The sequence below is a fragment of the Larus michahellis genome, chromosome 1 (assembly GCF_964199755.1).
Source record: "Larus michahellis chromosome 1, bLarMic1.1, whole genome shotgun sequence".
In the NCBI taxonomy this organism is placed as follows: domain Eukaryota; kingdom Metazoa; phylum Chordata; class Aves; order Charadriiformes; family Laridae; genus Larus; species Larus michahellis.
Window position 1 is genome coordinate 153220410 of NC_133896.1, and position 72089 is coordinate 153292498.

General features: G+C 38.1%; 1 long non-coding RNA gene across 2 annotated transcripts; it reads right to left on the reverse strand.

Annotated features, from left to right (window-relative positions):
- Nucleotides 1–15931: 15931 nt before the first annotated feature.
- On the reverse strand, nucleotides 15932–46142 carry LOC141737911 (uncharacterized). 2 transcript variants are annotated; one of them, XR_012585270.1, is made up of 8 exons: nucleotides 45706–46142; nucleotides 35066–35117; nucleotides 33658–33845; nucleotides 27953–28043; nucleotides 27246–27389; nucleotides 26741–26852; nucleotides 19216–19296; nucleotides 15932–17785 (listed from the first exon to the last, which is right to left on the reverse strand). It is a non-coding gene; the product is annotated as an uncharacterized LOC141737911 (long non-coding RNA). The 2 variants fall into 2 exon arrangements; XR_012585271.1 differs by having other exon boundaries at nucleotides 33658–33858; nucleotides 45706–45846.
- Nucleotides 46143–72089: the final 25947 nt, after the last annotated feature.

Consider the following 72089-nt stretch of genomic DNA (forward strand, 5'->3'; position numbering starts at 1 on the left):
CACCTGGCTCTGCAGTGCAATGCCTCCAGTGGTCTCCACCTTGTTATTATCACTTGCCTAGAAAAAACCTGGGTGCTGGGCAGGGGTGAGAAGCAAGTGCTTTCTGCCTGAACATCCCCCACAGTTGGTATAACTGTCTGCCCCCTGACAAGTTACGTGATATGAAAAGAGGAGAAACACGGCTCCTCTCTTTTGCAGATTTTCACTGGGGCTGTGTCTGCACTTGGTATTACAAAGAGCAGCTCATGACATTACATTAAAAAAATAAGTAATAAATGTGCCCATTAATCTTGGGTGGTAATGAAGAAAACAGCCAACTTTTGAAGCAATAGTATTGTAAACGTGACAGGATGCTTTAGTACTTACTTCATCCAGGATGGCATGGTTCTGCAGGGCTTGCTGGAGGGTGCTGATTGCTTTTTGTTCCCACTCTCCATGCAGGCCCTGCACCCATCCATGTTCTCCCAGAGGACGTAGATGTTCTCCCAGGCTACATTAGTAATTTGGACCAGGGCAAAAATTTATGTGTTTCCTAATGCCAGCAAGCAAGCAAATATGATAAGTGAAATGCAAACAAAAACTAATGCAAGGGTCCCTTCAAAATCACACCAACCAAAAAATGGAAAACACAGTCATAATCCAAAATAAAAGGTGGTTGGGTTTTTTTCTTTTTTTCTTTGCAGCGTTCAGGAAATCTCTCCTTTTGCTTTGCCTTTTAGAATATGTACCTGAAGTATCATGTAGTAAAACAGGGCATCTTACGCAAATCTCCACAAAGAAAACTCTGTAGGGAATGACACAGGGGCATTGCCTGAAGGACGCTTCCTTCTATGATGAAAATGGAATTTAATATGCCAGAAAGTGCATTTCACCAACTGAAAAACAGATTGAATAGCTGAAGCAGGGGTGTGTGGATGAAGACGGTAGTTAGGAATGTACAGAGAGCCTGTTGAAGGGGTGGAGGGCAGGTGGTACGGATTGGCAGATTGTTGGGTGTGGGCTGTTAGAAATCTGTATGGGGAGTAGTCATGAGGGAGACAAGAAGTGTTGCTCACACCACAGAAAACTTTTTGAGATAGAGGATGAATATCATGAAGATTCAGTGAAACTTTTTGCCATAAAACTTTGTGCTTTTATCTCAGTACTCAGGACGTTTTCACATTCATTCTTTCATTCATTCCCAGTTTTCTTATTTATTTAAAAAACAAAAACAGAAACACAAAAACTTTTACTTGTTGTCTGTTTTTAGGAAAAAAATGAGGAGAAAAAATAGCAGGGTACTGAACAGCACCTAACCTTGTGTCTTTCTTTTTATTCTGAAGTGGAGGAGTAGGGATCATCCCACACAACAGGAAACGTACACTGAAAACTAAAATGAGTCTACATGTCATATGAGTTCAACAAGTCCAAATCTTTAATGGCAAAGCATCAGCTGCCTTGCCGTGGAAAATTTCCTGTTGTTAGAGTTGCAGGTTGTTGGTGTTATTTAAAGAAAAAAAACATTTTGTTTTCAAACTTCTCGTATGTCACTAACAATGAGGGAAAGACAACAACCCAAATCTAATTAACACAATAACACAGCTTTATGCCACTCATGCATGCATAGCAAGAAACAGTAAAAGATATTTTTTTAACAAATAAAAATTCAGAACTCTGTGGTAATACCGTCTTACCTGTTCAAAATGATGTGATTGTACTGAATAAAAAAACCCGAACAAACTGTTTAAGAGCAAGAAGTCTACTTACTACTATACTGAATATGAAATGGAAAATTTCTAAGACAAGTTAACAACGCATGAAGACATTACATAAACTAGAAGGTCTGTTCCTGGATCTCCCTGAATGCAGCAACTTGTGTTATGGGCATCTCTTAACAGAGATTGTATTTGAGACTTGCATTTAATAGCACTTCATGGACATTTCCACCATGAAATTAAATTCTATTAGTTTCCCTGTGATGTCAATACCTGTTACACAAGTAGTATGACACCACATGTTCTTTCTTTTGGTCACCTTAAGCAACTTGCCCACTTATTCGTGTTATTTCCTGTCCAGCAATAAATCCAGCAAGGCAGAGATTTATAGAGTTTAGTGGGACCCGGATGGGATCCAGTGGCTTTCAGGGTCATTTTTTAAGGTTGGGGCTTTATATGGAAAACATCATGATGGGAACGCTTTGTATAGTTGTACGGTTCCTAGCACAATAATTGTAAGTAGCATGAACAACCTCTGGTTGTGATTACAGTGTGCTTTAGTTTGTAAGAACTGATATCCCTTGCCAACTTGCTCTACCTAGTTCCCCTGCAGATGCTTTTTTTATTAACATAATTGCTTTATCTTTCTTGAAACTTTCGAAGCAGCCCTCAATTATTATTCAATAATAACATAACGGTGGTCAGTTCAACAGGCTAATTATATGATGCAATACCATAAAAAGCATTTCATTTTATCACTTCTACATTTTTTTGCCTTTTCCTTTCACTAAATGCCCTCTGTGTCTTACTGTAGAACAGAGTAGTGAGGACTACCCACTGCTTTTCTCTGTACCACTCATTATTATATATGTCATCTCCTATTCTTTTTGCTTCACACTAAATAATCTTAATCTTTTCAGTTTCTTTTCATATGAACACTCCCTATCCAACTAATATGTATTTTCTGACCTTTTTCAGACCTTTCTTCTTCTACTGTATCTTTCTGAAATGTGACTGAAACCCGGTAGAGCATTCAACATGAGGATGTAACCTCCATTTATAGAATGACATTATAATAATTCCTGTATTAGTCTCCATCCCCTTCTTAATATAGCCTAACATCTGAGAACCTTATCAAAAAGTGAAAAGTGAAGCAATTAAATCTACAATATGTAAATCTGGACCTGACAGTTAGGCCTATAAGAAAGATATTCTTTATGTACAAAAAATAAAACTCACTCTGAATTAAGGGAACAAACAAAAGATGATGCATGGGAAGTGATAAAGAGGATTAATAACAAGAAATGGCTGTAAGACCTTCATCACAAAATCCATGAGCTAAATTCTGCTCTCCATTACAACCCCAATGGATACTACGAACATTAGTAACCTGCAATTACGTTGTATAAAGGCTGCTGAGTCGCATTGTAATTAACATCCTTTAGGGTGACCACAGTAATTTTAAATGTTATCGTTGAATATACAAATGAAAGTGGAAGGTGTTGAATATTCTACAGCAAAATTGAAGCTGAAGTCAGTTTTATATTTTCTTTTTTCACATCATATTGCAATAAGCAGGCCCCCGCAGAAGGATTTCTTCCTCATAGAAGCGCAGTCAGACGCTACTTGAATATTTTCCAAATTGTTTTTTCCCGTCTTCTCCAGATTTACTAAATATTATCAGCTATAGATTTTGAAATTAAAATGTCAATGATAAATATTGTTATAATTACAGAAGTAACCCCTACTTGCACTACTGAAGTGGGAGACTACTTTGCCTCTAGTAAAACTGAAGAAAGCCTCAAGGTTAATGTTAAACTGCATCTTCTTGCAGTGCCGTCTGCTGGCAGGAGTTACCAGAAGACCCATCACGGTGGATTTAGAGGAGAGAGGCTGTAGTCCACCTATATCACCTTTCTTTACTATGGAGATTCACTATTCTGGAATAAATATCTGTTGCTGGTTGGAAACAATGGGTTTTCATTGTACTTGTCAAATATTTAATGTACTCATCAAAACTCATGAGAGCACACTGTGAGCGTAAGAAATGCATCACTGCTGAGTCACATGGTTGTGATTCCAAGTTCAGGATAATGGTTTCTGTGGCTGAAAATGAGAAAGGCAAGTTCCAAAAGTTAAAGGTTGCAGGGAATGAGAAATTTGAATTCACCTGTGAGGTTTAGCTGATCCTTTGTACTTCACCCAGCAACATTTACAGTCATCAGAGAGGTCCCAGTTATCCGTGGATACCTAACTTTTGGTGCTGGCATGAGTGGTATTTAAATAACTAGCAAAGATTGTTTGAACTTGTATAAGGTTCTTCTGGTCACTTACGAGCTCTCTAGTGTTCTTACAAGCATACCAATGACAGTAATATAACAAAATCTTATAAAAGAAAAAGATACACATCTATTAGACTAATGCTGCCTAAAAGACAAGTGTTTTCACAGTTTTCCCAAAAGTAGTCTGAGAAGTTGTGGATTAATTTTGACTAGTCTCCTCTACATTGTTAGTTGGTCCTTTTATTTCTCTTCTACTTGTTTGTACTTTTCATGTTTCTCTCATGAGAGCTTGTGGCTGTGGATCTGCATTTGGTCTTTTTTGCGCTTGGGGTCCATTGCTCTGCTGTAGTGAATAACCTGCTCCTCAGCTCAGTGCTCTGCAGCAATGAGCAGTTCTGTGGCTCCACCAACAGCTCGAACCTCAGCCCTTAGATCACAGTGAAGCTTTTAAAGGCAATTTGAATTGTGCTATAGACATCCCTTGGCTTCTTGTTAGCCCCGTGTTTCATCCTTCTATATGTACATGGAAAAGAAAAAAATTCCTTCAATATAAAAACATAGCAGCTGGTTAACTGCTTCACAGAGCAAAGCAGTGCTGCACAACAAATGAAGGAGTGAATATTTTATCTAATTGAAACACAAGAGTGAATTCTTCTGGTAGACAAAATATAGTTTTCCAAGATGGATTTTGGCATTGGCACTGTCTAAAATTTCCAAACTTGTGAGAAGTTCCATAGGACCTAAAATGTCTTCAAGTTGTCATAAAGGCCTCTTTTCTGTTATTTTTCCAAATATGGAAGCTACTTGGCCAGACTAAAGATTAAATTTATTTCCCAGATGGAGATGAAATAAGGCTTTCATCGAAGCAAAGTCCTTAAACATGCTCTCAGCTTAAATATGTGAGTAGGTCATTTGAAGTCGGACATTTCACATGTAGCTGTAGTGAAAGACTGGAATTCTGGACTGCAGATAACTCCGCTTCTTCCTTTTTCAGGTAAATAGAAAGAAATCTTATGCATTCAATGTCATTTGGTACCATTAAAAAAAAAAAAAAGAAAGATAATTTCTAAGTACAAATACAGAAACATTTACATCTTATTTGCTTGAAAATGATTCCTTCAGCTTCAAATGCAGGAATATGCCTTATAGCCTTTGAATAAAACTGGTGACATTTTGGATTGATAACTCTTTAAATTAATGATACATTTAAATAAATAGCTAAATTGCAGTGGAACTTCGTGTTACATCTACATTAATAATACCAAATGAATTAGTCATGATTAATGTTATAAAGAATATCAAATGAATTAATAATGATTGGCCACTTACTGTAAAATGGGCAACACTTTATAATAAGTGGCAAATCATTCTTACTTCCTTTGGTATTTCTTGCAATAATTTTAATCATGATGAATTCTTTTGGTATTCAGGTGCATATAATACAAGATTCCATAGGAAGTCCATTGTAATTTAACATAATCTTACTGAAATGATTCATTTAAAGCCTGCCACTATATCTGGGGCCAGATCCAGGCTGAACTTAGGCGCTTTGGGTTTGTCTGTCGGGCACAATATAGCTGTCATGGCATGTCCCTCAGAGTCATGGATGCTGGTATAGAAGCGGGTAGGTGAGTACGTGAGTCAGATTCAGCGGGTGCACAGGTGACTGAGCAGGCCTGTTCACGATAAATACCTTTTACGAAATAAAGCTTCTGATTAAAACTCACCTAGCTATGCTACCTTTAAGGTTTTGGGATTTTTAATATATATATAAATTAATAATTATTACCAATAACTCATTCCAGTGTTAAGGCCGTATCTAGTATGCGGTGACACTCTCCTAATATCAATTCTCACATGAGGGAACTCTGTTTCCTAGGATCCCTCATCTTCTCATAGAAAATATTCCCACTGCTGAGAGTTGATTTTTGCAGATGTCTGGTATGTGGCATTGATCCTGTGGTGAGCAGGCAAAACAAAAGCTTAAGTAGACTTAAGGGGGAAGTAGACTTAATGTAGACTTAAAGGATGTTTTAGTTTTGGTGACCGAAAGGAAAAGAAGAAAGTGTGAGCAAAACTATAAGTAACTGTATGCTACACATGCACTAAACCTGCATGAATCCACAAGTGCCCTGACAAACCTTACCCCTTGTATAGAAAATTTTTCCCGTAGAGAAGTTTGTGGGTTTTTTTTTTAAATTGTAAGTAAAGAAATCAGTGACTTCAGTGTGTACCTGGAGCTGCCATGTAGGAAAAGTCAAGTTTGATTTTGATGCTTGTTTTCTTGGTGAACAGTTGTGTTTGTTTTGAGGCTGTGGGCAACAAACACAGGCAGTGTCTGGAGCTAGGAGTGTTTTGCTGGCCTGCAAGCAGTAGTATGGTAACAAGCTTTGGCCTAACAAACAGTAGAGCACAGGTTTCTCTTCACACACTGTGAAAACTATCAGTTAAGCTTTTTTTTTTTTCCCATGGATGTAAGCGTAAATACTAAAAAGAAAAGGGATAATATTAAACTTTTATTAGAGCTGTTCTGGTTAGATCAACATTGTGCTGTTGCTAAAAAAAGTACCTAACAGGTTGGCTTTAGACCCAATTTAAGAAGCAAAAATATTTTGGCAAAACAAGTAAAATATTCTGTGAACTACAATGCCACGTTAGACCTTAGTTTAATGGGTTTTCTTCTGAAGATTTTTAGTAAGGAGTTCATGATTAAATAGTAAAAAGGAAAAAAAAAATCCAAACAACCAAATATAAACTTAGTTTATATTTGCACTACATTTTTTTATTTTTGTTAAAAAAATGTCATTTAGGTATTTTGAAATACACATTATTTCTCAGTTTATAAGAAAAAGGGTTGTTGCCTATTATTCACCATCTGAGTAGATCTGAACATTGCCTGCGCGGTGATACTTCCCAAATGGTATATCAGAGAAAATACCTCTTACCAGGGGAAACATTGTCTTTAGTGCTGCAGCTCCTGAGTTTGCCTTATTCTCTTAATTAACCCTGTTCCCATCACATTTTCTATCCTCCTCACTGGCTTTTTAAAATGCTCTGCAAGAAGTTCTGCAACTTCTTGCTGCTGGACTGCTTTACTACCATTTTGGCTTTGCACAACCAGCGAAAATTGCATTCAGATCAGCATTCTTGGTGGACCGATGTCAAACATCCTTTATGCCTCAGAACACCACATTGTTTGCTTTGTTTTTCTTCCTTTACCTTGGTTAGTCGGACAAAACCACAAATAACTATGATTTGTATTTTTCTACTCAAGGGCTTCATCCAAACATCTATTTTTTTTCTGGATGTAGCAATGGAGTTCATTAAGGAAGAAAGCTGAACCTAAAGTGGATCCCTCAAATTTAACAGCTGATGAGATGGAGCCTTTCGAAACTTTTTTAACCAGCAAACCTATAATTTCTTTAGAGGAATTTTGATCTCTGCTTTTCCCAAGGGACAAATTGCCTACAAACTCTGTCATAACATCTTTTAGTTGAAGGTTTAATATGTTTTGCACGTAAGTCGATAGTTTGTTCTTAAAATCCTTAAGAAGCAAAAGGGAAGGGAAGGGAAGGGAAGGGAAGGGAAGGGAAGGGAAGGGACCCACAATACACACCATATTATTTTTTCCTCCCAAAAAAATTGTGGTCAACTGCAAAAGACATGCATGACATCATATAATGATACTACCAGAATGCAACTTATATAAGAAGTTAACCAAATTCTGGTTGTAGATATAAATTTCCTAATATCTATATAGAAAATAGATATAAATGCTTCCAAATTCTGTGTTACCTCCATGTAAGTAATAAAAGGCAAGTACTGCATTCTTGTTTAGGCTTTTTTTTTTTCCAATGAGGCTAAGAATCAGAGGAAAGAACAGATCAACAGCAAAGTATACGACTTTTTAACCATGTTTTATGCATACAATAATAATCACTTAACATGAATAGAACTGACATTAGTTCTTATACAAATGACATTTCCTAAAGGCAGACTATTTTTAAACAGATACTTAAATAAAAATGTGTGCACCTGCAAGCTTAAAAGGCCACTGCAAGCTATCAGCATGTAAAGCAGCAGCTACAAACAGACCCTGTTTAAAACAAGGCTCTGTGCTCAGATAAATTCCAAAGGATAAGTGTTTAACACCTGTAAAGTATTTAATTTTGCATTTTAGCTGGTTTACTTGTTTTCTGTCGGAAGCGTGTAGCATTTTTCTGCAATGAGTTATTTCCATACTATTTATATAGACCACCACTAAATGCTGGTTGTAAATATTTGCTTAGGTTGATCCAGTCCAGCAAGGAAAAATCAGTCAAACTAATGATGTGATGTCTAAAGTAAAGGATTTCTATTCAAAAAAGAAATCTAGGAAACTGTGAGATACAGACAGCCACACAAGTTTGGCCAGCATTTGTAAATGAGGTTAAACTCTTTCATTCTTATAATCAAGATATTTCTACTTTTTCTTGACATTGATAGAGTTTAGCCCTCTGTCATGATGATATCTGCTTATCAGATAATTGTTGAAACTTCCTTTGTAGCTAATGATAAGACAAAGGTATTTGTGCAAAATGCATTTGACCCATCTCAGATTTTTACCTTAAAGATTAAACAAATTACTCAGGCTACTACATAGTCATTTTAAGGAACTCTTTTTTTGTTGTTTGTTTTGTTTTCTTACTCAAAACACAATAGCAAGATAAAATATATAACACTAATTGTATGTTCATGTTCTGCCTTAACAGATATCATAGCTCTTTTCAGGAATTTTGAGTCTGTTGATGCTACTTAAATTAAGATCTAATTTTTTCTTTAAAATATAGGCTAAAAAAATTAAACTTTCTTAAGAGGAGCACAATCTTTAAAGAAGTTCTAAAATACAGGTGTTTTTTCTGCACTTCTGTTGTGTCTATTCTGTCGAACAAAGGTACTGCTGTATTTGTTCTGCTTTGATTGTTACATCCAACCTGAAAAGTTTGGTTTGGTTTTTTAACATCACAGAAAAATTCTTCCTCATACCCCTAATTTTTCAAAATCCAATTGAAGGCTGAAAACTGAGAATTTGTTCTTCTGCATAACTTAAGCAAAAAAGTGTTCTGCTTCAATGGAACATAGGTGACCTGGCAGGGCAGCAGAATAATTTAGCATGCAGATTTTAGAAAGGAAGTTCTTAAAGGGAATATACCCAGAAACTCTAAAAATGTTAATAAAAATTTCTTCGCTCTAAACCACTGGTGACATTTGAGGGAAAAACCTTTTGCGTTTTGATCCGTCAAGGTCAGGAAATACAGACTTCCTGCCACGTATTTCTCCCATTTCTGGAAGGAGAGTCTAAGAAATTATAATGCTCTTATAGGTATATCTTTTTTCATTCTTATTGCAGTCCTTATGAGAAAAAGAATCTTTACTAATAATTCACTTTGTCTGGCTCTGTGAAACCAACTAGTAATATCTCATTATTGTTCTATAGTCTGAAAAACCTTTCCATCTGTATGCTTTTATATTTATTGTCCAACTGTGATTTGGGCCATTCATTAAGAGAAGTATCTCTATTACTTTGACAAAAAGGTGATAACCTTGCCTTATTCTGGCCCAGCTATTTATTAATGACTCCCAGATACCATTTTCCAGTTCTGTGCACTGCAGTATTTTAATTTGATGATACAAATTGGATAATACAAATGTCCTCGAACCATGCTTACAAGTCCCAGTGATAGCAATGACCATGCCCACGATGCTTTGTTAGATTGTTCTTGATGACTGCCTCAGCCAGCGTGCTTCCTCTGGTGGCACTTTTGCAGGCCTTGCAGAGCCTCTGGACTGCTTCAGTCAAGCTGCTTTTCTTGCTGGAAAGGACGCATTGTCACATAATCTCCCAAAACCTTTCTGATATCTGCCCTGCACATGATATGTCTGCAGGAAATTTATCCCTGACTCCAACATATAGACTTATGTGAGTGACACAGGTTGGCACAGCCTGGTGCCATCCCAGAATATCTCTGCCAAAGTTAGGTGACAACACCTGCAGCAGCCTGAGATCAAAGAAGGTAAGAAGAGAAATTAGGAGCTCTAGGACTCTTCAGTTCAAGGAATAAGTAAAGCTGTCACTAAGTGGGCAATGTGATGGTCCCTTCCACAGGGCTGGTTACCTAGCATGTCTCAAGGGCTGTGTTTGCTCCCCATCTCCCTGGGTGCCAGCACCACCTGTGTTTTTTACACTGTCTTATGCACAAAAAAGCAAGGCCCAGGTTCTAGAAGATGTCTGTGATGTTTTGAGGTTTATGGGTGTCAACATGGGATCAACAGAGGACTGTGAATTCCTGGGCTGGAAAAAACTTGACCTTCTGCCAGGAAATAGCATTGTCTTAGAAGTTCCTCACACCACTTCACAAGGGGGTGAACATCACCTACCAGCAGAACCTGTGGCATAGCAGTTCAATGGTGGCAAGTCATCCTGGTCATTTTTGTCACAGATGTCATCCATTTGTGATTTGTAGTCACCAGAGCACCATCCTGAACATCTCTGCTACATCCTTGCACTGCTTCATCCTGAAAGAGCATTCCCAGCTGCATTGTGGCCATAGGCAGGTTATCTATTCCCATTAGTTGTTCCTTCAAGAAAGCAGGAACTTACTATAATGAGATACCATTCCATCATATACAAGGCTCTCTCTAGTCAACGCAAATGTTTCTGACACTAGTCTGTATGTGATGATGTTCATTTCTACAGGAACAGGATGCTTTTGTTCAAGCATTAGGATTGTTGCCACCAGTGTGTCACTTCATCCCTGGGACTCCACGGTCATCCATGAATGGTTTTTCAACCTCCACTAGAGCCAGTGCCCCATCACCGGGTTTCAGAGCCCTAAGTGATGTGGGTGCCTGTCTCATGAGGGTCACATAATGAAATAAAGTTCATGCTAAGAAGAACAGTAAAAGAGCACAGCCACCACATCAGAGCTGTATGTGCAGTCGTGATTTTCACTAACATTGAAAAACATAAAAGATGCCAGGCTTCTTGAAACAAACTTGAGGTCTCATCTTTCTGTATGTATTCAATTTAAGGTACTCAAACCCAGACACACAAAACTTCTAAGGTGACAACATGTCTTCCATGTAAGAATGATTGTGGAGAATAAATTGTAGGCATATCCCACTATTGGATAGGGAAGCTTTCCATCACTATTTGCTACTTTCTGAAGCAGAGCTAATGAAAACTGTTATCTGACAGGTAACTGGGTTTTCATTGGATCAGAGTTGGGTGTGTTTTTTTCCCTTTCTGCCAAAACTCAATGCTTTTCAAACATGAATCAAAATATTATTATTTTATGTCTGTCACACTGTCTCATAGGATTGAAAATACAAGTGTGTAACTGATATGAATTGTGTGAATTCTCCTCCATGCATTTGTGTCAACAGGAGATGCTTAGGCCAACTCCAGTCTTTATCTAAGCAGTTAAATGCCTAAAATGGGATGAACCTGAATCTAGACTTTTGGGTTGGCCACAGTAGAGAACCCAGCTATCACAGTTCACAAGCTGGTAGGAAACTGCCTCCCTTGACAGTTCCTTACAAAGACTTCACTACAAGATGCTGGCATCATGTTGTATTCTCTTTGAAGAAAAGGTGGCAACTGAAGAAACTTCCTCTTTGTTTCTGTAGGCTTAGAAACACAAAATATTTATTTTTTAAAGTCATAATGAGCAACATTTATTTGTGCCCTTTGTTTAAATTATCAAAGTTCTCATGTTGACTACAACTAGCTTCTAGAAGCTCCAGGTCACTAATTAGTTATCCAAAGGTATTTGTCTCATAGCTTGTTTGAATCGTTCACAGAATTAGAATAATAACAACATCTGCATTACAAATATAATGTAGAGCAACTGAACTAGTAGAAAGTGATAGGACAACAATAGGAGAAAAGGTGCAAGGTCTGGGCAGGCCAATAAGTCTAGTTTCAAAGGTAGTAAGCATAGCTGCTAAGCCATTACATGCATTCTTCCAAAGATGCCATTCAGTCACAGAGCTTAAGGTGGGAATTCATGCATATCTTGCTCACTTATGCATCAAAATTATTCTTTGCTGCACTTTTTCTTCTCCACTCTGAAAGGTGAAATTTCCTGAGTGCTTGTTGTGATGAGAATCTCAAACCTATTAAAAATGTTGATGCTGCTGTTCTCCTCAAGAATTTTTACTTTAAAAATATTTGATGTTAGTTTAAGAGCACAAAAGTGAGGAGTTAGCTTTCCCTAGCTGTAAGCAACCAGTATCTGGACTTATTATTTTCTCTTCAGTCATAATTTAGATACAGTTTTTGAAGACTGATTGGCATTTTGTGTCGGAGACCTCTATCACTGAAGTCAGCCTTTTCTCTTAGAAAGCACTGTCATGATATTAAACCTTGAAAATAATGTGTATAACTGTTAAAAGCACAAAACAAAATGAAAGAAAAATGAAGACCATGAGACCTGAAGAAGATGGAAATTGTATTAATGTTATTTTTTTTTCCCTGTGTCTTGGTTTCTTGGGGCAGGAGTCACTTGCTCATATTACTGTTATATCCCTAGTGATGCTATATGAAATTACTGAGACATTTTTTAAATTTAAAAAAATAGAAAAAATTAAAAATATTCCCTCAATAAGATCTCATTTATGAATTTTTGTTTATTGTGATAATATCAGGGAAAAAAAAATCTTTCTTTTCAATATGGGTCATTTCTGATTTTTCTTTTTTTTCTTTCATTGCTTGAATCAAAGAAAGGTTTAAAAACGGTGCAGAATATGTTGATGAGAATCTTACTGCCCACAATGCATTAAGAAGTTAATGGCTTCTTACAAAAAAGAGACATAATAGGCCAATTAGACTTGATAATAAAGACTGACATCTTCTGTAAAGGTTCCCTATATACAGTATCTATGTCCCTGTTCAAGACATTACTCAGATTCAAATAAAGCTGTTTAATCTAAAAAGCTTCTAAGAAGTGTGAAAGTTCTTGCTTTTCATAGCAACTTTTATAAATGAAGTCAGTAAGTTTATCTTCTTGTGGGATGGCATCAGTCAATATTAGCTACTTCTTGGAATGCACAATTACAGAATGTGCCAGGATGGTACAAGATAAAATACAATAAAATAATTATTATTTTATGAATACATACTCTGCGGTTTTCTATAATGGCTTTCCACTCCATGTTCAGACACAAAAATGTATTGTCTAAATCTAGTTTCCACACTGGGGCTAGAAGTCTAAGCTCCAGTTACGGTCATTGGAAATATGTAATTTGACTTAGCTATCCACACAGAGACAATTAGTAAGATTGTGTTTTCTCTGCACAGCCTGTGCGTGAGTGGAAATGCACTTTTTCCAACCTGACAAATAGTTCTAAAATGGGGCTAAACTGGCATCTCTTTGAAGTCAGGTCCATTTTAAGGATGCATATGTTTTTCACATGGATATTTTTCCAGTTGTGTTTGTATATTAACAGAAAAGCTTCAGGATGAGGACAAGATATTTGGTTGCCGAACATTTTGTCTAACTAAAAATTGAAAATTAAATTGGTTATTCATCTGACATATTCATAGCGCAGAAGTGAAAAAGGCCATATGTATAAGAATAAATAGAGTTAATTTTCACAAGAGGTAGTCTATGAATCTGTTGGTCAAATTTTGACAGTTAAAACACTTAGGTAATTTCAAACACCTGTGAACTAGACAGAAGAAATGATGTCACATCTCTCCCTATTCTACAACAAAAAAAACTGTCTTTTGACAGCCAGTTGGCATCAGTGGAGATGAGGATAGGAAGCTTATGAGCTCTACTGCAAAACACAACCTCAAGACATTTATTTTCTGTCCCACTGGTATACTTTCATATGAGCTCTGTCTCACTTATATTTATTCATCTCTTTGGGCCACTGAAATTGAATATTGAATACCCAAGTCAGGTCTCTTTGTGCACCAGGAAGGTCAGACAACTTGATTACACCAGCTATAATCAAAGAGTATTCATTTTTTTCATATCTGCTCACCATTTCTGCAAGAACTGAGCTTTGCCAGAAACAGTAGGATGAATGAACAAATCTTTGGAAAAAAGTAGGGCAGCACTGCTTATATGCAGCGTTTCAGGAAGAAAATAATCTCTGATATTTAAAAAAAAAAATCTCAAAAAGATTAAAGTGTGTGCGGATATGTTTATTAACTATAAAATAAATGCATTTTTACCCTATGCAGAAACAAAGTGAGAAAGCTAGTGCAGAGACAGGTCATCATGTGTGAAAGGAAGTTAAAGCTCATACTAAGCAAAGCTGAGCTTTCTTGTTGTCGGATTTCATTCAGCTGCACTCATCTATAAAAGAGCTATTAAAAACATCCATTAGCTGTTAATTTAGAATACTTCAGACAGTGATCCCTAAACCTTCATTGATATCTTTCCAACAGCCTCCTAATCTCTGAAAATTGTTGGCAAGAGCTATACTGAATCAGCCCATCATCAATCCTGGCTTTCATTATTTGAATTAACACAGATGCACTACCTGCAAACACTTAGAAGAAATACAGATCTGCCTTTTTCTTGAAAGGCATACTTACAAGCAGAATTTGATTTCATGAATGAAGCTCCTTCTCTTATCTATGTCATCTCAAATTAATGACACAAAACCAGCACATAATCTAACAGTAGTGAAGCCAGAAAAAATCTCTGTGCACTTCAGAGATGCAGAGTCAGGAATTCCTGCTAAGACATTGTTAAAATCTTTAATTTGTCTCAAAACCAAAACCAAAATCCTAAACAAAATCAAACCCAAAAAATCCCTCTGATGAACTAAGCAAAATTTTGGTGTATCGTTACATTAATTCCCTTTTTTTCCCAGTTCAGAAGATGTTGCATCCTACATGGATGTAGTTCAGTATAAGCTTTACTAAATTGTTCCCTCTATATTTTTTTTATAGTTTTTAAAAAACTTTATAGTGTTTGCAACAAAAAGCTATGTTATGGTATGATTAAATAAACTGACAAAGGCATGACATGATATTTTACTTTCACTAAGGTAGTAGATGTAAAATACATGGTGCAATGACAACCCAGCATCTGCTGGGTTGCTAATGATGTAGACAAGCTGGGGATGGAGCTGGATATTTCACTTTCTTTTTGAATTTAGAAATCTCGAAAATGGAGCTTTCAATTAATCGAAAGATAGATAAATCAACTCCTAGCATCCTTTTTTGATTTGCTTGCTGATAATTTCTCAGTTTTATATCATTTTTGTAATATGTATTGGGTAGGAAGGGTCACTATCAGTGAAACAGTGGATTGGAAAATATTTTACCACCATTTAGAGAGACATTAGTGAGGCAGAGGTATTAAAGAATATTAAGATTCATTGAATGTCATCTAAATACCTTCAGTTATCATATATAAAATTCCCACCTTTTTTTAAAGGATAAGGCCATCCTTATATACCCTGGAAACTGGAATTTCTTCCAACTTTTGCTTCTGGGGGCTAGGCTCAATAGCACTATTTATAAGTTGGTCTTGGTACAAACTACAGTGTGTTCTAAAGGACGTCATTTGACCTACCATCCAGTCTACCGTCATGCCTGTTTCGCTCAGATTATTTTTCTATAGAGTAGATTATTCATGTGCAAATGAAATATCTGTACTTTCTGTGCTTGATTCACTTTTCTAACAACGTAGAGGTAGTTTTCTAAATTAGGACTAATTTGGGAGGATTTTTTCATCACCATTCCTTAGACAGACCTACATCTGTCCCTTGATTAAACAGGGAATCAGACACTAGTTTTAAAATGTGTTGTCCATTGGCAGGGGGATACAGTTTCAAAAAATTTGTGGGCGTCTACTTAAATTAGGTGCAAACATTGGCTTTGCTTGATCTGGGCCATATCTTTTTTGTTAATTGCTGGTAATATATAAGCATTGCAATTCATGCATTATTCTGACCATTTATTAGTTTAAAATGTTTCCTCAGACCTTAATACATATTGCTCACTTTAAAGGATGTGCTTTTCTTCCTAAGTTCTAGCTATCTGCAGTTACAATTATAACACAAAATCCTAGGAGGTGGAGGATACTTTGCTAGTTGCCTCAAGACCCCATCTGCCTTCATAGAGTCTTAGAATCATAGAATGGCTTAGGGTGGAAGGGACCTTAAACATCATCTAGTTCCAAGCCCCCTGCCATGGGCAGGGACACCTCCCACTAGATCAGATTGCTCAAAGCCCCATCCAGCCTGGTCTTGAACATTTCCAGGAATGGGTCATCCACAGCTTCTCTGGGCAACCTGTTCCAGTGTCTCACCACCCTCACAGGAAAGAATTTCTTCCTAATATCTAATCTAAATCTTCCCATCTTTCAGTTTAACACCATCAACCCTCATCCGATCACTAGACTCCCTCATAAAGAGTCCCTCCCCATGTCTCCTATAGGTCCCCTTTAGGAAGGAAAGTTGATATAAGGTCTCCCCAGAGGCTTTCTCTTCTCCAGGCTGAACAACCCCAACTCTCTCAGCCTGACTTCATAGGAGAGGTGCTCCAGCCCTCTGATCATCTTCATGGCCCTCCTCTGGACCCACTCCAACAGGTCCATGTATTTCTTATGTTAGGGACTCTAGAGCTGGATGCAGTACTCCAAGTGGGGTCTCATGAGAGCAGAGTAGAGGGGGAGAATCACCTCCCTTGACCTGCTGGCCATGCTTCTTTTGATGCAGCCCAGGATGCAGTTGGCTTTCTGGGATGTGAGCACACATTTCCAGCTCATGTTGAGCTTCTCATCCATAAACACCCCCAAGTTCTTTTCCTGAGGGCTGCTCTCAATCCATTCTCTGCCCAACCTGTATTTGTGCCTGGGATTGCTGTGGCCCAAGTGCAGGACCTTGCACCTGGCCTGGTTGAACTTCATGAGGTTCGCATGGGCCGACCTCTCAAGCCTGTCCAGGTCCCTCTGGATGACATCCCTTCCTTCCATCATGTCGACCACACACACAGCCTGGTGTCATCAGCAAACTTGCTGAGGGTGCAGTCAATCCCAACACCCATGTCCCCAACAAAGATGTTAAACTGTATCGATCACAGTACTGACCCCTGAGGAACACCACTCGTCATTGCTTGTTTGCGACTTGGACATTGAGCTGTTGACCGCAAGTCTTTTGAGTGCGACCACTCAGCCAGTTCCTTAGCCACCGAGTGGTCCATCAGTCAAATCCATGTGAGATAATTTTTTTTTTTTTAATACGACATTCCTGTGGGTATTGCTGGTACTAGAGCTGTCCTTGTGCCTAGTACTGGTGCTGCTTCCTTCTGCAAACAACCCCCAGTATAAGTCACCTTCCAGTATAAGATAAGATACTGTCAACTTGATTAGTTTGGAAAGATCTTAGAACTTCTGAATACAGAAGGCAGAAAAAGTAGACTTGTCTTGTGTCCTGGTTCCGGTGGGGATAGGGTTAATTTTTCCTGGTATTCCATGCCATGTGAGCCACGCCCACCCTGAGCTGCCGGGGGAGGGGGCAGGAAGTTGCTGCTTAAAAGCGGGCTGGGGCGTCCCGGGTGCGGTCCGGCCGGTGAGCAGCGGGGAGCGGCGGTTCCGTAATCGCGTTTGTATATTCCCCTATCGTGTTGTTGTTGTTTGCCTGTTCCCTTTACTGTCCTGTTAAACTGCCTTTGTCTCAACCCAAGAGTCTTGCCTTTTCTTACGATTCTTCCTGTATTAGGAAGCGGCGAGCGAGCGGCACGTGGTTCTTTGTTGCCGTCTGAGGCTAAACCACGACATCTTGTCAATTCAAAACACTAAACTTGGGAGAAAGCAAAATATTTAGCATAGCATTAAAAAATACGTGAAAAACTATGAATGCAAAGTCAGACTTCTAATGACAAGATGAGGAATCTTTCTAAGAGATTTGACCATGCCTTAGATTTTAAGATGAAAGTTTGAAGAGCTTTTTTCTTTGAAAAAAATTATGTACATATATATGCTGAATTTAATCTTTCACACTCTAATGTAGAAACACCGTATCTTGAAGCTGAAAGGCTTTAAAAAAAAAAATACTTGGAAGGCTTTTTTTAGCTCAACCACTTTGGAAAGACAGAAACACAAATATACATTTATATTTGAAAATAATTTTGGACTTCAATCAGCACGGACTTTTTTCATTGCATCACAAAACTAAGCACAGTTGTTGGTGTCCTCCAAGCCAAATTTACAGAGCCAAGTACAGAAATTCATGCACAGCTATAAATATTAATCTGAATTACACACCAAGGATGTCCACTAGCACAGATTCAACAAACTAATGTGGATTTATTGCTTGTTTTTGTAGTCAACTGTACTAATGTAATTACTTATATTCTAAGTAAGAAGATATGTGATAATTTAAAATAATCCACATACTATCTCCCTGCTTTCCACTACCAAGCGGCCATTAATAAATGCTGTCTCTTGGGTAAGATGAAATGGAATTTCATTGTTACCTCACAATTTATGTATTCACTTTTCTTGTTTTTGTTTTGCTCTTTAAAAATAACTTTCTCAAACAAAAAGAACAGATGAATTCCATTAAGATTCAAACACATGTGTGTACATAGGAACTGTGTTCAAGGTGTTTTCTTTTTATGGCATTCACCACATTCCACAGTTTAATCATAGACTTATAATTAAAACATGCCTCAAAACATAGATAGCTGCAAACTATTCATCTAAACAATCATTAAAGTACAATATGATCCCCTGGTTCTATTTGAAAATCTCTTGGTCTCGCTTCCACTTTATCAGAGGTAGAAGATCTCTATCTTTCTTAAATGCTATGGACATAGGGTACCAAATTAGTTGGTCTTTCCTTGAAATCTACACATGGAAAATGCTGCATGCAGGCTCATTCCTAGACCCGGATAAAAAAGAAACGTTTACACCCTTCTTCTTACATGCTTGTTAGAATGAGCTGTAAGCCTTAAACTCTTAAAGTCCAATAAACAGGACTATAGTAACAGTACAATGGAACGACAACAAAAACCTCAGCCAAGGCATAAGAGAACATTGTAATGACACTGAATAACGGCTGTTAAACAGCACCTGAATGCTGTCTGAAAGAAAACGAGGAATTTAAAAAAAAAAAACGAAAAGTCTTTGGAATACAACTAATGAAATAAAAAAGGGTTCAGCATCTCTTGTATAAGCATAATTATGTATTACTTTGGTTTTCCTTCTTACCTTTTTTTTACAACCCACCTTATGTTTTGTGTAGCCAAATGTTGGTGCATCAGGAAAGTAGCAATGACACTGGACAGCTTCAAAATATCATATGAGAGCCTTCAACAACAGATAAAAATAATACGCAAATGACTAAATAGTTAAATGCAGGAACTAATTGTTTAAAATCCAAATTTATTACTAGTATATATTGTATGCTCAGTTGTGTGCCTGATTTATGGGTACAGTTACTGTGATAACATTTTTTTCATTAAATCATTTTTTATTTCTATAGCCTGGTAGGATTTGGAAACAGGTTATGATCCCCCACTATATATGAAATTGTGGTAAATATACATAAATTTGACAAATCATCACACTCATTTTTTTTAAACTCTTATGCGTGCCTAATTGAAAGATCAGACCGAATATGCATCGGTTTTATACCTCATATGTGTGAAAATGCATAGAACACATCCATGTGTATTCATTAAGACTTTTATTTAAAATCGACTCAATAATGGGTAGAAATGCTCTACATATTTTTTTATTATTTAGATCCCTGACTGTAATGGAGAAAGTTTTAACTTAGGAAAGTAGACAGCTTGTTTTCTTGTCTCTCGTTTTTCCTTTACAATGTGCTATGCCAGGTGAAAACCATCTTCTACATAAATATGTTTCTCCAGGATATATGGTACTCAGAGGATATAAGATATCTTGGGTCTCAGCTTCAGCTGGTGTAAACTGGCACAATCCTGGTGAATTCAAAGGAAATATAGCAAATTATGTCTGTAAAGGATCTGGCTCAAATATACCTGGGATAAAAAGCAAGAAGTCTTCTACAATATTACACAACTGTACACAGGTACGTACAGGAATTGCAAAAGAATTACTCCAGGTCTCATTAAAACAGCATTAAACGCACAATGCTACAGACTTCTTTCTGAGAGATCACCCTTTCAGGCCCTGACAGTCCCCAAGTGCCCAGTGGAATTCCCTGTCGAAATAGAAGGTACATATATACCGCAGTTCATATGCTGCAGTGACCAGCGTGACATAGCGCTATGGACTGATGGATGCTATGGAATTTAACTTCCAATGATTCCTTTATCACTATTAGTATTTATTGCACTTTTATATTTGATTTCTAAGTGATGCGATGTTATCCCTTCTACCTTTTTCTGCTTCCTTGTTTCTTTCATTTTCTCAGCCAAATTGCGAGTTACTCCATGACTGCCACAACCTATTAATTGACATTAACCTTAGATGATCCTTGATGTTTGTCATACTAAAAGTGTTCAGATCGTAATTGCCCTAAGTTTAATAAGGGATACCAAGGTGGAGAGAGGCAAGTAAAGGCTACATTAATTTTCTTGGACTGATAGATGTAAAAATTCTTTATCTTCCATTGAAAGCATGCCCTGAATCTCTACTTAGCATTACAGTATTTTATGACCTATTCTAAAAGCAAATATCAGGTGAGTTCAGCATCCACTCCTATTCACTTCTAACATGTAATGAAGTGATAGGAAAAATTAATACTAAAAAAACTGTGTTAACGATACCTGAGATGAAAGCAAACAATAAAGCAGACCAAAGAGAGAGACAGACAGATGGACAAGAGAAAATAAGCTTATTTATTGGAGAAGGAAAAAAAAAAAAGAATTGTGTTTTTTTGCTCAATCATGGAATGCACTTATACATATGAAAAAATTCATTAAGGAGCACTCTTGAGCGCTTGACTTTAATGGAGCTTAAGCTTGGGTTTCACTCCAGGGCCATCCTGAACAGAAGCATTATGTTGTCAGCTATCTCCATAAAGCACAGCTGTCCACGAGCCAAATTCCTTCTGGGCAGACCTCTGCCACCAGAACAAAGTTACACTGCTCTCTGTAACGCGTGTCTTGCCGTGGCAGGCAGTGAGTGAGACCTGGGGTGTTTTTCAGTCCTGGAGTCAAGAGATCTCTGATGACGAAGGAAGGACTAAATGACCATATTACTAGATGTTACGTGAAACCAGAGAGGAAGAATATCTTTGCATTAGGAACCTGAAGTCTTCTGACTGCATGAAGGGGGCTGATATGTGCTTTTACACAAAAATATGGAGCTGTAAATTGCTAAAGGTGGTCACTATTGAAAATGATACACTGTTCAGAAAAGAATCTCATGAAATGACATGCCTATCATAAGAAAGGCAAGGTTCAGATGATGTGGCTAAGCTTGTCTGACAAACAATCAGCGTAATAAACTGCAGAAGATACAGGTGATTTTGTGAATGAGAGAAAAGCAAAGGTACAGCTCCCTGAAGAAAACAGAGGCAGAAAGGATGGGAGAATTCAATGCAAATGAGTTGGGTTTAAGGAGGAGAGAGCAGCAATTAGAAATGGTTCAACGTTACTCAACTAATCATTGAGTAACAATTGCATCTCCAAACTTGGGCTTGCATCTCCAAACTTGAAAAGGTGCTAGGAGCCAAGAAAGGGGAGTGGTGGAGTGGTGGAGCAGGGAGTGCCTGGAGACTCCCTGCTGTCTGCATTGCAGCAGTTTGCATTTGGCCAAGGAGCTCAGCCCGCAGACGCTGAGGCTGTGGGAGGAGTGGGGGCTGTTCTTATCCTTCAGATCTGGAAGGGAACCAGGTGGGAAGAAAGGGACAGTGAAGAAAAATGATGCTTAGGAAATCCACAAGTGGAAGATCAGTTGGGATTTACTTTTTCTGATGCATATCATGAATGAAAAATAGCAGTTTGCTCTGAAGATGCTGTGAGTGTGTTCAGAATTACATTGTTGCATGCTCCCAAAATGAAACTCTTGAGGGGTACCTGCACCACCGGCAGTGGCCACGGTTGGGAATCAGGGAGTTTAGGACTAGTAAAGTCTGCAGATGCTGAGGAGCAGGGAGTCAGTGCTCTCAGGCCAAGTGGGCACTTGAGAAAAATTTGAAGCACCAATTTAATGCTGTGGCAATGATTGGATGGCACAGAGGACTAAATCCTGCAAGTAATTAAAATGTTGAGGGAAAACAGTATGAGCAAGAGGTAAAAAACCGGGTCCAGGGATCAACGGGCCACAAACCCTGCAACTGCAAAAAAAAAAAAAAAGTATACCGGGTAAAGTGGATGTCCAAATGTATAGTGTAGTACAATTTATTTGTTAGTAAATGGGTCCTGGAAGGAGCACCACAGTTCAATTCAACTCACAAGAATTTATCCTGGATCTTTGAAGGGGCTAAAGACATGGATTGGTTAGGAATCTAAATCTCCTCAAAAGCTTTTATTATCACAAGTATACTAAGCGTTAAATGCCTAAAATGCCTCTAAAAATGTTGAAAGAAGGGGGAGGAGGGGGGAAAAAAGATGAAAAAAACCCCAAAAACCTGTTTTTCATTTTTTTTGTTCTGCATATGTTTTTAATTCATGATTAGAGTATAAAGGACAGGTAGTTTTACAAGTGTGTGCTCTTCAGATTATGCAGCATTTGAATTTAAGTGAGTAGATGTCTTGCATCCTCTTATTGTTCCTCCCATGCCCATTCACTTTATTCCATGAAAACAGGTCCCACAGACTGTCTTCCAGATTGTTAGAATAGGACGGCTTTTGGTCTGGAATAGTTACATTACCTCCTTTATACTCTTCCCAATAGAGAGAGAGATTATTTTTTTAAAATATCTATTGCAATTTTCAAGATTATTTTCAGGGACTCTGTGAAGGTACTGAAGTTAAATTAATCAGTCAGTTTCCAGTTTCTCATTTGTTAATCATGTCTGAAAAAACCAGCGTTGTAATAAACCCGGGAGCAGCACCTAACTGTCCTAGCAGTCTCTGCTGTCCGTTGTTGCACAGAATGAAGATGCAACTAATAATGAGGCCAACTCCAGGAGAATAGATATTCATCTCAGCTGGGAGGATAGAATCACACCTTCAGTGATTTAAATATATGTACTGTAATGTCATTGGGACACTTGAGTAGGAAGATTGCTTCTGTCAGGACCACAGCTGGTTTTGTTGGAATTCTGATTTTAAACTCTGGCCCACCGTAAGACGCATCCTGCAGATTTTCCCAGCCTCTGCCCCAAGCCCCACAAGAAAAGGATGTGTAGGATGCGTTTCTGTTGGTACCTCAGGTGAATGGGAACTGTTGCTATGCCGATATATGGGGAAGGTTCCCCCCCACCCCTTGTTTACTCACGGGCTCTTCACCTTGCCTTTGTCCATTTTTTCCCAGGATTTCCATCCTGAGTGCCTCCTGCCTTGAAATTTGGAACTGCAATGCAGAAACTTGCAAAGATGACATTGAAGGGGACCAAAACTGACTTTTTCTCTCTTCTGCACCCTCCACAGCTAGTGCACCACCTGGCTGAAGTAGTTTGACTCATTTAGAAACTCATTAACAGTGAAAAATTGCCAGCTAAATAAACTTCATTTCCTCCTTATCTAGCAGAATAGTATATGGCCTTTGCACAGCTCTTAGAGTATTTTAAAAAGCTTCATTTAGGACTCGCAGTAGACATAGCCACAGTCCTGGAAAGGAAGAAGGGAATGGAAATGCAGGAAAGAGTAAAAAAGCAGTTCCACAACCTGCTTCTGCAGCACTTGATCTGTTGGACTCACTCCATGAGACAACGGGGCAATGGGAGGGCTGGACCCATCTCAGTCTCTGTTCCAGCCCTGGTGATGCTGCTTCACTTGGGGCATGCAGGGACTGCACCCAATCCGTGTGGCTGCCCTTCCATGCCCAGCCGCGTGGCACACACCTAGGGCTGGTCATTTACGGAGGGGTGGGATGGGATAATATCCAATACTCTTTTTGAAGACCTCAAGGAAATCCACAGCTTTTCCAATATGTGTTTTTTTCCAGCACAAAGAGCCAAAGAACAGAACTGGTAGCTCTCCTACCCTTCCTACAACACTATATGCAAGTCTGAATCACAAAGGCAGACTCCAAATCAGTTCTTTCACATACTGGCAAATAAGCAAAGTACAGAGTAAATTGCAACTACAGGAAGTAAGGATATTTTCGTATCGTTCTGGAACATTTCATTGACAAATATAAAGGGAGACATATATGGCTCTTGTATCCATGTGTTAATGATGAAGTACAACATCAAGAATTTTAATTTTACTGGAATTACAGTTGTCAAAATAATTGCATTAGTTAATTTAAAATTCTTCATTGGAGAATGGCCCAGGCTGTATCTCTGTTGCTCAAAATGTTTTATTGTGTAATCACTCCGCTTTTTTGACGAGTAATTTCTTTAATGTTATGCTATATATATGTATTGGAAAACTGTGAGTGATCTTTGTTTTTATACTGTACTGGGTTTTGCATATAAAATACATTATGCATATTCTCTCTTTCTGTCTCCAACTCCTACCTCCAGAAAGCAGAGAATTGAGACTCAGCGTTCCCTAGTGTCTGTGGGGTTTTTTCCAGTTTGTTCAATCCTCTGAACTTCTTTGTTTCTCAAACTATCTACCTGTAAAATAACTGTAATAACGTTGGTCATGCAGCTAGTTTAGATTCCTGGACTGAAGACTAATATAGTGCATTAGGTATGTCAGCCCCAGCCTCCTCCCTTTGCTTCTGCTCTTTTCCCCTGTTACACTGGCAACTTGGAGAATAAGCGGGAATTATTTCTTGCAGGGGAATAATCCTTCCTGGGCTGCTTAAATTAACTTTATGCAGAAAATGGCCATGCTACATCATAGCCAGGCCCATAATGTCTTGACAGAAAAGGATGATGAAGTATTCCCTCTTCTCTGATGGCATCTTTCCTTTCTCTGGATGCTATTTGCCGTGTCTGTCTGCCTGCTTTACTTGCATCAAATAGTACGTCCACTTTCACTGGGCTTCCTCAGCAAATATACTGACTTATTCTCTTCAAAATACACACTTTATTGGTTTGTGTGTCCAAGGATGAACTGAATGAAGTTGGCAATAGTTTTGCATTCCAGCAAACTTATGGATGGTAAAACCAGAGATCAGACATCAGGTAATGGGGTTTTCCTGTCCCCCTAAAGAGGAACAGAGCTACGATCAGCACCTGTTAAATATACAAAGACATTTGAGGATGAGGCCATGGAGCTGCAGTAACACAGTTCAGAATAAAGTCCGTAATTTAGAGGGTTTTTTTCTGCTGTGGTTCCCTCACCTAATTAAAATAGCAGACCATCAGTGCTCTCTTCAGGTCTGCGTTGTTGAACAGGTGCAGCAGAGAGTATAACCTACAATGGGAGGTGTAGAGAATGACAGACACAAAGAAGAATAAAATCCTGTCTGGGAAATCACACATAGCCTGAAATTGTTTGTAAGTAATGGACCTGATGGTGCTGTGATGCAAACTGTGATGCCACGTGGATTTCAGTGGAGTTGCACTGACTTACATTCTCTGAGGATTTAATCCCCAGACTATCAAACTATTCACGCTGGAATGGCAGTATTAAACTAACCTTGGAGAGCTACAAAACGCGCATTAACAAAACAGTCCGCAGAAACCTGGAAGGCAAAGGAGTGCGGCAATTCTCAGCAGCACACCATGTTGTACACAGTCTGAGTGTGATGGAAATGGTTAATTGATAAATAAAGCTACTAAATGTTGTCTGCACATCTAGACAGTGCATTGAAGGGTTTCTCATTGTGCAGGGGAAATAGGTACACTTCCAACCACCCTGATTCACCCTTGGACATTTCATGACTATTTCTTATCGCTCAGTTGAGCATAAATTCATAGATTTTACGGTTAAGGGAGCTTGAGATGGGCTGCTATATTTTCAGCACTTAGTTCTGCCACTTCTTATTGGACCATCTGCTGTCACCTTAAAGAGACAAGTGTATATCGTCAAGGTAAACATACAAATCACTCCTGCATTTGATATTAAAAAAAAGAGAAACCTTTAAATGTATTGATCCGAATGTGTCAATAATCTTACAGAGATAAGTCCTTGAAAAAGAAAATAACATAGATACCGTCTGTGCAGATTCAAACAGGATTCTTTCACCATAGAAATGGTTGCTGTGTACAGAGCTTTACAATTTATTTCTTTCAATGAAAACATAAAATTCATTCTAGTACCAGTAAGATCATTTTAAAAGGAAGGAAAAGAAGGAAAATGTTAAATTTATCACAATTGTTTTAAAAAGTGAGTCGTATTAGCTAACACAATGATTAAAAGTTAATGTTTCAGGGACTGAGTGCATCTGAAAACAGATGAAGACACTGCAACATTCATCTCTGTGCACACAAAAGAGATTTATAACCACAAATATATATGGACACATGTAGGCAGCCTTAATACATGCCTTAGCTTCAAATTCTAGAAACGGAAATGTGTATGGCACACATTGTTAGGGGAAGGATCATTGAACTTTGAAGCAAAACTAAATCTTATCCTGGTTTATATAGATATTTGCTGTGATAGTACTATGAAAGTAGACAATAATTATGGTATATGAGACCTATATCATGAATAAATCTGCCAATACACTTCCTTCCGTAGTTTCTGTTATTAACACCTCTACCTTATATATACGTATATATATCTTCAATTATTGTTGATTTTTTTCTTACCTAAGTAGAAAACACTCTTAACTGTAGGATGGATATGCTGAGTCTACCTCCTTCATAGGTGCCCAATGTAACGGACAGCTGTTTTAAGATATGTGATTGGCAGATGACACAGCTGGTAGAAAAATAAATGTAAAGAATGTATATTTGAACATACCAAATATATTCGAAATTAATTATTTTTATTGTCTAGATCAATACCATTTGGGTTGAAAAATCAGTACTGATTAAAATGGAAACACTTCTAAACAAAATACACTGAAGTTTCTCAAATTAATTTCCCCACCTCCCGAACATTTAAAAAATTATTCACAAAAGAGTTTGAGCATCTTGTTTCTTTTGAGGCAGTGTAATCATACATATTTTCATTCATATCTGATACTACAAAAGCTACAGAAAGATTCTATTGTTAGTATGTGCCATATTATTGGTATTAACACACTCTAAATATGTGGAAATCTCATTCCAGCGGGGTTTTCTGTTTAATTTGTTCCCCTGTGATAATTACAGTTTTTGTCTGAGATGAGAGTCTTTTTTGTTAAGCTCCAGTGCTTCTGTGCAGTCCAACTGTTATGCTGAGAAGTAAATGAAAAAGCTTGTGCTCAAAAGCAGCGGAAACAGGCCTCAGTACGTTCATCTTCAGGTCTCAGCTCTGTACAGAATAAAAAGACACGGTGTAATTTTCAAAGATGGTGTCCTGTTGAAGTGTCAGAAACTATGGGAATTTTCCATTGAAAGATGGGAGTCCCTCCAAACAGTTCATTTTATTTTATTAGTGTATTTGGCTGTCTAACTTATTCATTATTTGTATTGTGATCAGTTTAAGCAACAAATATGCAGCAACATGTGCATATAAGTAGACATGCATGAACCCTTAGGCATATGTACATACGTATGTATATGTGCATATATTGTTCTTTACCCTAATTTTATTTTACCAAGATAACCTAAAGTAGGGTGATACATTTTAAGATTAACAACTTTAGCAGATAACGTATACACTGGTTTCCTCAAGTATGATCCTTTTTAGTGACTGAAGAAAATGGTGCAGAGCACCACTGTACCTTAGATGACATCTGTCATCTCACCCTAGCTCTACCGCACAAATAAACATCGGATACACAAAGGATACACTTTTCCCATTTTCTTCTTTCATACAGGTACAAGCATACACACACACACAGAGTGATGGAATAGAGAAGTATCCTTACTGACCTTGCAAATGGCACGAAGCTAGGAAGAATCACAAGCACATTGCAAGAAAGGCTACGAATTCAAAATGACCTTGACAGATTTGCAAAATGGTCTGGAAGAGAAAAGGGGGAGGGAGGATGAAATTCAAGAAGGACAAGTGCAAGGCACTACTTAAAAGAGAAATGATCAATAAATACAGGATGGGAGTGCAGCTGGTCAGGCAGAAATTTTTTCTAAGAAATTGGTAGCTATATGGGCCATGCTTGCTGCAGGCTTGACATGTTAGGAGCATCAAGTTTTCGAGGAAAAGATAAAATTTATTCTGTGGTGGATATGCAACAGAGAATACACATAATATTTAAAACAAAACAATCCTTTTGGTTTACTCAACCTTGTGGAGGCCTTAATGAAAGTACCTGAGTACCACACTTCAGAAGTGACGTGGATCATTTTGACAAGAATGATCAAAGGCCTTCAAAAGACTAAATACATTTAGTTCATCTAAAGATAAAGAAGGGAAGCATGGTACAGTTTTCAGAAAAGAAGGGAGCTGTTCCTCAGCTCCCTGGTCAATCTGAAAAGAAGACGTGGACTCAAAATCCAGCAAGAAAGATTCTGCTTAAACATCAGAAGAAAAGTATTTATAGCAAGAACAGTGCAGCAATATTGCAGGTTGGTTTGGGACATGGAGAGACATTTTGGTGTAAACAGGGACACTGTGGTGGACTCAGTTTTATCTTTAAGAATGAGTTAAGCAAATGGATAAGTTTATCTTGACTTAGAGAAGGGGATGGTTAACAAGACAACTTGAACACCCTCTGGCCCCACTTTTCTGCCATTTACATAGAATATAGTCTCTGTTCCAGTGTCCTATTCCTCTGCTCCTCTGCTTTCACATTCAGATGTCCCACTGCACATGTCACACTCTTATTCATTTGGGGTTTTTTTTGGGGGGAACAAGCTTTTTTTTTCCCCACGTCCCTTTTCAATGATACTGCTTCTATCCTGCTCTCTTGCTTTTCTTCTCTGTACATTCATTTGCCCCACACTCAGTCTTCCAGTCTTCTAGCCTCTCTTCAGCCACAGTGCACCTCTTTCCCTTCTCTCTTAGCTCCTTTCTGTCTCCTCTCCCTTTAATTCTCTCCCTTTTTGCCCCCTCCTGTCTTTCAAGAAGGAAGGAAGGAACAGCCTGGAGCTGGATACTCCCACAGACAGTTATTCCTCTTCTGGGATTTCAGAGATGGAAGCCAAGACGTCAGACCTGTTGCCTCTTCCTGGCTCTTGAGTTGCAAGGTGGACGAGGGAAAGCAGCAGCAGGGCAGCAAGATCTGCTGCTGAGGGAAATTCAAAGAGGAGAGATGCCCATTGAGCCCGAGCTGCTGCTGTTGACAGACTCTCTCTGCCCTAGCATGGGGATGGTGACTTAACTATGGATTATTTATTTACTGTAGCACCTAGTCTATGCTTATTTTTGCTACTACTGGAATTTCATCCCCTTTACTGCCACAGGGCAAAGAACTTGGTTTCAATCCTCAGCCTGCCAGGAGTGCTACAAGGGAGTATTGTCTGCTTTTTAGGGCATTTGTGGGAGAAACCTTTTTTTTGGAGGGAGGGGGGGGAAGATTTTTCTTCTCCTCTCCTGTTTATCAATTCCTTCTTGTCTTGGCTTAATCTAGAGTGTGTTGTTGCACATCTTCTGCAATGGTCTCTTCCCCTGGGACAAAGCGTGGGCCCTGCTGCTCAGCATACAGCAGAGCCCTATCTTAGCATATTTGTTTCTTCTTTTCCTGTTTCATAATTGATATTGGTCGTGCAGTAGTTTATACAGAAACTCACAGATGTCACGAGCACACTCACACATGCACGCATCCGTTTGGGCATGCACTTGGCTCCAAACCGCCAGCGTTTCCTCGGCAAGCATATGGGATTGGATCTTGTAGCCCTTCCTCTGATCTCTCCACAGGGACTCCACAAGAATGCCCCGACTGCACTGCTACTCCCCTCTCCCTTCTCACAAGGGCTTTCACTTGCCAGCTGGTGCCAGGAACTGCTTTAACTGGTCCTGAAAAATTAATCCTCTCTGGGACTGTATTAGCAATACGACGTTCCTGTTACCGTAGAGTGTCAACTCGGCACAGTCACTTGGATGTTGTGAGTTGGGAATCCTGCCACTAATAAAATCAGACACCGTGCACGTACATAGTCTCTTGGCTGCTCAGAGTGTGAGCTGTATGATGCCCACTCGCTAATTAGCAAGGCCTATCCGGGAGGGTGAATCTGCCAAATTACGAAGGAGTTTGGTGGGTCCCCTACTAGCCGCTACAGCAAATGTCTTCTCCTTTGTGGGAGCTGCCTTCTCTGTGTCTGCAGTGCCACATCAGCACCAGGATTCTCCCACCAAACTCTACCAAAAAAGCCGTCAAAACACTTGCTACCGCTGGCCCCGGCTCCAGTTGTGCCATGGATGGGCTGAGGCAGCCTGGTAAGGCGGCAGAGCTGAGCCCTCAGACCTCTGGGCGTCAGCACGGCCTTACAGGCAAACAAATAAACAGCAATCCCAAAGAGTGATTGAACCAACCCACAGCAGTAAAAGAGTCCTGAAGGGTTTCAGGAAACATATTTGTCACCCAAAAAAGAAAAAAGACTGAAAAAAAAAAAAAAGAAAAGCCAACAGCAACCAAAACTAGGCATAGCAGATTTGCCCCATCCCCTTTCCCCTCTTGAAATAACGCTCCAGCACTGGCCCGTTTTAAACAGACTGTGGCTACCGCAGTTATGTGGTGGGTACCCTCTGTGAAAACCAAATAAACAAACACCACACACACACCAGTAATGCGGGAGCTGCTCTCAGGCTGCATATTGGCTCCGAGCCACATCTCCCGCAGTAAGGGGAGTGTGGAAATGCACAGCCTTGGCAGCAGCTTCCAGCGCCTCAGGCTCTCACAGTTTATTTTATTTATTTATAGGATTTTCTATGGCACTCGTCACCCTCATATCTAAGCATCTTAGAGGTATTAGCAGACTTACCCTTCCAACCCCTCTTTGAGGTAGAAAGTGTTATTATCCCCATTTTATAGATAGAGAACTAAAGGCTCACCACTTGTTCAGATTCAGGAGAATTTGGCAGAATTAGGGACTGGACAACAAGCGCCCGAGTTCCAGTCCTGAGGTTTAACCACAGAAATCTCCTTCCAGGGGCATTAATGAGCTCTATGAAATACAGAGAGCAGGCCATCATAGGTATATCGGACTCCTGTTCTTTTTCTACAGTGCTGGGTCTAGCATGTGCTAAATGTATACATAGAAAGTAAGGTAAAACTATGTATTCACACTTTCCGTTATCTCTGAGGTCTGAATCGGGATATTAATATGGCACACCTTTTTCATTACTGTATTTAATAAAAGCCGTTGAGATATTTTAGACTTGCATGTAGCCAAAGTCTAACATGTTTTTGGCATGACACTAATGCTAAATTAGTTGCTCTATGTTTATTTTTATTTTTCACTTCTGTTTGTGGTTCATTTTTCTAATTTGAGGACAATCTGGCGCTGCTCTGAAGTAAGATTCTTTTTTCATTCCATTTTTTCCCCAAGTCCTCTCAGTTGGTAACTTCAATCATTAAACTGTCCGTCATGCAGCTATTTCAGTGTTCAAATGGGCCTCTGCAATAAAGATTTGTGCCTCCTGCTCACCATCAGAGATGCATTGCCACCATACAGAAAAGCAGCAGATACTACTGTGTGTCAAGAAACCAGGAGGATCCCATGTCTCTGCAAATGAACCATGTATTTCCAGGGTTCAAAGGACAATGAGAAAGACAGGATGAGTCATGTGACTTTTGGGTTGCACCCTGATAAATGGCAGGTCAAGGAGGGTTGTGTTTAATAGTATATTCCTCAATGAAATGTCACTTTTTCCTCAATGTGTCCTCTGTGTGAGCTAATTAAAATCATGTTTTACTGCAATGTCAGCACATGAAGTTGCTGACTTTCTTGTTGTCTTCTACATAGTACAAAATGAATGTTGTCATTTGATAAATTCAGGATCTTAAAGGTTCTGTCTGATGGGGTTTAATGTATGCTGCTCTATATATGTTTAATGCTTCCAAACTGCTCCTCTTCCTTTGTTCAAATCACAGCATTCATGACCTGTGCATAATATCCTTTCCTGCCATCCTTTAGCCTCACCCTCCTCAAAATTAACAGAATTTTTAAAAAAGAGTTCAAGAAAATATTGGTATTGCTTTCCTTCCAGGCTGTTTTAACTTAGTCTTTAAGCAACGTATCTGAAAGCCACACTCATAGGCATCCAATGAAAACTGTCTGTACGAGTGTTAATTTTCTTACAGCTTATTTTTATACCGATGTCAGGATATGTTTGCTATGTTCATTTGAAAAGAAACTCTTCCACCTTACACATCCAATAATAAGCAGTAGTTAAAGAGTATGAATACAGAAAGCACAGCATTCGCTTCTCTAACCAGTAGCCATGGCAGTATTTGCACCAGAATTCTTATTTGTAAAGCTGTAGGAAATTGCTGTTAATCGTGCTTCTCATCTCAGTAACAGGAACATGAATCAGAAAATAAACTACACGCTACTGCATGTATCTTTGCTTTCACTGTTTCTATTATATTATCCTGTAAAATTCCTTGCCTTTTTTTTTTTTAATAAAAAGCAGAGCCAGTATCTCTGTATGTTTACAGTAAATGAAAATGACAAAGAACAAAGTTTCCAGGTTTGGCCAGAAGCTGTATCACCTTGTGTGTGATCCACACAGAGCTTATGAGTTAGTTTTAGACTGGGTCGGTTCTTCAGTGAGAAATCTAAACTAAGCAACTTATTGATAAGTGCTACAGAAATGAGTGGTGGCAATTCAAGAAACCGCTCAGTCCGAGGTGCACCTCTGCGCTCCTCCCCACCCCCTTCCTCTTCCAGCTCCCCTCTCTAGTGCTGAGGGGCGGTGTGCTGCTGACTTCTGGCTGAGATACAAAGCACAGATCTCAAAGAAATTCTCTCACCTCCTAAGGACCTGATCCGAAGCCCATTAAAGCTGATGAGAGCCTTCCCATTGACTTCAGAAGGCCTCAGATCCAGTCCCCCAGGGAAAAGATGTTAACACTCACATGCACATCCTTAAACCAGCCAGGAGAAAACTCCTTGAAATCAATATCTCTCTATCAATATTGGTACCTAAAACCCTAAAACATAACAAAGACACTTTACTTGTGAGTCCTGCTGGCTGCAGGAAAAAAAAAAAAAAAGAAGAAAAAGAAATAGAAAACAAGCCCTTGGGAGACGCTATTATCTAAAATAAGCATCTGAGTGTGAGCAGTGACCACAACATCTTTCTAGCTATATCCTAACCTTACTGCGTTTGTACTCTGCTTTGCTGTACTGTATTCCCAGCTCCGCACTGAATACACTAAATGACTCGCATTACACACAGTGCAACAAAGGCAGTTATACCCCAATCTTCATTAAGGTCTTAATGCAGCAAGGTACTTAAGCACATGCCTAACTTTAAGTACAAGGGAAGTCTAATTAACTTCAATGGGACTGCTCACTTGCTTTAAGCTAGGCATGTGCTTAAGTACCTTGCTGAAACTGAGCCGAAGACTCCAGGTGCTACCATTTATACAAGTGTCATTAAACACGGAGTTAGTGTACTTACGTACACAAACTTCCTAACCCCTAAAACCAGATCATTAAATTATAGCACTTACTAGAAAACAGCAAAGGTGAGCATGTTGATGAAGCACCACGTGTCGTAACGAAGACAGTAGGTATTAAAGCAATCAGAAATCCAATATCCCGTGCACAATTCCAGTACTCCTCCTGCGGTTTGTACATGTATACTCACTTCTTCACATTTCAGGTTTCAATAGCCAGAGACTTCAGACTTCTGAAAGGCCTAAGAAAAAGATCTTGATCCAAAAATAATACCACCTGCCACTCAGGTATGAAAGAACAAAGAACTGAAACTGGAAATGGTTAGTGCTGCAGGGGGAAAGCAAAGATTGTTTGGGTTTCCTAAAAGTCCGTTTTTGTACTTTCAAGCATTTATGCTATTTTTCAGCTCTCTGAATTTCCTGTATTTTTAATGCCTGTTTAATCGTCATCTGATAGAAGTTAAGCCACTCACTTGCTGTGTGACCGCAGGCAAGTTGCTTGACCTGCTTTTTACTCCTCTTATCTGGCTGTATAATCCAGTATAAATGGGAGCTCACTGAAAGCTAGAAGCTGTGTGTGTGCTGAGCACAAGGACTTGGCTAGTCTACAGGTTAGTTCAGCAATTGCTTTGTCAGGGTCAGAAAAGAATTTACAGGGAAAAGACAACCTGTCCCAGGCCAGGCAGGTTTTCATGCTGCCCACTCCCCGTGACAATTTTTGAGCTGTTTCTTCATCAAGAATTGCAGCACAAAGCCATAAACTGCAGATTTGGAGCTGCGCAGGGGGTCCTACTTAGAAAAACTAGGATCTCAAAAAATGAGCACTCCTTCCTGCTTTCTCAATGCAGGTCCCAGCTTGACCAGGGGACTGGCATCATTTCCCTGCGAGTACGTGGTTAAGAACCTGAAATTATGCACAGGTAGTGGGTTATGCTTGGGTATGCTTGGGTATTTCTATTTGGTAAATATAATTGTGAAATAAAGCTTGCCTCATGCTCAGGACAATATGGAATGACTTCTTCAGGCTGAACACCAAGTATTTAACCCACAGGGAACAGTACACCTGAAGGAGACCAGGGAAATTCCGTCTTTAGGATGAGGGGAGAGAGAGAATAGACAAAGCTAATTGATGTGACTCTCATTTTATATATGACAGTTAAATACTATGGTGATGAGTATAGAACTGTTTTTTTCTCCTTTCAATTGATTAACTGATTATTTTGCTGAGGTCAGTAGCAAATGTCTCTGACCTCATCGTTTGCTGAAGCAACTGTATTGTCACCAGCACTGGAGTGGAACATTGCTAACTGAATGGATTAAGAAAAGTGCTCATAAAAATAATGCCGAAATGTACTCAGTCTTTGGTAACCAAGACAGTTACTGTAGAAAATTAAATATTGAAAAGAACATCACACTCAACAATTGCTTCAAATAATAATTTTTTAAACATCATTCTACCTACCTGTTATTCTACCTGCTGCTCAGTTGGATAAATTGGATGCCACTTGGATGCTCTGAAAAATAACCAGATACTTACAATTAAGATTTTTTAGGAATAATGACATGGAAGGTATTTCTAGACAACATCTCACAGTGAAGAAACCTATGTATTTACAAAGCTATGCAATTACTCAAACAATATTGAGCATACTTTGAAAACTGTTAAAAGAGAAGAGGAGAAAAACCTGCTGTCTTAGTTCTTTTTAAAGGGAAAAGTGCTTTGCTTGATTTTACAAGCAACATGCTGTTCTGTTGTCAGCCTTTCTGCATCTGTTATATCATGGGTCTTGACAACATCATAGGCCAATGTCCCTTCTGATTGAAGTAAAGTATTAAATTTTAGTATCCAGAACAAGGTGATATTTCAAAGGGCAGGCTATTATTGAGCTTGCAGGTGATAAGTCTCAAATTCTGAAATTCTGCATTTTATAGAGAAGCACAACTGCTGACTTCAAAAATAAGTTTATAAGAAACTGCCAAACACAAATGAACAAAGTTCCCAAGGCTCTGGACCTGATTAAAGCCAGGGGGTTCCAGGGCAGGGTGCAGATTGCTTTTCTTGAGCTTCGCTGTGGCTTCTCCACTTCACAGAATAGGAAGAACCTGCTGGTAGTGGTGTTAGAGAAGATTATATTAAAATCAGGTCCAAACCTCACTTAAGAGACACGGAAGAAAAGTTCTGTAACTGTAGTCAGTTTTGCACTAGTAATAGATCCGCAGCGGTACAGTTGTAATAATTATATAATGCCATTGTAATACCAGATAAAGAAGGAATACACAATTTTGATGATTTCCTGAGAAATATTCTGCTTGAGTAGTAGATTGCAGGAACGCAGACATCTCCTGGTGTCACTAGCACAGAATTGTCCAGTTTTCAGGAAGTAGATGGTGAATGCAAAAATGTTTACTTTAGGGATCATCAGGTTGCCTGCATTGATCTTTTCTGTAGGGAAACAGCAGACTAAGAAGTGTCACACCTATCACTTAGAATGGATGTAGGTCCTGTTTGAATGGTGAAGTCCAATTTTTTGCCCCAACAGGTTCAAAAGGATGGAACTGGCTAGTGCTGACAGAAGAAATAATGTGAATTGCAAAAGGTGGACATGAAAGCTATGTGTTTGGGTAAACAGTCAACACAAAATACTGTGGTGTTCACTTTGGGTATAGAATAAATCAAAATCCTCCTTTCCACAATAAGTATTTGTGAAAAGAAAGAACACCTAAAGTCACCTTTCACACTTGGTCCACACATAGAGGAGTTGGTGGTAGAATCCTAGACTGGTAACTATCCCTGGAAAATCAGAGGTAAATACCATTCCCTTTCCTAAGCAAGAGCATAGAATCATAAAATCATATAATGGTTAGAGTTGGAAGGGACTTCAAAGATCAACCAGTTCCAACCTCCCTGCCATGAGCAGGGACACCTTCCACAAGACCAGGTTGCTCAAAGCCTCAACCAACCTGGCCTTGAATGACCTTCATGACATCAGGGTCATTCTATTCTATGTCACCTGCTCCAGAAGGACAGCGATCTCCTTCTCATGGACCATTTAATTCATTCCATCTTCCATCCACCGTCTCCCATAAAAAAATCCAGTTGCTATAAGGAAGATGGAGGGTTACAAAAGACAAGAGAAGGTAGAAAGACAAAAACAACTTGACATTGAAAGTAAGGAGGTAAATAATTTAACAATGAATTTCTGGAGAACTGAGCTGAAGTTGGAAAACCACAGAGTAAAGCCAACCTTTTTGTCTGATCTTACTGCAACTAATGAAACATTAACTATAATACATAAGCATTGGTGATCATATTTCATTTGATGATCCATTAGGGCCTCACATAGTTCTCTGCTTTTTCATATAAAACATAATACTTTAGGGGGAGGGAGGCAGGCAGGCAGAAGGGGAAGAGGATTTGTACTCACACTGTGTGCTGGCACAATAATGTTCTTCCTGCTGAACTAATGGCTGCTCATAGGGTTTAGGTCAAAGAGTTTAATGGAGCTTAGCTCTGGATGTCTCAGTAACTTCTTAGATTCTAAAACTAAACTACTTTAGTCTTAAAATACAAATGATGATGGTCCTAATAAGGAGACACATTCCCAACCAGACTTGAGACTGAAATATATGATGAGAATGCTAAAACAGACGATATCTTTCTTCCAACAAGTGCTGTGAGAGATGTCTGTTCCTTACTGCAGATGAATTCACTGTTTCCTGCAGTTCTCCAAGGCAGAGGAGAAGGAAAGGATGTTTGTACTCAGAATCTTTCTTACATTTTATTTAGCCTCTGAGATTTACAGATATATATATTTAAAGAAATACTGAACATACATATCTGTATGTATTCTGCTTTTTTTGTTATGTGGCAATCGGTTTGTGGGGAGAATGCAAAGGTCCACCTTACCACATTATATTCCAAGATGCAGTATGAAATACCTTGCTCCTATGTCAGCCACAAATGTCACTTCAAAAAAGCAGAGATATCTATTAAATAATTTCCTTTTTCAGACTTTCTACTGTTACCTTCCTCTATCTCTCTAAAAAGTTCTTCTCATAACATAGAATTGGCATTACAGACCAATCTATTTGACAATCCAGATTTCTTTACCGACATAAATCTGCTGCTTCTGCCTGATTTTATTGCTTATTGAAGTTTCCTTATATATGTCCTGCAATTGCACTTATACCCACAAACTTATATAAGTTCCCAATTAAAGCATATTTTGTTGTTTCCAGACAGGAATATCCTGAAGTTTCTTTCAAAGGAAGGACAAGAGTTCTTTCATCTGAAATTGGAAAGAAATGAAGAAAACTTTTCATTCTCTTTCATAAAATTTACTTCTTTTTTTCCTGGGTTGGGAATCTCTGTCCTGACAGAGCTGGACAGTTTCCCTAGTCAATGCATAGAAAAACAGATATGAAGGATAAGGAGAACACCTTTCTTTGCTTCAGAGAAGAGAAAAAAAGTCTAACATACCTTAACAATTGTGCACTGGAAGTTTCTTTTACAGTGTTTGTACAAGAAAGAAAAGAGGACAGAATTATTCTAGACAGCTTTTGAGTATTCAAAGTAAAAAAGGGGAAAAGGAGGACTGAGATTTTCACACTGTTGGACTTTCAATAGGCAGCTGCATCTTTGTAAAGCTAGACTAATCTAGGGTTAAGCCTTACCATGCCCCACTAGCGGCTATCACTTTGTGCAAAGTAAGCGCAGTTGCAGTTCTGTTGTCTGGCTTCATGGACCAAAGTGAGAGCTCCAAAAGGCTGTGGTTGAAGCAAAGTGCAGCAAAGTGCAGCAAGGTGCAGCAAAGTACAGAAAGCAAAAATTTGATCCTGCACATCTTCAACTGCTGGATGGCTCAGAAGAGGCATTGCAAAAGGCTCAGGTAGGTAAAGGCAGTCCATAACTGCTCCGATCTAAGAAAAAGAGTGTCTATGCAGACTCTCCAGTGCAAGACGCCTGTTAAAATATGACACACTAGTTTTGTGATTTCTATTGTCTCTCTGATGGTAGGTTTCTTTTCTTTTCACCTTGCTATACTGTGTCATGTGTAGAAGAGCACCACCAGGTAGGTAAAAAAGGAAAGGGTCCCTTTGCCATTGTACGAGGCTGAGAACGGTTTGCACAGAGTGTGCTGGCCACTGATCCATGTATAAAACGCACTGGAGGCTTGTGCAGGTAGGAGATGTGAGAAAGAGGAGACAATGACAGCTGAGGTGATCATTAGCTGGGACCCTTAATGTCTAGCAAGTGCTGGTAGGCAAATGCGTGAGTACTGCATGTAAACATGGGTGTAAACTTGGGGTAATTTTGCAGTCCCTCTTGCATGGGAGCAAGACATTTTCTGCTTTTCCTCTACAGACATATTCAGCTTCAGGAGTGTCTTGTGCCATCTTTCACACGCAGTCACCTAAGATCCGGCCAGCCCTTTTGCTTCGCTTGAAATTCCTCAGGCAGCAATGACAGGACCTGGAGATTGTAATATCCTTGTGAATTCGTGAGGGTAGACAAAGAGCCTGACTCTCTTCTCCTTTACAAGGGCGTAAACTGGGAATGTTGTCACTCAGCTGCAACTTGAATGAAACCGCCTCATTGGCCTCAGACACCCAAGGAGAGAACTGGGTACAAAAGGATGAACAGAAGGAACCGAGGGAAACAGAGGAAGAGGGAGAAGCCCATCCCGCCAGCTTCTGCCTGGGCTCCTCCGTAGCTGTGAACAGCTGATGTAAAATCTATATTTTCTATTGGGGAATTATCCGCTGAATTGCATCTATAGGGTTAATTTACTATACATAAAACCAAGAGTCAAGCTTATGCTTTGAGACTAAGCCAGAGGAACAGCCTTATGCTACACTTCCTGTGTGCTAACAAGGGTGGAGGAATATGTAGCCTTTAGAAAGGAAAAAAAAATATATATCCTTTGAAAATGCTATTGTTTCAAAAGACCTCAAAAGTGTGTTAGGTACCTCACAGACATATTGTTCTGCCTGTAACTCACATCTGAAGGAATATTTATAGTTTTGGATGTTGTTTTTCTATGTTTTGTTTGGTTTTATCCACCAGTCTAGATAGAACAGAAGAGGGCTCCATACTGGCATGATGTAAGGACACCTTGATCTTCTTGACTTAAATCTTTGTTTTCAGTTTTCCCTATCAGCTGTCCATTATGGGGAAATCTGAAGCCCAATTGTGAGTTGCTGTGATGAGATAGCTAAGTAATATTGAAGACACAATATGGGTGGGTTCTTCTCCTTCCCTCAATGTTTTGGTTGCATGTGATTCTCAATTCTGTTAGGCTTTTATTGCACTGTTCAACTAATAGAATCACATGCACTTCCTAAAAAATACTGAGATCTGCCATAGATTGCTTTAATTTGTTTGGTGGTTTGTTTTTTTTTTTTCCCTTGGGAGAAAAAAAACAAACAACAACAACAACCAAAAACTGAGAAAACCCCTTAGCTATACAGAATTTTGTACTGAGGCATCACGGTTGAGATTTCTGAAGAAAGCAACATCTTGTTGTATTGGAAATTACCATAGCTCTTGTAAACAGGTGATAAAAGTGCCTATCTCAGTGGTTATCAGCTTGTTCATGTGCGTAATTACTTCTTACAATGCACTAACCCTCCATGGCCTGACAAAATTGGGAAGGATGTCGTATTTTATTTATATTTTTATAGATATATTTGAGGATTGGGGTTTATATATATATATATATATGTATGTATGTATGTATGTGTGTTTATATATAAATCCCGCATATAGATGCAGCAGTGAGATTTCCTCTCCTGAAAGCTAGAAAGAAATAAAGAAGAAAATGGTTACTAGCAGAAAATAGGGAAAAAATAGGAAGGAGCAAGAACAGCAAAAAAGAAGAAATCTGATATAGAGATTGGATGCTGGGAGAAAGTACTGAGCTATGTATAACACCTCCGCCATAGACTGGAAAGTCCAGGAAAGTCCAGGTTAACTCACCCTTGGTTGCAGAATGGTTGCAGAAAGCCATTAAAAAGTTAAAAGAATCAATTTAATTTACCACATTAAACAGATGAAAAAAACCCAGTGCCAGATCTAATACAGATGTTTTGCAGTATAATGGGAAAATGAAGACATTTTCAAGCAGCAAGGCTTGCAAGTCATAGTCTTGAAATGCTTAGATCAGGTGGCACTGTCTGTTAGAAAAGCAAGCTCTGTAATGATATTGATTGCTTCCAAGGCCATATTAGAGATGAAGACAAGTCCCGGGAGACAGGTTGTTGTCACCTTGACCTTGGGTCAGAGCTAGACCACTGACCCCTGACACCAAGGACTTCTGCACCGCATTGTGATATCTTTCATGCCTACAGACAAAGTCAGCAGGGGACACGTGTCGATGTGGCTCTTGCCAAATCAGAATTGACTGGCCTGTAGGAAGCTGGAGAGCAGCGGGAAATGTGGGTTAAAGTATGTCAATAATGTTTCACAAGAACAATTTCTCCCAAGAATTGTAGCTGTTGGAATGTTTTGACATTTATTCGGTAGAGAAATGTAGCATGTTTTGTGAAGCACTTCAAGAGAGCTGCTGCTAACTGCCGTGGTGTATTGATCTTCCTGTTAAATTGCATGGGCACACTTGGGAGATCATTGAGATTCAGGCAACAGGACAGAAAGGATCGGCTGCACCCGATGGTCACTAATGGTAATTGGTTTCGATCCTTGCACTTGAAGAAGCCGTGATTTACTCGGTTCACAGATGAATTGTAGACACTAAATATTTTGAAAAGAAAATATACTGTGATTTCTTTTTCTCATGTCATTTACAAATTATTGCCTCCACTTCTGAATGTTTCATATGAAGTATATAAATCCACATGACTGGGTATAAAAAACCATGCTAAGCAATATTTCAAGGAATTCTCCCTCTTATCTGTAAAGCTTCTATTAGTGCAAAGCAAATGAACTTTCTGATCCTAATATAAATGAGTTAATGAAATAATTATAATAATATTTAGCAGGATCTTAAAAATCCATCAACCCTCTTAAGCCTCCCTATCAGCACAATACATCTTTTTTACACTATGCACATTCCTCTCTCTGTCCCATTTAGTGGTGTATCATCACAGTTGTAACTTAACAAATGTTAAAAAGAAGTGTATTGATGGCAACTACAGAAGTAGAATAATGTAGGCAGGTATGGATAGTAATGTAATATTGGAGTAAATTATACTAGAATGAAGAATCTGATATGAAAATTGGATACTAATGTTAATATCAGAGTAAATTATTGCTACAATACAGGATCCGATATAAAAATTGGAGTATACTTCTGAAAATGAATGCGGTGATAATGCTGCCAAAATTCATGCCACACATGATTTTCAAAGCAGATTTTATAGGGCTTCTGTAGCTTTCTGCTTTATACAAGATACTTTGCTAAGTATATGTACATAATTACATGAAAGCAAATATATTCAGTAAATGACGACTGCTTTAATACAAAGAAATTCATATAGACTAAGATTCTGGGAAAGAACCAATTTTGTACTTCTTTTAATCTGTTTCAAGTACACGTGTCCTTTATCATCCATACTACATTCCTACGGTTTTTTAAAGGACAAAAGGGTTTTCATTTTTTGTTCTGCGTTTTTCCCTTCAATGGAGAGGTCAGCAGTTTCTCCAAACAGCTGAGTTTCATGCATAAACTTGCATAAAATATCCATAAAATCTATATAGCACTTTGACAAATAGAAAATAGCACAATATGAAGTAACAACATATATTGTTTATTTGTTAACTGAGCTCAAAACTATGTCTATCTGGAGTCTTTTGGTTAAAATGACTGTAAGTAGACTGTAATTTCAATTACAGCTAAATCATGCATTGTAAAATTTGTACCATCTAAAACTAAAATAGAGAAAATGGAGAAAATGAATGTCTGAACGCTACTGAAAGTTCAGTATAACGGCAATATGGCACTTGCAATTGTTATACAAGTCTCAAATTTCTGAAATATTTACAAACCTTAGATAATGACAACCTCAGGAGAAAATCAAGAAAACAGACGGCATACAGGAGACAGCCTGAGGCAATCAGTGATGAGGTCAGATCTATACAGTATGTGTGCTTTACATGAAAAACGCTCTACTAAAATGTCTTTGCGTACTGTGTAGGGCTTTGGGATATAGCAGGTATTCACTAGGGGAAGGTAAGGATTATTTACTAGGATCAGTAACATGGAATTCAATATTAAAACCGACAAAGGTTATCATCTATTACACATTAAATTCACCACAGTTGTTTGACAACTCTCATAGCAACAGATTCCACCCTCAACAATTCAAAGCAATCTTTCAGATTAAAGTTCATGTGATCACTTTAAAGAACTATTCAGTGTTAATCAAGCAATATTGCTTCAGGCATCGTGTTTGTCTTTCACTTCAGGCTATTTGGTTGATTGCGGAAAATGCTGAGTTTCTCTGTGTGCCTGTGCAGAGCTGTGTGTTTGTTAGGTGGAAGTGACAGGTGAGGTAGCGATGGGGGGATATGAGGGCTGATTGAATGGACTCTGCAGGAGGGATAAATAAAGTCCCAGTGGCTGAGTATTCTGCTGGGATAGGATAAGCAGCATATTCTGTATTAATAACTGTATATTCTGTCTAATTTAATTTTGCAGAACAGTAACTAATGATGATATGGTTAAAATACAAAAAAATTCTTTAAAACACCTGATTATATATATAAATAGTATATACACACATAAATACATATACCTATATATACACACATTCATATATGCATCTAATTTAGGTCATTGCCCAGATTATCTTGAACAGGTAGCACTTCACGCATTTTCTAGTCCAAGCTGTTACTCAAAGAAAGGTACTTCTCAGTGGAATAAAGAAAATTTCACCCCAACATTTTACAGGATAGAAAACATTTTTTTTCTCTCTAGTTGTGCAGCCTCTGCTCCAGTCGTGGTTAATTGCTGACCTAACTGTTGTTCTGAGATATTGCGGATGTAATATACATAACAGTAGCATTGCAGAGAGGAAAGACTAAAAGTGCTGGGACCGTTATGTGCTCTGACAACCCTGTTGGAGTGTTTCCTGAAGAGACCTAACAAGTGTCCAGCACCTTCAAAAAAAATCCTTTTGAAGAAAGCTTTCCTTCTTCAATGCTGCCCTAACATCTAACCAGACGCTAAATCCAAGCTCAAGGTGAGAGACTGCTTGCTATTAGTCAGTGCAATTAGCCCACCAGGCTGAGCTGTAGGTTCTTACAGGTAACAGTAGCAACCATTGATATCAACAATGGGGGTCATACAATTGCTAAGTCTTGTATTGATATAAACAGAGTCCTGTATTAATGTAAACGAAGAGTCCTTCTTGCAGGTCAGCAGCATAACCCTTTGATATGAATGAAAGCTAAGTGAATCTTACCGCAGGATTCCCTGTGACCACTGGAAGTGGATATCCTGTCACAATTTCTTCAAGAAATAAGGTTGAAAAAAATTCCACAACATCTGAAGTAATTTGTATTTCTTGACTTAAAGAAGTTCTGCATTCAAAACAATCTAAAAGTAATATTTTTTACCCCAAAATTTCAATTTCTTTGTAAAAACTATGTGTAAGAAATAGGCATTTGCAAACAAACATCTGATTGAAAATGCTTTTAAGTGAAGAATTTTTAAGTGGTCAAATATCCCATTTAGATATTTTTAATAAAAACTTCCATTTTTTCTGGTTCAAAATGATCTTCCGTTAGAGACTGTGCCAAATAAGAACTGTTTATAAATAATTAAAACCTAAACAAATGCTTTGAAACTATACATGGCACTTTACCCAACCACACTTTTTTCCCCCAGTTCATCAGTTTGCATAAATTCCTCACTCCTGAGACAAACCAGTTCCAGCTGTTGGAAATTCCTGTTGTTGGGGAAATATTGTCCTATTCAGCTGTCCTTACCATGACTGTCTCCAGAATCTGGAGGAAGATTTCATTGGGAAAGCCATCATATTTTGTATTTTGGGAGATCATCCACAAAACCATCTTTCTATTCTGCCCTTCTCACCATTGCTAGTGATAGTTTTCTGGGATCTGATAAAGGGTGATGTTATTTCAGCATTAAGTCACATAAGAATGAATACTAAACAAAACTTGCTGAATTTTTGCAATCTGCTTGAAGTGTGAAAAATATGTATGTCTCATAATCTTCCATAGTGTTTACTCCTATTTAAAGATATTCTTACAGTAAGAATTCTTTAAGCATGAGAAATGAAATAATAATCATCCGTAAGTATTAAAGCATAATGACGTGTACCCTTCTTACTCTTTCCTCTCTTAGATTATCCAAAATAAACAAGGAAGCTGCTGACCTTGCCCTCCATATGTGTTTTCTAATGGTCACAAACATTCTGGAAGAATTAAGGTTAATCTTTTTTTTTTTTTTTTTTTTTTTTAAAGATCATGTTTTATTTTAATGATACTTTGAAATTCCTTTTCAGCCAAAAAGAAATCCAGTTAACTGTGGAAGAAAATTCAAATCCTGATGATAATATCCTTGACAAGTCTATGCTTCTTCAGAGTAAATGAGATTTTACTGTGTTTTCTTTCACTTTCTCTTTTCATATTCCATAAGAAAGAAAAATAGTTTCTAATGAATCACTGATCCTTCTTTTTTCCCTTTCTTATATTATTACCCTTGCTAAGGAACATTGCCATAAATGTATATCTTCTTTTTCATTTCTTCCTGAGGGAAAAAAAGAAAGCATTTTACAAAGATTTCTAAGGTCCTCTTCTTTTCATTTTGAATTATTGCCTGATTTCACTATATGCAGATTAATTAATGTCATTTGGATTTTATTCTTTAAACTCCTTTCAAGTGTACATGTTTCCTTCATATATGTGTATATGTACTAGCACAAACTATACATAAAATAAATAAATACACATCAATAAAGCTGAAAGTAAAAAGACAATTTATATCAAAGAGCTCTGCACAGAGGTGCAGCAGTGCAGTAGATATTACAGAAGGATAGCAACAAAGTAGAAACTCATGGCTCTAGTTAACAAAAACAAGCAGTTAAACACACGTAAATGCATAACACAAATATAAATACCTTTCATCTTCTTTTGAGAAATACAGGTAATTTAATAGTTCATAACCGGATACTGTGCTTACACCATCGTGAGCCCCAAGTGAATGTATTCAAACAAGCGAGCAATATTCAGTCTGCCAGCGGAGTGAGGCTTTTCTGGTCAACGTTTTTGGCTTCAGCTGAAGAAAATGTTGCCAGTCAAGAAGTAATGGGATGTATCTGTAATTAGACATCTCAGAACCACAAACTGAGGCTGTTTAAAGCTCAAAAGAACAAAAATAAAGCCAGTGCAGGTAGCTCTAGCTGCAAGCAATTTCTATATTTACAATGTTTCGTTTATGCAGAGAGTGCAGAGGAAGTCTCGTTAAGAGTTTATTAGAGGTATCACCCTTGCGGGCTGTGTCTTCACAGAGTGATTTTGTCTATAATACTACAGAGGGAGCGGAGTCAGGAAATACATGAAAGTAAGAGTAAGAAGGGTCTTCTAATACTTCCAATGTGGCTGCACGGCACAGGGAGTACTCAGTATTCTCTTAACTTGGTAGCATGCATAAAACATTGGTGTCTCACCGGCCATCATGAAGGAGAAGTTCCCTTGTGACCAGTATAGGACTTGTGGTAACAATCGAGATGCCACTGTCATCATGCTGTTACCCAAGGGTCCCAAAAGATGTGCATTAAAACCCTTAAGAGGGGTGTGCAGGATGTATGAGCGCCTGCTACATAACAGAGAGGAATAAAATGAATATAGTATAGAGTATGTTGTATCCTTTGAAAAAGCATTACATTTTCTCCAGGCTCTCAGAGTCAAAAGCTCTATTTGTGATGACAGACTGCTCTGCATGCTCTGTATGTTTTCCACTCATTAATCCCTGCAAGATCTGGACTGATAGATTGCTCACAACCAAACATTGAACAAAAGTGTGACTTCCCAACAGAATGACTTACAAAGGTTATTCTAAATTGGCACGTCCAAAATACTCCTTATCAAGGGAAAAGAGATTTGCAAAACAAGAGAACAAGGGGAAACTGTCATACAACCTTTTTTGCCTAACTTCTATCCTTAATATTGCTATGCAGACAGTTTTACAGATTTTTTTTTAACTGTAAGCTTCTTGCAGCAGCCCTGCTAAAACTGTGGTATGCGGAGACGGCAGATGAGCTCTAACTGTGTTCAAAATTCATACATTTAGTATTGTTAATGTTATTCCTAGCTGCTTTTAGTATTACTGATTTCATAGATTATTTTCTTTTTATTCAATGTGGGTAATTCTTGCTTTAGTTTTATCTTCTTTTGAATATTTAGTTCCTATTTTTATCAGTTTACATGTGCTTAGAAGAAGAAAAATACTTGGGGTTTTGATGCATTTCTTGAGAGGAATAGTCACTCTTCAGGATACTTTGCTACTTTTTGTGAAGAATTTGGCTTAAAGTTGATGCAATTTACTTTCTTGGACTCTTTGTAAAGGAACACTTAAACAATACTGTTTAATTAATAATGGGATTATGGGTATGGAATGCATATTTAGCTTCATTTTAAGGATGTTAATATCTGAAAGTCTTAGCATCATTTTCTTGCCAGATAGCCAAAATGTGGCCTTTATACTATGAATATTCCCTAAGATGGTACCAGTAACATGGAGAAAACAGCTGAACAAAAGTTAATATTTATGAGCAATCTATTGGGCAAACACTACAGGGAACTGACATCACTGAATATATTTGTACAGTGCATGTCACCCAGCCTTTCTCCACTCATAGTTATTCCCAGAACAAGAAAAAATTCTGAATTCACTTTTTATAGTATCTATTCTTTCCCTGGTCAGACCTAGGACTACGTAAGAGAAAGTTCCCCTAATGGAAAATTTCACGTGTGATTTTCAGAAGCAATCAGAAATTATCAGAAATAGTGATTTCAGTGGAAGCAGATCTCTGCTGGAAACATTTGAAAATTCTTCCATCATGCTTTTGTAAAGGAACAGGTAAATAAATACCCTCTGCTTGCAGTAATATCCCCAAAGAATATTTTGCTGAGCTATTGCTCTAACTTGGATTAACTCATGATGTTGGTGGAAAGACGCCAGAGTGTTAATAATGTTGGATTTTTATATATAAACATATAGAAGAAAAATGGTGGATAAAAGAGAATACAGTTCAAAGGAAAAGACATAGTGACTTTGATCTTTCCCACAGGTGCAGATCCATTTATGACAATGGGCCTTTCTGAAGGGTTTTTGTATTATTTAGACTTCCAGCATTAAGATCTTTTTTCAGTTGAAACCATTCAGATTGGAATATTGAATCTTGATTTTGCTTTAATACCTATTTAGCAAGAACAGGATTCTCAGACCAATTGGTTAGCTAGCCATCCTTTTATCCATGTTCATCTGGGTCAAGTTCAGAGATTTTAAGCAAAGTGATATAACGTACCCATAAATTGATCATGCAAGGGTGACTGAAGGGGAAGTCCAAGTTCATATATATACACACATATTTATATATAAATGAACACATATATATCAGTATACATATACATGTTCACGTATCAGTGGATCAGAAGAGGGGGAACTCAGGAAAAGATTGGAAAGAAAGGGGAAAGAAAGTTCACACTTAAACTTCCATCGTCTCTCAGACACATACACACCTACATCCCTTATATCAAAGAATCTTTAGGCCTTTAAGTGCATATATTACACCAAGAAAACCCCATGGCTCACAGCCTCTGAATAACAGGCTGACTGTACTTTAAGGCTTTTCCTGATTGCTCCCATGGTTGAAAACATCCTCTGGGCTGCAATTAACCTGTCCCAGTCAGGACAATAAGGGAAAACCTTTAGCTTGTTAGCGTGCTGTAGGGCACATGCACATTAAGTCTGAAGAGCTCACACCTGTGAAGATCCCTGCCTGAAGTGCCTGTATCCAACAGCACATACCCTGCCAGGCAGTGTGGCCTGGACCATGCACCATCACTCACATCCTACTTCCGTCATGTACAGGAACCCTTTCTACAGCCTGGAAGACCTCTTCAAAAAGAAGGCCAGGAGCTACCTGTGCAAGAGAGTGGAAAGAGAAGGTATTCCAGGAGACATGTACAAGGTGGTCAGCCCAAGGCAGCAAACAGAAACATCACATCTGTGGATGGATCATCAGTACAAAAAAAAATACTTTTCTCATGTCCTGGAGGACAGCGGTACAACATTTGGTGTGGTTGCAGAGCCAAAGGACTCCTCCCAGTACAGAGCACCAACTCATCAGGGACTTCCATTACCCTGTTCCACATCTTGAGTTTGGGAAGAGTTGCACCTTGCCAGGGAGTTGTGCCCATTGTGTAGGAAGCTGACACCTAAGCCTCTTTATCTGGCAGATCTCCTATTTGCACCGTCAGTTGCTCAGAAACTTCGGGATGAAACCTTTTCTATGCAGAAAGCTATAATAGCATTATGGCTACTTACACCCATTTACACGCAGGTTGCTGAGAACTGTCCTATATGCATATGCAAGAGTGAAGTGAGTACTTTCAGAGCTGAACCTTTGCTCAGCTTTGTTGACACTTTCCCCTAATTCGGGTCTTTCGTCTGTGCACACATGCATCAGTGGTGGTTCTATGCAGCCCCTGCAGCTGCAGGAGTGACTTACAGCTGGCCTACAGTCGCACAGAACCAGTCCACTATGTTCTTCTGATTAACTAACTGGTGAGGGGACAACGTGTTCGTTCTGCCACCTGAAGGTCTCTGAAGCCTTCTGCCTTATTCTCCTCCAGCCTCACAAGTAGTCACAGCATGCTTATCCGCAGTTTGCAAGTCTTTCACACAGATGCAGTGGGGTGGGATTAGGGGAAGTTTTTCTGCTGCAAATGAAATGCCCATGCTGGAAGGTGTTTGCTAAAGGTGATGTGAGGGTTTGGGGGACAGGTGATATGTGAGGTGATGCATGAAATGCAGTGTGGGCATAGGCTGCTGTTCAGGCACCTTAAATGCCTACGTGTTTTTATTGGAACAGCTTTAATAGAACTCAAAAATTTTAATTTAATTTTTAAAAATCAATTCAATGTTCTTTTTAATTTAAAAACTTGGACAATTATTTCTGATTTCATCCCTATCATTTTTGGTTTTAGCCCTGGGATAGCAAACTTTGGTGGAGTTGGTTCTGTTTACGCTCTCTAAGCTTGGCTCTTTACACCTTACATTGCAGTGAGACAGAGGTTAGATAATATATAGCAGAATGTCAGAAAATGCATGTGCATATCCGTAAGCACAGAAAAAACAGTTATAAGGGAAAAAAAATAATGAACAATAAATGAAAGCCCAGAGCACTAGATTCTGTACTTCTACTTATGACCATTAATGTATTAACTCAGAAACAGATTAACTATTCCATTAGACCCCTCATATACTTAGGTGTCATTGTTGTCTGTGTATGAGAGGGAATTTGGCCTAAATGAATTCGTCCCTGTCTAAACAAATGAGCAGAAAAGCACATCTGTATTGCATGCACATGGAACCAAACACAAATGTATCTCTGTTACCTTGCGTTTTGTTTTATATATATTTTCTGTGCTTGTTTCTGATTTCATACACTTTTTGAAGCAGAGACCCTATTTTTCCCTTTCATTTAACCCAGCTCTTAGAGGAGATTTCAAAAGTAAATGGAAATGTAGCATATTAAAAAAACAAAGTCTAGTTATAAGAAAGATAAAACATAACCACTGCTTGCCAAGACTGTTGTGGAGAATTAAGTGTGCAACTGCCTTCCACTACTTGCATATGTATGACCACTGAATGTTTCTTAACACAGTAAAATCTAGCCACTGGTACTGGAGTGCCAACCAGTGTAGTAAAAAAAAACAAACAAAAAACTGGGGAGGGACCCCCAACAAACTTTTAAAAACTTCACAAATGAAACAATTGCAACAATAATGAGGAAGTAATTACATTTCAATTCCTTTACTCCCCACACTGGCAGTAGCTAAGACTCAGATAGCTGCCAGTAGCTAAGGACAAGCAATGGGCTGTCTTCCATTTAGGCATATAGTCCAGCATTCCCTATCAAGAACAGGGTAAAATCTAGTCATAGATTATTGGTGTCACTATCACAAAATCACTAAAATATTGTCAATGTATGAGATATCTTATTTAATGAATATTGAACCACATTTTCGTGCTGTTCCGTGATGTCAGTCAGAATAAAATTCAAAAAATCAATGTTGTGAAATTTGGAACAGCAAGCCTAGTGAAAGTACGAGTCAGACTTAGCACATCTGGGAATGGGGACTAAAAGAAAGTGAGTAATCAAATTACTGCATGAAGTGCATCCCATGAGTGGGGATAACGTTTGTGAAACTTCATGGAAGCACTGAATGCAGAACTTATTCATTAATGGAGACTTCAGGAGCCACTGGAAACAAAGTTTGGATTTGATATGACTGAAATCGTCAGTCAATAAGGACGCAAACATGAACTGAAATGTAAACACTTTTCATTAGACACTTCAGCGCTCTCTTTTCTGTTTTGAACCTGTAGGTCAACAAACTATGCCCTGGAGCCTAATGGACGGGAGTTTGCAGACTGATGCTGCCTTCCCTTTCCCTCGCTTCTGTGTGTGATCACAGAGACAAGCTCCCAGTGACACCATCAGCCAGTGAGCAAGAGATTTTGGTAGCAACCCCAGATCTGGATGCTTTTACTTATAACAAGCACTACACTATTCTCAACAGAGTCCTGGTGGCAGAAAATGTTGCACAATGAAAATCCATCGGAGTGAACCATTAGCTGCCGTTGTTCAGATAACAAAAGCATCAAAAAACACTAGCAAATATGATAAGCTGTATTTCTACTCCTTAGAAGGGGAAGAAAAAGGAATGCTGATATTTATGACTTGGCTTCAGTCTCAAGCATGATGGCATGTAAAAAAGAAAAAAAAGGATCTACTTCCAAGGAGAGAGGAAGGTGAGAAAAGGGACAGGTCTTTGAATTGTTGAAACTCAAACAAAAAGTAATTTATTCATCCCGAACCCATCTATTAAGTAGGACCTTTTTTCCTCTCCAAAATACTTGGGATACTTAAATCATGGAATATCCACTATTTAGATATAGGGATCTACACTCCCCAGGTTACCGAATCCGGTAGTTATCTCTACAAGCCACTGGAGCACGACTAAGAAGTGGCAAGATTAGTCAACATCACAAGAAATGGGCTGCAGACTTTATAGAGGATTTAGTTCTCAACTATGTGTGTCATTAACTTTTCTCAGTTGTCTCCTCTATTGCCACCTTTATTAAACTATAATAGTCTCATAAAACAAACATGGTATGCCACTTCCAGCAATTATAGCCTCTTAATAAGGAATTTATACTACCTTCTGCTATAAAACTGCAATAGAAAATCCTGGCTCCAAACTTTACTAAATGTAATCATAATCACTTTTTGTTTATAACTTGCTGCTGTGCATTGCTGAAATACTTGGCTTTGGGTGGTGATAGTTAAGTGAGTGCACTGTATATAGTTCAAGACCTTAGAATACTGATGTACTGAGTTATCCAGGAAGAAAATAGGAAGAGATATTAGTGTTAGGTTTGTCGCCTAATATAGTGTAGGCATATTTATTACATTAATTAACTTTGCAGACTTTAATAGAATTTTATTTGGAAAGTTACACTTTTTTTCTACTTTCAGAGCTATAACAGTATTTACGTGTTCGCAGATTAGAAAACAAGAACAGTTTGTCTGGATTTGATTCAAGTCTTTATAATCCTGTTATACACATTTTTCTCCCCTGCGTTCATAAAAAGCTGCAAGTTGATAAACATCACTTACTTGGCACAGATCAGCCATTTTCCAGGCCATATACCTGAGAAAAGTACAATCCACAAGCCAACTGCAGCAGGTATTTTAGTTCATAAAATGGAATAGGCATCTCCAGCCTCCTCTAATCAAAAATGAACAACATCCCTTGCTATGTGCATTGGCTTTATTACCATATGGTAGCTGCCTGGGAAAGTGGTAAACTCCTGGAAGTTCAGCAGCATGGCCCCTAAATGGCAGGGGCTCTGGTCAGGTCCATGGGGAGAAATGGGGGAGCTGTGGTCTACTACCCCCAGCCATTCATCTGTTCTATGACCTCAGACTTCGAATGTTCATGCTGGGAACACGGAAAGCATGTAAAGAATACCTATAGGATGCTGAGGGCTTATGTTCTTCATGGAACGAGCTGCATAGCCATGTCTTTTTTTCTTTCTTTTCCTGCTTGTTGACAAAAACTAATAGACAAAAGAGACAGAGGTATCTCCATTTCTGGCACCCTCAGCACAAGTGTGATGAAAGGATATTTAAGACGCAGCTGACTAAGCCGGTTATTTTAACAACAGAACTACCAGTGGACATTTCTGTGCCTGTCATGTTATCTAGGGCTTTAAACTAACTTGAAATATCAATTTCCATGTACTGAAGAGAAACTGAGAGGGTCCAGCAGGCCCGCTTGCAGAAAACTTGAAGTTTTAAAATGAAAATATATTGCAAATAGTATAATCTCTCTTCTCACTCCTCCCACAGATTATTCATTCAGGCATATAGTGAATGGGATAGAAACTCTTTGTGTACAACGTTCTATAGGGAATGTGTTGTCCCATGGAGTTTATCAGTATAATGATTAATGTCAGATTTTAGATCGTGTTCCACTGGCTAAAATTTCTGTTGCTGAGCACTTATATGTCTTACTGTGTACTTCTGTTTACTTGGAGGACTAGTGTGGCAAAGATTTATTGGATACCTAGACTCTATGTACACAGTAGGAGGTGCTTTTCCATCCCCAGCTCAGAGCCTCCAAAGTAATCTGTGAGTATGAATCACTCTTGATCTACTGTTTCTCAGATTTCCGGACAGTGTAAAATATCAGTCTCAAAGCATCTGCATCTCTAAACTCTAAATATCAAACTTTTCTTAATTAACTTTGATTATCTCACTGCTTAAATTGATACTGAAAGAGGGAATATAAAAGTTAATACTAAAAGCTGAACATATGATTTATGTTCGTAACATAAATCGACATACTTTCTGTACTGAACACCTTCCTTTAAAGCTCTCACTCTGTGCTTAAAAACTCGAGCATTTTTACTCTTCCTTTCAGGACAAATTTCAGGTGAAGAGACAGAGTGACATTTAAATTTCTAAAAATCATTAATCTACTTTTTAACTAGCTGAAGTTTCACTTCTCTTCTCTTCTCTTTGTCTTCTCTTTCGGTTTCGGTTCTCAAGGTCATATTCATCGGTTTCCAAAGGCTCGGCTTTTTGTGCAGCAAGTTAGATGAAGAGCTAAATGATTATTTTGTAGTAAGAAGATGAAAGTTAGATGAACCTTGACATATCACTCAGGGTATAATTCAGCAGTGAATTCATATCATCAGGATTTATCTACTTTAGAAACTAAACAGTTAACCTAATAATCTCTTTTTATTGCTAATTTAGAAAAGTTTTTTTTCCTAAGTACACTCTCACTTTTCTGAATTCACTGCATGTGACCCGCATCTTTTGTCCACTGCACCATTACCAGCAGCTAATCCCTCTTATTTATTGATAATTGGACAAAACTGAACAACATGCCATCTCCTGAAAACTGAACGCCACTAAGGCCTCTATTCAGGTTTTCCCCCAAAACCACATTAGTTTCCAAGTTCACTTCCTTTGTGGTATATCAATGGGAAAAGAGTTTGCAATTCTCTCATGGCTTAGGAATTCCACTAATTCTAACCTGCACGTTGCATAACCGTGTGAGATGTAGGAATACGATGTACTCGGGCTCAAAAATGAACACTTGTAAAACAGGAAAGGGAAAACTCATTTAATGTTTTTCTAATCAATTTGGAACTTGCAATGTTCACTTGAAAACAAATGTTCATTGTTAGAGACCTGATGGTCAATGGGTAAGTGGTAATTAAGCAATCAGTATTTGTGAAATGTGGCCTGGTCCTTAAAGTTTTAATCACATTTTTCATCATTATTGGTTTTGTCAAACACAACCTGCGTTACTGATGCTTTGTGAAATAATCGCTACAACACATTCAAGATAACGTTGAACTTCTTACAATCATGTGTCGCTGGCAATCACGTTTCTCTACAGGTTTATATAGGTCAATTACTTGGTGCACAGTACATGGGTACACACTGGGTAGAAGAAAACAAACAAAAAAGCTGCTTTAGGAAAAATCATAGCTATCATCTGTCTGCAAGACCTCTAAATAGGAGCTCCCCATGAAAAAGATTGCCATTTAAAAGCAGAAGCACCACCGAGCGGTGCTGAACTTCCCCCTTCAGCAAAATTCTCTTTCATGCTTTTCTTGATTTGCCCCATCTCTGTACAGCCTTTCAAATATCCAGCTACACTGATCTAAAGTCTAAAGATGAAGCCATAAGCCTCCCCTTGCAGAAACCAGGGAAGAGAATAAAATTCCTGTGTGGCATTTGACAAGACTGCCTGTGTGTGAAGTCCCACACTAAGGTACCCAAGCAATTTGGGAGTGGGTTATCTTTGGAGCAGGAGGCACTGCATATGGGCTTATTAGTCCTGTCTGTCAGGGCTATGCTACTTTAATGTGGCTTTATAGCATCTGCGTCACAAGCTTGTATCCTCGCTATACAGACTCACCAGCTTGCTCAGAGTGCGCTAGAGTACGTCTAACGCAGCCTTTCATTGCGGGGTGTAGACATATTCCAAGAATATCTGCTTGCCATTACTCAATTTGGGAAATGGATACGAGTAGTTTTTCTGTAGTGAGGCTGGCTTTTAGCTAGGGAATTTAGGAAGCACACAGCGATCATTCAGAAGCAGATGAAAAGAATCTTCTCTATCACCATATTTTTTTTTCTCTGTCAGCTTCCCTGGCAAGAAATCATGTCTCATTTATAACAAATGGATTTTTTTTAAAGAAAAAGTGACTGTTCCTAAGCACACAGTCTTGAATGAAGGGACACAAAGAAACATTATTTACACATGGTGTGAAATGGAGTAATTTACGGTTTTTAATCTCGCAAATAATTTCAATCATATATTCAGAGCATATCACCATTGTCTGTCAACTTTAATTTCAGAAATTGGAAAGTATAATGGCTTTTCTTTTCACTTACAGGGGGGATGAATGGTATTGTTAGAGTCTATTTATGGAGAAGCTGGAGTGTCTCCATAACACAGCATGCATATCTGCAAAAGCCAAGAGTGGACCCTTGCCCTATAGCTCTGAGAGGAGTGATGTTGCCAACAAAGATAGAAAAGACCCAGTAATAATCTCCGAGGGCCAAAAGACATAAAGATGGTCAAATCCTTCAGTTATTTTATGCTGACAGGCTTACTGATACCACTGATGGAATTTCATTCATTCACATAGGCAAAAATAGTGATTCACACTGCTCTCACTGAAGTCAATGGGAGAACAGAAAACTTTCTATCATATACATAAGAGGAAGACTAAATTCAAAACTATCTGTACCATGAACTTAATAACTTTCTTTTTTTACAGTGTGAATTTTTTTAAATATATTTAGCAAATGAATGTTTAACTAACTTTAAATGTATAGAAAAATCAAAAGCTTAGAAGCAAAAGCTATTGCTGGATTAAGAGCGTGCAAGGAGTAATTATACCATATTCCCAAATCAAACAAAATGTATACTAATTATCTCTAATTTAAAAATCATGTGAGGATTTTTTCTTGAACCTTGCAGAACCTGGCCCTTAATCTGACATGAAGGCTGAGAATAGAGTAGTAAGTAGATTTTACTACAGGAAAAATTATGTTTGAAGATATTCTGGAATCTGCATGATCATCAGTAGCACCGTAATTCCACAACCAAAAAAGGAGTTAATTTTTTTGCCCACTTCTTCCTATTTCATTAACCTCTTGAGCTGCCATTGCATCCCACAAGAGAGAAGAAAGATGTCACTATGTGGCTGTGGAGAGTGGCCCCCCAAACTGCCTCTAATCTGGTACCTAAAAGCACTGAAAAGATTCAGTTTCTGTGAAGAGGCTAAGTGAAAATTTGGCAATGATAAATTGAAAAGAATAAATAAAAAATCCCTTACATCTCATGGTTCTATTTCTGGGTGCTCTGGTAATGCGTGTACACAACATGAGCGTTTGGTGTTTTTTGACACAGTAAAAAAAAATGCAAATGTTGACGTACTTGTTATTGTTGTCCACAGGGGAGTACTCTCTACCACAGCTAGAAGGGAATAAGTAACCCATAGTCAGTGGTTAATATCCTAACGTACAGTGGTTGCCAGGGACGATACAGGATTTTTGCTTTCAAGTGATAAAAATGGTTAGTGGTGTTAGAATTTTTTTTGGTGTTATTAACTTCAGCCAGGATAGATTTGCAGGCTTAGTCATATTCAGGAAAAATCCCATGTTGTTCAACCAAAAAAATTATTGCTGGTTTCAGGGGTTTTTTTTGGTTTTGTTTTTTTTTTTTTTCCAGAGTGCTGCTTTCAGAGCACTCCCCATATATCTAGGAGATGTGCAGAATGACAGTGCCTGGTACAAAATAAAAAATGAGGTACATTCAAGTGAAGTAACACTGGACCAAAATTAGCCCCTCTCTGAACGTCTATGACACAGGAAACTGATTTGGGAAGTTACCAGCTAAGATTTGTACTAAAACATCTCAAACCATATTTCTCAAATACAGACTTCTAAATACATAATTGGCCAACTAGGACATATTCACATTGTGTAAGTTTAAACACACACTTTTGGTGCCCAGCATAGATGATGAGTCTTCCTACAGTCCATGGAGAAAATTGAAAGTCTGAGTTAGGAGCCTGTCAATCTCCAGAGACTGTAGCTTTCAGTTTACCAAAAACTTATAAATTCAATACACTGCCTTAATCTCCCCAGCATGAACATCTCCCTTGCACCTAGATGTCACCAATTCTTCAGAAAAAATGAATTCTTTCAACCCTTGATTTTGAATGGCAATTGCAGAATAAAGGGAAGCCTGGATGTATAGTATGCCTGGTCACTACCATTTCTGTGTGCAAGTTCTGTCAGTCTATCAGGCAGGATTAGGAGGGACCATTTCTAACACAGGAGAAGTAACACAGAAGTAAAACAGTTGGCCGCTCCCTAAATACAAATACATGCCTTTGTTTTTACAATAATAATAGGTTTCTTGCAACAGTTTCTCCCATCCATGACACGAAGCCACTGGCAAAATTTCCTTTAAATTTTAGCAAGTTTCCTTCTTTCCTTAGCTGTAAAGTCTAGGTAATGGGAAAATGTTATACTGCAACTGCCAAAAATGTTTTTCCTCCTGACAATGGAAAGACAAAGGGTTCACTAATCATGTAACATTTATCATCAATTCAATCGATTCTTGACAGAGAATGAAGGTGGACTGTTTGATATTTAAAGGGACTGTACGCTCAGGGGATATTGAATTATCCAAAGATCACTGCTAAGGAAAAAACAGAAAATAACACACCTTTTGTGGAGACTGAAAGTTTCTCGACTGTAGGTCCTAGCTGCAACTTGCCTTTAACCTGGAATATCTCCTATTTCCTTTCCCAGTAGCTATGAAGCCAAGAAAAATGAGCAGAGTCCAAACTGGGGACATCACAACTAACAGAGAGGGAAACCAAAAATGACTCCAAATTCAGAGTTTAAAGAGTTAAAGAAGTAATGCTATTTAAACAGGGTTGCAGAACTCCTATTAAAAATGGCAGTACTATAAATGTTCTAGTATTGTCAGGAATGTTCTGTTGGATGACACTATACTGTGATTTGTACACACAGCGGACCAGAGCTGATGGGTGAATGAAATGATCCATAACCCTCACTGACACATTTAGAGCAGTTCAGCTGCACACAGAGAACAGTCCATCATTTGCACCCTTCTGTGAAAGCTGGCTTTACCAAGTGTTTCAATGAAATATGTGCAACTTCCCATTTAAATTAGTACCACATGAACCATGAAGAGCACCACAGGTATCTGTTGTAGTACCAGCCTAATGCAAAAGTGGACTGTCTTGTAATGCTCTAACAGGAAAGACATACAACCATTCATCTGTAACATATTAAAACCAGAAGAAATAAATTACTCTATAGATGAAGAATTATTGCTTGTGGAGAGAATGTGCAAAGGTAGTTCTAAAAAGCAGCTTTTACTAAAAAATTATTGCAACAGCATTTGAATTCCTAATGCATATTAAACCTAGTTCGCATAATCATAAATCATCATTTTTAAATCAAGAAAATCTGCTTGAAACTTTTTAAAGGTTTATTTTACTAGTTCAGAACTATTTCAGCATTACCACTGAGGGAAGCACAGTAGGAGTGACTATAAGGGTGAAATATAAAACTTCACCTTTTGACAAGGAAAAGCTCTTTGGTACTGATTTTTTCAAATTTACCAGTAAGAGCTGCGTAAGTGTCTAAAAATGTCTTGTGAACATACAGGTGACTACAAAGAATTGAATTCCTATGGGTCGATTTGCCCTCTTGTGCAATAGCTTTTCTTAAATTGTCTCAGGTAGTCTAGTTAGTTAGGCAGAAGAGTTAGAAAAAGCAATGAATTTACCCAAATGCTACAAAGTGTTTATATTAAACTAATTTTAATGGGAAAATTAATCTCTGAATGTTCATTCTAAGCAAACTACCTAATGCTTGATAAATCCTGAGCTGAACACAAACTAACATTCAGGGTCATGAATACTTACTCCATTCAGGGTAGTGTGCAGGAGCTGATGTACACGTGCCTTTTGCTATTGGATTAGGGGACAGTACCAGCATGAATAAAGAAGCAGTCTTACACTTGCCCACCAGTCTAGATACATGTTACTCAGTGATGGTTCCAAATATACAAACAAGGACAAATGGAGTCAGTATCTTATAGCCCAAATTTCCAAAAGTGTGCCTTGAATTTCAATTACTGGGTGCTAAAGTAGCCTCTGGGAAATCAGTTGTGTTTCAGCTGCATCTGGTTAGAAACGCTCTGTCATTTCTGAAAATGAGACCTTTGTCTTCATTTCTAGCAGTGCCTAGAAAGCTGGCATCAGGTCCAGCCTTTCAATAAAACAGACTGTTTTGCACTGGTATCTGGCCTATATACAATAGCAATGTAGTTTGGATTAAAGAATACTCTTATCTTCAAATATTCGTAATGTGACTTTTAAAACAGAGTATCTACAAAGTTCAGAGAAAATTCTGCAGTACCGTACTTGGTCTGAAACACACTTTGCAAAACCAGCTTTGTCCTGAACTTATAGACCCATATGGCTGTGCTTCTCACTTGTAATTGTCTGTAATTGAAAAATGCAACTCAGTCCTTTGAAGTCTCAGGCACCAGGTGAAGACAAAAAAATGAGCACATAGCCGAGCTGCACATCCATTCAGGGAATATGTGATTTAGGGGGATGCAAGGAGTGCAGGCATGAGAGGACCAAAGGAAACAAATCAGTCCTACCTAACAAGCAGGCTGCTCGTGCTAAGTAATATGTAAGTTCCATACCTATTTAATGAATTTGTTTCTCCCATGAGTGTTAGGCAGTACCAGTGAAACTCAGATGATAGCAGAAGGAAGACTGTCTCCTGCAATTTTCCTCAAGCCATGTTCACTGCCCTTTTGTTCATGGCTCTGTGGTCTCTCAGATACAAATGTAAAGTGAAATGAAAAGCAATTTTACAAAACTGCCACTTTTAGGTTGTGTGCAGTCAATTAAATAGAATACTATCATAAGATATTCAAACAGCACAAGTCTGGAACTGCTGCAATTTTGTGAATGATATCTAAATAATCTGGATGATTGAGAGTCATTTATATCACTAATCTTACTCTAGCAGCTGCAAAATACTGCTCCATGTGTCATGAAACCTATATGGTACTTCTGTCTTTGCTTAACATAGCAGAATTTCAAATCCTAACGTGTTTACAATAGTTGCTTTTGGCCTTGATTCTTGTACTACTACTATGTGAGTTCAGATCTGTATTTGGTTTAAATGATGTAAATGATTGTGCTGGGTTGACCCCAGCAGCAGGTAAGCCCCAACCAAGTTCTGTCTCACTTTCCCCAGAAGGATGGAGGAGGGAACTGGAAGGCAAAATCAAGAAAAGCTTGTGGGTTTGGATAAAGACAGCTTAATAAGTGAAGGGGGGGGGGGGAGGGAGGAGGATAAAAAACCTCCCAACCCAAATGATGCAAAGGCAATCACTCACCACCTCCCAACAGCTGAGTGATGTCCAGCCAGTCTCTGAGCAATAGCTAGTTTAGAAAAAGCTACCACCACCACCACCATTTGATTGCTGAGCATGATGTTACATGATATAAAATATCTCTGGTCATTTTGGGTCAACTGTGCTGGCTCTATGCCCTCCCAACCTCCTGTCCACCCTAAGTCTGCACCCTGGGTGAGGGCAGAGTGAGAAACAGAGAAGGCTTTGACACTGTGCAAGCACTGTTCAGCACTAGCTAAAACACAAAAGTGCTATCACCATTGTTTTTATCACAAAAATAAAGCACAGCACCATACAGGCTACCGTGAAGAAAACTAATTCCATCCCAACCAGATCCATTACAATGATTTTTAATTACAGTCATCATTTAAGAAACTCCCAGACAAGATTCCCTTTGCACTGACTGGAAGTTTTCACATCAAAATTTCATAAGCAAACCCCTATATTTCAGATCAAAATATACATTGTGTGTTGCTTTCTATATTTCTTCCTTTTTGTTTGTGGATAAGACAATAATAATAAGTGTTAAAAAATATCTCAGTTTTATCATTAAAACTCATTGTCAGTATCATTGCAGAATCAAAGAATGGCTGAATTTGGAAGGTGCCTCTAGAGATCATCTAGTCCAAGCCTTGCTCAGGCAGAGACAGCTACAGCAGGTCACTCAGAGATATGTTCAGTTGAGTTTAGAGTATCTACAAGGACGAAAACTCCACAACTTTGCTGAGGAATCTGTTCCAGTCTTTGACCACCCTCATAATAAAAAAGTTTTTCCTTATGTTTAGGTGGAATTTCCTGAATTTCAGTTTGTGCCCATCACCTCTTGTCCTGTCACTGAACATCGCTGAGAAGAGCCTGGCTCCACTGCCTTTACTCCCCCATCAGATATTTATACACATGTACAAGATCCTCCGAGACTTCTCTTCTCCAGGATGAACAGTCACAGCTCACTCAGAGAGAGATTCCCCCATCCCTTAGTCATCTTCAGAGCACTTTGCTGGACTGGCTCTAGTATGTTCATGTCTCTAATGCAGTGCAAAGCCCAGACCTGGACTCAGCACTCCAGATTATCTCACCAGAGACAGGGCAGAGAGAAAGGGTCACTTCCCTCAACCTTCAGGTGATGCGCCACGAGGGCATACTGGTGGGTTTTTTTCTGCAGAGCTGGTTTCCAGCCAGTCAGCCCCGAGTATGTACTGGTGCCTGGGATTATTCCTCCCCAGATGCAAGACTGGTCATTTTCATTTTTTGAACTTTTTGAGGTTGCTGTTTCTCCACCCTGTTGAGGTCCCTCTGAATGGCAGCACAGCCATCTGTTGTATGAACCGCTCCTCACAGTTTTGTATGATCTGCAAACTTGCTGAGGGTGCACTCTGGCCCATCATCCTGGTCATTAATTAAGATGTTACACAGTATTGGCCCCCAGGGATTCATACACCTGGCTCAGCCACTCTACTGCCTGGCTTAACTGGTCATCCCATGGAGGTCAGCTGGTGCCAGATGGTTCAGAATAATACATATACACACGCACACACACTCTGATCTCACAGGTAGTAAATATGAAATTACTTGCTCCCCATACAAGTATCTGAGTATGCTGACAGACAGATATTGTCCTAAACCCTAAAGCATAAATTTAAATTAATGCTGTTTGTTTTCTATTAAGCTACTAGAATCAGACCTTCCTGCTATCCTTATAAATACATAATTTATGTGGAAATCAGTGATGTCTAATCACAAATTGCATAGAAGTGCACGTAAAGGTAACTCTATATAAGTGTGCTTTTTTTTAAGAATTGCTTTTGGGGGTTTTTTTGTTGGTTTTTTTTTTTTTAATTTCCATCTACATCATTATGACTGTCCATAACCAGACTGTGACAATTAGATACATGCTCTCTCCAAAGAATTTAGGTTCAGATTGAATTGTCACCTTTATCTCTGTCCTTCGCTATGAAATGGACAGTATCATCATCCCTTTTGGGAACGGAGAGATGGTCTTGACAGCACCTGCCGTAACCTACCTGCTCCATTGTGCATCACCAAGGAGACGAGATGAGAAAGTCTCAAGCATGAAGTAATTAAGGAGGAAAGAAAAAAAAAGATATTTCCTTCCCTTAATCTGAGGAATGTTTCCAGATTATGTACCACCAGAATTCACTGGGTGCATTTTAACATGATCATGTGACAATCAGCCTTTATCGTGGACGGTTTGGGTTAAACTCAAGGCTCTTGAAAAGTCTCCTTAAAGTAACAGAACCTGAAACAGTATTGAATTATTACATTGAATTAAAAGCTAAATTAATATATTCCATGATATATGCTTACTGTGTATTGTGGAAATAGAGTAATGCATCACTACAAATCGCGATATATATTCAAACAAACTAAAAGGGAGATGTGGGGCCTATTTTTTTTCCAAACTGCCTCTTGAATTCTCAGCTGCATGTTCCATAGGGGTAAAGAGGAATTACTGATACACCTTGCTAGTTATGTTGACCAGTTTCACTTTTTTTAATGTATTTTTGTAATATCTTTCTTCTGCACAAAATTTGTATGACTTTCTATGTTTTCTACACTGTTAAAACTACTCACTACATTATCTAGGATTTGCTGCAAGAGATGTATGCCCACTTGTAGTCCAGTAAGCCAATTACAAATCTGATTTTGTACATGAGTTGCTTGGATCACTTCAAAAATCACAATCAAAAGCTGATCAAGAACTGTTTTTCATTCTTATTAACTTGCAAGCTATTTTGGCCTGACAATGTCTACACTGCTGAATATTCATTGGTTTGGAGTTATGACCATCTCATTATTTTTAAAAAGGGTCCTAAAGGAACTCTCAAGGGAATCATTTTTAGAAGACATTACATATTTTTCACTTGGCCAGATCAGAACACATTTTCGTATCAATGAAGTCTGTTCAAAAGGCACAATGCCATGAAGATAATTCACTACAAATAAAATAAACAAGATGCAAGACTGGAGATCAAATATTGGCAGCAAAGTGGCAAGTTTGCAAAGGATGAGTGAACTTTCCCTGGGCTCCTCCTTCAGCATGCCAAAACAAACAGGAAAATACCCACAAACAACACACAAGTGCTTCTTTATCTTCTTTGATTTTTTTTTTCTTTGTATTGTTTAAAAACACACATGAAGTTAGTAAGTCAAGCATTGTGGTTGTATTTATAAAAGTCAAATATTGGTAGATGTGTTACTAGATAATTGGCATTAAATTAGAAGAATATTGTTCATCTGTGATTTGAGCAGTAAATATTATTGACAAAACAGGGAAAATCCCTAACTTTCCAGAATTGTTCAACTTGCATTCTTATGTTGTATCCACAAAGAATTTTCCTAAACAATATTCAGGGCAGAAAAACAGACATTTAGAAGCACAATTATTATCATATTAGAGTTACTACCTAAAGCAAGCCAGAGGACCACTTTTTAAAAGGGCCTGTCTTTGTACACTGATGTACGCTTACAGTACAGGGAGGCAAAACTGAATCTCTGGCTTTGGAATCTACATTGCAAACATTTAACTTAGGGTAAATGGATCACACCTATGGCAATTTGTGTGGGAAAGATATAAACGACAGAAAACTAGGAGGGAAGGAATAGATGGAAACAAAAGAAAATCAGTATTTAGGTTTGTGATAAATGAATGTGAGAAAAGATAGATTTAAAAGATTATTTGTCAGGCGGAGGAAAAGGTTATATAAAAAAATATCAGGAGAATGGTATTGGGAGAAGAGTCTGCAGAAAAAAAAAAAAGAAGCAGATAGCATAGGTGAGATTCAGCTTGCCTACGTTTATGTGCGGTGTATCTGTGCTTATGTGCCCTAGATGTCTAAGCATCCACTGCAGTCAGTAGAGAGCTGATCAATACAGCCAGCAAGACCCAAAGAGCTTTTACCTCCTTCTATACTACTAGATACCTGATTTCAGTAAGTTGAATTGCTTTCTGACTCCAGTGCTTAAGTCAAACAGGTACCTATTTCAGTTGCCTAAGTGTGAGTGCTATTTGAGATGCTCCTGCATATCCTTCCTGGCATGCAGCAGAAGAGCATCCACTGCAGAAGAGCATCAATTTTCATATCATTGTATTATATACCTAGGTCTTGAATCATATCTACCATGTAAGTATCTTGGCTACCACAGGGTATTTGAAATGGCATTAGAAATATATGCACAATCAATCAAATCGAGCTCGAGTTTTCCAGGGACTGAAATAGGAAACCAGACTACCCATAGACACCTAAATTTAGATGTCTGAGTCTGGAGATAAATCCCTTTTTTTTTAAGTTAGGGCAAGTAGAATTCAATCCCATGAATTGAGAAAGGCTAAGTAGTAGGGTTGAATTAAGTATGTCAGAAAGAAGATTGGAGTTACTGAGAAACTTGTATCTAAAGAGAAAACAAGCCCAGGCACTGAAGAAGTGTGACAATAAAAGATGTGACTAGACACATTAAGAAAGAATAATGTTATTTTCACACAGTAGAAGTTGTTTGCATGTTTAGGTATAAACCACATTTCTATTTGTAACATGTAGTGACCTGGATTTACTTGTGGGTAGAAGATCCTGACTTGTATGGTATTGTAAAATGACAGACTAGAAATTCTTTGGGAGAATCCACCAAATGAAGAAGAGAAGATTTTTGACTAATCATATATGAGAGTAATTCATTGCAATGTAAATAGTAATATCAGTATCAAGCAAAAATAGAAGCGGTGTTGTTTAACTTATTATTCTGTTTAGTTCAAATTACACTCTTCCACAGCTTCATATATTTAAGATCATTATGTTTACAACATATAGCATTAAGAAGGCCATCAAGAAAGCTAGATGTTTCGGCAGATGTGATTGGCAGTCTCGAATGAGGGAATAGAAGAATCAGATTTTTCTGATAAAATGATCATTGGAATGAAAGTTAAGGATATTGACAAGTGAGGGTCTAGGTATAAAGGTTAATAGCTTGCTTTGATGAATGGATCTCACTTGGCGTTATGTCTGGAAATAGGACACTGCTCCATTTAATACCCTTTTCACATCACAAATATTTTCTTTGCAACCCTAACAGCTAGAAAATATTCTACTAAATAAAACAGCAATTTCTAAAAGACAGCTCTGCACAAGGAGTAGATTGGTGACCTGTCATTGTGCTGAGAAACTGGCTTGCAATTACTGTCCTTTCACACACACACACAAATTTGAACTTCACATTAATTTTGTTAGCAGTTTGGCAACATTTTTGCAAAACACATGCATCTATATTTTTTCTAACTCAAATTACACACATCTAATAGTTAACAGGAGAACTGTTATGAAAACATTGAAGTACTGGTAACGGTACCCTGAGACCTTGCACTCCTTTTGTGCTTTCTCTTCCTTCTCTGTTGAAAGTGTTTGTAATAGCATTTGGAGGGCGGGTATGACTTATTAGTATATATAACCTCTTTCTGACCACTACAAGAATATTTTCAATTTTATTGTTCCCCGGTGTTTGTTTTGTTTGTGGGTTGTTTTTTGGTTTTTTGTTTGTTTGTTTGGTCGGTTGGCTGTTGTTTTTTTTTGGTTTTCTTTTTCTTTTTCCTGGGATTTAATTTGCTCACTTATTTGTATTTCTAATCTAACATTACTTGAAACATGTATGTCTATTATTTACAAGGCATATTTATCTCAGGATAGTTTGACTCAGATTGGAGAATAACATTTGCACATGCTTAACTTTAATTCAAGGAAAAAGCTATTAAACACAAACATAACCATGAAATTGTCATATAAGGAAAATAACCGGAAAGACTGCTGAGCTGCCTAAGACAGTAATAGCTTCAACACAGATACCACTGTGTAGTTCCATGAGTTAGCTGACCTGTATCTCCTATATTGCCAGAGAATAAAGAAAAAGGATAAAACAAAGCAGATTTGCAAGATTTTGCAAAACACAAAAGAAGTAAGGACTGTACATACGTACTTTAAAAATGCGTATAATCTACAAAGAATCTTCTGGTATATATCTGTTCAGTGCCCTGTTCTCTGATGCTGCCTGCTCAGCCTGCAGACTGCTGTCTTGTACATCAACTAATGACAGCACAGGAGGTTTTTAAACATAGTTTAAATTTCTGTTTGTCCTTATTGTGCAATTAAATTATTGTCTAACGCCTGCTTTAAGAATTATTCACTTTCAGCACATAAGAAGGCTTTTGATAGAGTGGTACAACTGATGTTTCTAAGAAATCTGGTTTCACATCTGCTTTGCTAGGAAAACTGGAACATGTCAGATATTCTGAAGAAAACTCCTATGTAGTCAGATTTCCTATAAGAAACGGCTATCAACACTACTATGTAACCTATTCTTATAAAATACACATACCTACGGAGGCAGAAGAAAGGGTAACTCCTCCTTTTCCTTCTTTGCTGGAACTTGCAAAATATGTAGCAGCGTAAATATCTAGGACAATTTCAGAGCCCAGCGTTTGGTGTCTCAGTACACTTTGAGTGCCTATTTGAGGGCCAGAAAAATTCTTCCATATGTTGCCCGGTATATTTAGAGAAGTGCTAATGAGGGGCAGCTTCTTTAGACCACTGTAAAAGTGTTATGGCTAGAGGTAAACCTGTTCTCAGACATGCTCGTTGTACATTTGCTAGAATTGGATGCAGCTTGTTTTATGCCTTTTGGGGCTTTCATTAGCTGCTTTGAAGATCAGATCACCTACATCTGGGTTTAAGTTCATTTTTTGAATGGACTCTAAATCTCAACTTTCCCTATTCTGTTGCCAGTGACATCTTTGTGATTTTAATTGGCCTCTCCATTTTCTTAATCTGCTGATAATAAAGACTAACTAACATTAAATAATGACTATATAAAATATTTATATAAAATTACATGGTAATAATTTAATCCCAGGACTGTGAAATAGTCTACAGTAATAAATCTGTTTCAGATTTGCTAGGATACACAAAAGTAAAAATGTCTTCATGAAGAGAGAGAAAGATTATTATTGATTATTAATTTTAAATGTTATTTTCTTATGTAAATCCTATGTAAATATTCATGTTCTTTCAAAATATTAACTGAAGAAATATAACTCATACATTTTCTAAAGTTTAATAAATATAAAACAAAACGGATCAAACCATTATGTCTTCTTCAAAGCCATCTCTAATTCAATAATGAAAGTAACATTATAGCAATATTCATTAAACACTTACAGGTTATTGACCTCCATAGCTGAACAGAACAGAGGCAGTCATCCTTAAAGGACAAATATATCTTAATTTTTGTCATGGGTGGATTAATGGCTTGCCTTTATTGATAACATTTTCTATTCAGCCGTACGGAGGACTTACAAAATGAAGCACAACAAAAGGATTAGAAAACAAAGAAATAATATGCCTAGCTGGACACACCATTTATTCCATTTTTGATTGCTTAATTATCAAGTACAAGACATTCCTTTTAATATATTTACTCAATGAAATTTAAGATTCAAAGTAAAATATAGTTTAGTGATGCTGTGAAAACCAGCTACGATGCATTTCCATAAAAATGACTAAACTGGCAGAGTGGATTAAATACTAGAGCATTTTGGAAGATGACACTCTAGCAAGATTTTGCATTTACATGAACTGGATAGTGTCAGATATTTGTTTGCATTTGGGGATTTTCTACTAAAAGGGAATAGTAAACAAACATGTTACCATTGAGATTACATGGTGTGCCAGCATACATTATTTGTAGTTTGAAGGAGCATCCCATAGAATCCTTACTTTTATGAAGCAAGCTTATTAAATTTTAAGGTAGACCAAGATGGATTTTATTTAGTACTATATTACTTCCTGCACTAGATTATTATTTTAGGAAAAGTTACCTGCTACAATCAGTATATTAAAAGCTGTGGATCGACAGGCTAGTTTCTTATCACGGATAAGCATATTGATTCTTTTTTTCTAAATAAACATTTTAAGAAAAGCTTTCATACATAATTGTTTCCTTTGGAGATGGTCTCATTCAGAGTTGGTGACCTCACAATCAAGTTGCTGCCTTCACAACCCCACTTTTTCTGTCACTTCCATGTCAGAAAGGAAATTTTTGTTTCAATGTTTCTGATTGTTTACTGTTTTACCCACCTTAGAGATCTTTATCTTTAGAATTCTGTTTGTATTCATTTGTAGCCATGAGGAGATAGACAAATAGCACATAGAAAGCTGCGATCTTAGTACATAGATACTGGTGAGTGATAGACCACATCAGTATCCAGTGTCTGCTTCACTTTACATTAGTGAATACTCAGTGTTTCCTAGGGAACTTGATAATCCAAACCCCAGTAAATCCTGTCATAAAGACATTTGCTAAAGAGGTGGAGGGAATTGTGTTATGGCAGCATCTTTTTGATCTGATTCTTCCTTAAAATCTCAGTGAAATGTTTTGACATATCTGTTTATGTTGAAAAGCAAGGAAGCAATGAACAACAAATTTAAACTGGAGTATCCTTGATTTGGTCTCCAAGAAACATGTCTATATTTTAAAATAGCTCTTGAAAATTTTATAAATTATTTTGATTCTTATGTACAATATAATGAGAAGTATTTTCATAGTTCTTCAATCCTTGATAAAACATAGTGTTTACTGCCAATGACGGATAAGGTAATGCTAAATCATTCTGAAGTTTTTAGGCTAAAACAAGTCTGTTAGTACCTTATACTTACTGAGATTTCTATAAATAAGTTATTACTGATGTAACACTCAATGGTTCTGGAGCTTCTATGACTAAGCAGAACGATAGTGTATTCGGTCATATTTCCAAAATCAAAAGTGCTGACTTTCTCCTTTCACTCCACTCACTTCCACTTGAGATGAATAGAGTTGTTTTATTTCAGTAGAAAGCCATGGTAAAAATTATTTTGAATTGTCCTATTGCAAGTAGGGTGTATCATGGAGGAACAGTCTCAAAACTAGCTCACTTTTATCAGCTTCTCAGTAACAGCTCACTTTGCAATTAGCCTTGTGGAGCTCAGTGAGGCAGCGGTGGGGCCAGATTCAGCCCTAATGGTAGATAACAGGGTCAGCAATGTGGACACAGGTCATGCATGATCACCAGTCACAGGAACACAAACATCTTTACAACTCCTGTCTCCTAATATGTTTGTTTGTTTTGTGAAATTACTGTTTCCATTCAGAACAGGCAAACTGTGACCTCTTAAAAGTTACATTTATATGGAGAAATTCTTGCAAACTGTTCACTACAGCTGTGTTAACTGGTACAGTCATAATCAAGGTTTTGAATTTAATGCTTTGAAATGCTATAGCAAGTTGGTTCCGAAGCACAGACCGTTTAAAACCAGTGTCTCTTGCCAATGAAGTAGGAAGCTGGTGAACAGTAGCATGCATAAGAAAAAAAAGACCAGCATTGAAAACTTTTATGATGTGAATGTTAGACTTCTCTAATGATCAATAGCCCTCTATGTAGTCTTCTACACCAGAGACTTTCTTTTAAAAACAATTACAATTATGATTTTATATAGTCATAATGAAATTAAAATCACTTATCTTTTGGTGACTCATGTGGATTAATAGACATGAACACTCTCATTGAATTTGGTGAAAAATACAGTCACATGATTCAGAGATCATTACAAATAAGGTGTGCACAGATAAAGCAATAAAGCAATCATAACATTTGTTTTATAAAATAGAACTAGTCTACCTGAAAGTAATAAATGCAGCTAAACCCTGATGTAACATCTTGCACGTAATATACCCTTTTTTTTTTTGGTAAATCAATGCAGGTGTATTGATGTAATTTACCCAGACATGAGCTTGTTTTTAACACTGTGTGTGAATTTCATACAGAGACTTCATCTTCAGGTACACTTATGTTTAAAACTACCCCTAAGGTATACTGCTTTTCAGTACACATCAGACAATGCCAGGTTACGACGTTTATCCTGTCTCTCCCTAAAAGGCAGACTGTACTTACTCAACTCACAAAAAGTGATTTACTCAGAGATATTCGTATTTCCAATTTTAGGCTGTTTATACCAAGTTCCAAGAACTACTGTTTACTAAGTATAAAGAGAGGCTAAGATTATTAGTTTAGATGTAGATAGTTCCATGGTAAACATCTATGCTTAATGAGATGAGCCTCACACTTACAGGCTATTTGAAAAGCCGCCATTCAATGCAGAATACACTAATTTTCTCTTACATATTCATGGAAGCTACTGTAAGTGAATTAGTTAGATGAGATACAATATCTATGTTGGCAAACATAGAAGATACTAGTGTGACAGCAGAGGCAGTACATCAAGATAAACGATCCTTTCATCTTGTTCTGCCAATCATTGTGTTGGTCATGGCCAAAAAAATCCAGATATAGGAGATGATATGTTACTGAGCAGCCAGGTAACATGAGTGGTAGCACAACAAATTCTTTATTTTTTGAATGGGAAGAACTTTCCAATATAGGCACTGGAAGAGTCACAGTAGTGACATTTATTCCTCTGGGATGTCATATCAAAAGATATTTCCTAGGGGAGAAAATACTAGAGGAAGGGCTTCTGAAAAACAGAAGGAAAACAAAGTAGAGAATTAGCACTTTGGCTTTAACCTTCCCTGAATGAAAGCAAGCTCACTGATTTCTGCAGACACGCTTCATAAAAGGTTTACATGGAAAAGCAGGAGGCACTGACAGAAAGATACAAATACAGTTTAGCACCTTCTTGTAACAAGACATTGTATATCTGTACCAGTAATATAAGCCCACTGTTGATTTCAAAAAAGAATCAAATATATTTTCAGTCACTCTGAAAATACAGCAATTTACTATGAAGGTTATTAAAGGAAAAGGTAGAAGATGTAAACATTTGTAGGCATACAGTTTGTTTGGAAAATTTAATGTAGGGAGGTAATATTTTTCACATAATTCAACAATTTTTTGTGCTCTTTATAATGAACATTAGTTACCTACTGTAAACACTCTGCAATGGTACTGCAAAACATAACCATATACTCATGAACATAATAATTCTGCTAATCTTAGTTTAGTTATATGTCCCAGTTTTTCCAGAAAGTAGTAGGTCATCCTCAACTGTTGAACAGCAGTGGCATTTTCCCTTCACCACTCTTACAACTCTTTTTAATTTTACTTCGTAACTAGTCAACGTTAGATTTTGAAGTACACTGA